The sequence below is a fragment of the Haliotis rubra genome, unplaced genomic scaffold, assembly GCF_003918875.1.
Source record: "Haliotis rubra isolate DU_JTF1 unplaced genomic scaffold, ASM391887v1 Scf389, whole genome shotgun sequence".
Lineage (NCBI taxonomy): Eukaryota > Metazoa > Mollusca > Gastropoda > Lepetellida > Haliotidae > Haliotis > Haliotis rubra.
This window is the reverse complement of record NW_025767067.1, coordinates 934,105-999,877: the sequence shown is the minus strand read 5'-3', so window position 1 is coordinate 999,877 and position 65,773 is coordinate 934,105. Positions and strand designations below refer to the sequence as shown.

General features: G+C 40.3%; 2 protein-coding genes across 3 annotated transcripts; one reads left to right on the top strand and one right to left on the bottom strand.

Annotated features, from left to right (window-relative positions):
• Window positions 1-11,403: 11,403 nt before the first annotated feature.
• Window positions 11,404-39,456, bottom strand: LOC124286633 (5'-nucleotidase domain-containing protein 1-like). 2 transcript variants are annotated; one of them, XM_046723027.1, is made up of 13 exons: window positions 39,438-39,456; window positions 32,511-32,718; window positions 31,616-31,707; window positions 30,440-30,511; window positions 29,803-29,915; window positions 28,396-28,478; window positions 26,790-26,889; window positions 25,697-25,871; window positions 23,764-23,852; window positions 23,061-23,179; window positions 16,999-17,172; window positions 16,179-16,350; window positions 11,404-15,129 (listed from the first exon to the last, which is right to left on the bottom strand). In XM_046723027.1, the coding sequence occupies exons 2-13, from the start codon at window positions 32,613-32,615 to the stop codon at window positions 15,038-15,040; spliced, it is 1,386 nt and encodes a 461-aa protein (XP_046578983.1). In that variant the 5' UTR covers window positions 32,616-32,718; window positions 39,438-39,456; the 3' UTR covers window positions 11,404-15,037. The 2 variants fall into 2 exon arrangements, with proteins under 2 accessions (XP_046578983.1, XP_046578982.1); XM_046723026.1 differs by lacking the exon at window positions 39,438-39,456 and having other exon boundaries at window positions 32,511-32,865.
• On the top strand, window positions 34,429-41,423 carry LOC124286634. The gene is made up of 7 exons (XM_046723028.1): window positions 34,429-34,656; window positions 37,307-37,489; window positions 37,933-38,020; window positions 38,163-38,262; window positions 39,554-39,674; window positions 39,911-40,043; window positions 40,692-41,423. The coding sequence occupies exons 1-7, from the start codon at window positions 34,585-34,587 to the stop codon at window positions 40,904-40,906; spliced, it is 912 nt and encodes a 303-aa protein (XP_046578984.1). The 5' UTR covers window positions 34,429-34,584; the 3' UTR covers window positions 40,907-41,423.
• The last annotated feature ends 24,350 nt before the right edge of the window (window positions 41,424-65,773 follow it).

Below are 65,773 nucleotides of genomic sequence, written 5' to 3'. Positions count from 1 at the left end.
AACGTCTTTTGGTATGACGCGGTCGGGGATCGAACCTGCGACCTTCCGCTCTCGGGGCGGACGCTCTAACCACTACACCACGGAGGCGGTCTTGTCTGAGTAAGACATCCCAGTGTTACCTATTGTGAGCATCTCTTGCAAGCATAACATAATACGAAAACGACTGACACGGAACTCCGTACAACATGCGAGTGAGTGAGTGAGTTTAGTTTCACGTCGCACTCAGCAATATTACAGCTATATGACGGCGGTCTGTAAATAATCGAGTCTGGACCAGTGATCAACAGTATGAGCATCGATCTACGCAATTGGGAACCGATGACATGTGTCAACCAAGTCAGCGAGCCTGACCACCCGATCCCGTTAGTCGCCTCTTAGACAAGCATGGGTTAGTGTACCTTCACGGGTTACGCCATGAGAACATGATACATGGAATATATGACAATAAAGCCAGGGGACTACTGACGACAAATAACATGGGAGGTAACATGTGTTTAAAGTTAAAACGAACGAAGACTGACGTCCTCAATTATATTAAAATGAATTTAGCTCTGTTAACGTTTTCTAAGGACATTAGTATTACGAAGGTATTATCTTTTGATATGTGATTGGCTAAATTCAACAAAACAGATTCTTTCCCAACTATGTCATGGCCGTTTTACCAAATCCATCTTCAACAAAATTAACACATTTTGGACGGTACATAGAAACGAGATTATGGCATTATTTCAAGTAGTTAAAACTTGCAACCACCTTTGATAGCAAATTGTATGTCATATTCTCAACATTTAGGCATGTTTGTATGTTCATTGCCTAGTGGTTTAAGCGTTCGCTCGTCAAGCCGAAGGCCTGACTTCCATTCCCCTGAACTCTTCCCCACATTTGTACAATGTGTGAAGCCCATTTCTGGAGACCCCCGCCGTGATATTGCTAGAATATTGTTAAACACGGCGTAAAACCCCACTCACTCACTCACTGATTGAACCCTTACGGCCAGTATGGGATGCTAGGGACATCATATCCACTTGAAACATTAAACTGGAGAAATAACTTCAAATAAGTATAGTATTTAACTATGGGAATTACACACATGCTTATTGTAATGGGTCATTCCTTGTTCACTCCACAGTGATTTATATAGCAGTTCTTTGCTCATATAGTTTATTCATTGAAACAAAATAGTTATGAATGTGAACAATTTAATGGACGAATAATAACATGAAAAACAAACAATAACGACAAACTAAAAACAAGTTGACAACAGTTGACAGCGGAACCAGAAATGTGTTTTTTTTAACTTTAGTTTTGAAACGTTTGACGCCTGACGCTGTGGAATGAACGGTGCGGAGGCTGATCATCCTGATCACGCCTTGTTTGATGTCTGAGTTACATCAGTGTTCAAGCAGTACTCCTTTGGAAAGATCACTCAAATTCGGGCGTCTACCCTGCAAGTCCCAGCATGCTGCCATCGCTCTTCCTGCATTCAACTAAAAGGTGTTCTCCATGATGTGTTCCTTCTCATCCCGTTCGGAAGAATGCCTCCTGCAGCAGCCTTCAGGTTGTTAGTGTCCCTAAGCAGACCGTGCATCACGTGTTCAGCCGGTGTTCAATGAGCACGAAACAAGTGCTGCGCCTGCTTGACGTCACTACTAGAACACAGTTTACATCATGCTCCATTAGTCATAAGCAAGTCCTATCCTCAGCCCTGAAAGAGGACACACTGACCTCGAGCTCGAAGAGGTCATTAGACATCCTAAAGTGGTGCCCATAGTTCTGCAGAGGCACAGATGACCATCCAGGTGGCAGTCCACCCGAATGCCAGAGGAGGATACTGCTGGGGTGACTATCCCCCTTCTGACATCGGCTTGCCCTTGAACCCTGTCATCGAGTACTGGGTGGGTCTAACAGCCATACCACCGTAGTAGGCCACCACGTGACTCAGGGAAGGAAACCTCAGACTCGACTTCCCGTCAACGTCAGCGGCACCTAAAACATCGATCCTTGGCATGGCCGTCGACAACCATCCAGCCTCCAGCAGGATTCTGTAGCAAGGCCGAGCTTCTGCCATCAAGGGAATTATGGCACCCTGGCAGTCCTGGGCGTTGAACACCCTCCCCACGGCATCCGCGAATTCCCTGAGGGGCTGGCCGGGCATCCATTCCCAGGTCAGCTGACTCCTTAGGGTGTTCGTGTCCATGCTGCCAGGGTACAGAAGTCCCTGGATCTCGCAGACTCGACCACACCGGACAAGCCATCTCGACCGGGAGTCTTCAGGCTCCTCCACCATCTCATCTGCTGCCAGATGTTTGCTGAAAGGAGCCCAGCTTCCCAGGGTGCCGAGGATGGCGTCGTGAAGACGGTCGCCCATAACGAGGACCCCGTCCAGTGTAGCTGGAGTCCACAGACCGGCAGGGACAACTGCACTAGCAACAATGGCGGACAATGCCACCGAGGTGCACTGGGTGCCTGGATGTCTTGATCTGAAAGAAAATAAATAAATCAGAACCTAAAGGACTTTATTCAAAGAAGTAACTAAAATTGGTCTCAAATACGAAACTATTGTTTAAATTCCTTTAGCGAAGTATACATAAACGCACGAGAGCAACGTTTGAGTAGTAAAGTATTTTTTCCAGAGGCCCATATAAGCTGCGTATCCGGGTAAAATACACATATAAAATTTCCAATTACGCATTGAAAAATAATTGTTGCGTACCAATTACGCATTTAAAATGTTAGATACGCAAAAAGTTTAAAACAAATGCGTACGGAATATATTTATAAAAATTGCTTGCGTAATGAAAAAGACATCGATTGCTATCAAGTTGTACTATTAGTATAGGACAAGTGTTGTACTGCCAGGATGAGTGATTTTTTATGAAATCATTTCCATTATATTTAAGTTGGTTTTGATTAGGTTTGACATAAGGCAGAACATACCTGCTTAGTAAACTTACTCAGTCACATAATACTTAGGTGAGTAAAACTGACTGAAATACGCACATATTTGAAAGCAGTCGGTAACGGAAAATGAAATACCCACTCAACATTCATAATACCCACTCCAAAAATACAGTCGGTACAGTATCCACATGAGCTAAATCTTATCTGGAGCTCTGTTTTCTATAATTAGCTGATGTAGTTTACTTACGGGCTCCATACTTCTGGAATAGGACCTTGGTGGAAGTGTCCGAGGACCGAGTGTCTGCATTCAGGCTGACCAGACACCTCCACGTTGTCATTGACCTCTGTACATGACTGACTGGACATGGGTGCGAGTTCTTTGGTAGTATGGGCGGCGTGGGCAGATCTTGAAGGGAGGAGAGGGTGTTCCCCGGACGGGGTACCACACCCACATACAGCAGCCCCAGGGTGTGTGCTGTAGTCCCCTGGGGTCGGGGTAAGGAATCTCTTTAAGTCCAGGATAGGCTTTGGCGACCTTCAGTATGAAGAGCAATATATATGCGGTATTTAGGTCAATTTTAAACAAAACAATGTACCTTCAGTTAATGTATGTAAAGATTCGGTGACATATGCTTTTGACGATTAAAACTACATTATTACAGGAATAGCGGGTGTATCAATTTCTTTGAAAACAACCATAATATTTTGTTATTTGTGATAGCTCAAAATAGAAACACCGACTGTCTTGGAAACGTCTGTCACCATAATGATATATTGATGAATTAGCTTTGATCTCTCAAGTGAGTGAGTGAGTTTAGTTTTACGCCGCACTCAGCAATATTTCAGCTATATGGCGGCGTTGATCTCTCAAGAAAAAGATAGCAGGTTATATATCATAGATTACTTTCGTTTTAGATCATGACTTACCCATTCGGGTAGCTTACGGTAATTTCTTTCCTCTGAGTTTCCTTAATATATCGCCAACGTCATCCTTCAAGTCAATTATCACAGTATCCGTTACAGTGTCAGAATCTGACTGTTTCACTCACTTTCACTGCAGCCTGGAACTGCTGCAAAAACTACGGTTCTGTTGTTTTAGTTTATTTTTCACTTTTCGAACAGCCCAAATTGACTCAGTTATGATATCATAATATGACTTACACCATGGTATCAGTACTTAAAGTACCAGTTAACAACAAAATAATGTCAACTAGTATCCTTCTACCCATTCGGTTCCCGGTGTTCGAAAGGAATTTGACAAGGACTATAAGTCCAGTATTATTGTCCACGACTTACACTGTTGTATACTAGACCACTGGATGAACTAAAGGTACTACTGGACATGGTCACTTAGACACTCACTCACTCGTGACCACATGTGTCACACATGACTATAACAACTTTAATTTGTCATTCAGAGACATATAATGTTGACACATTCTGAACAGGGTGTTATTCATGAAAGGAAAAATGAGCTAGGTGCCCACCCTCCTTTTGTTCTGAAAGTTTATTAAATGACCATTGAAACTCATGGCTTCCCAGCACCCCGGTTCAAAACGAAGACACATGGATTCCGACAATTCCTCGTCTGACGAGAGTACGCCCTTCCGACCTGACTACTGGCCACGCTTCCTGATCATTGAAGCTTGTGACAAGCAACCTTTGCAACTGAATCCATTTGCAATTTCCAAAGGTATCGCTGGTATCTGCGGAGAGGTTGCCAATGTTACAAAGCTCCGATCCGGTTCTCTCCTGATAGAATGTACTTGAAGACAACAATCCTTGAATCTCCTCAAAATACAACTGACTGAGTGACTGAGTTTGGTTTTACGCCGCTTTTAGCAATATTCCAGCAACATCACGGCGGGGGACACCAGAAATGGGCTTCACACATTGTACCCATGTGGGATTCGAACCCGGGTCTTCGGCGTGACGAGCCAACGCTTTAACCATTAGGCTACCCCACCGCCCCTCAAAATACAAGAATTTGTCAACATCAAGGTCGCTGTCTCAGCGCACAAAACACTTAACTCGTGTAGAGGCATTGTACGGGACAGAGCTCGATGCCTGTCTGACATGACTGAAGAACAAATTGTCGAGGAACTCCCCCAGCAGTCCGCCACAGCCGTAAAACGATTCACCTTCAAAAAGGACGGTGTTGTTCAACCAACAAACTCTTTACGTTCGCGCGAGCAAAGATTCTTGACTCGATTAGAGCTGGTTATTGTAGCATTGGTGTGGAGGTGTATGTCCCCAATACACTCCGGTGCTACAACTGCCAAAAGTTTGGACATGGATCCAAGTCCTGTCGTTCCTCTGCTGTTTGTTACCGCTGCGAAAGTTTGAAGTGCACAAACTGCGGTGGTAACCATATGGCCTCTTCCAAGTTTTGTCCATCCAGAAAATGTCTCCTTTCATGAAGCTAAGAAGAGGGTTGCAAGTTTAACTGCAGCCCCTTCAACCATCACCTACTCTTCTGCTGTCTCCCGTCCTTCTATCACGACTGCAACTATCTTGTGTCAGACCGATCTGACATGGGTCACATCTTCTCAGCCAACTCAACTCAACTCAACTCAGCCCATCTCAGCCACTCCATCTCCAAAGCCAACAGTCAAAACCGCTGAGTCACAAACACCAGAACAAATGCCAAAACCAGAAACAGAAACTGCGCGCCGAAAAAGGGAAATAAAGAAGTTACAGAGACTAAAGCAGCTTGTGCAACTGCCAAACACAAAACCAAAGGCCACCTCTCCTTTAGAGGTCCACGTCGAGGTCCATAACTCCTTTGACCCTCTGGATATGGAGGTCACTCCATCTCCACCTGACACCAATAGGAGTTCATCAAACACTTTCTCACGTTCACGTGACATGTCACCAGTGGAAGCACCATGAATCCACAAAACATGATTCAATGGAATTGCAGAGGACTTAAGAATAATTTTAACGAATTACAGTTATTGATTCAAGACTTCAAACCATCCGCGTTTTGTCTCCAAGAAACCTACCTAAAAAGGACTGATAAATTTGACAGTGGTTCCCACCACTCTTTCTTCTCCCCAGTGTAAAAGCTACTGGTGAGGCAGGGCATCCTCCATAGCCCTGTTCCACTTTTCACCAACCTACAAACTGTTGCTGTCCGCATGACGCTGAACTTAGGATTTACACTATATTCACTCTATCTTCCTCCTCCTCAACTATCCACCTAGCAGATCTTTACAACTTATACGATCAAATCCCAAAGCCCTGCATAATCATGGGCGACTTGAACGGCCACAACCCCCTATGGGGGAGTTCCGATACAAACAACAAGGGGAAAGTTCTTGAAGATTTTCTCTCAAATATTGATCTATGCATCTTCAACGATGGATCAAACACTTATCTCCATCCTGCCACTGGAACATACTCTGCTCTTGATCTATCACTTACAGATTCTCATCTTTTAAACGAGTGGTCGGTCCACGATGACCTTTGTGGAAGTGACCACTTCCCAACAATTCTTACTCCTATCAATCCCGCGGATGAACCACCTTCAACAAGGTGGAATTTTACTAAGGCCAATTGGCCATTATTCCAAACTCTGTGTTCTGAAAACCGTAAACCTGACAATTTCAGGAATTTTCCTGACCCCATGGAACTATTTTCAGACGTCCTACATGACATTGGAGACAAAACCATTCCTAAGTCCTCTGCAAACCCGCACATACGCAAACCATGGTTTGATGCAAACTGCAAACAAGCTGGAAGAAATAGGAAGAAGATGGAAAATATTTCCGACAACATCCTACTGTGCATAACCTGAATGCTGTTAAAATGAAAAATGCCAATGCAAGACGTACCTTTAAGCAAACTAAACGCAGATCATGGAGGAAATATGTGTCCAAAATCAATTCCCGCACACCCATGTCCAAGGTGTGGAACATGATTCAAAAGATTAAGGGAAAAGGATCCAAATCTGGTGTTAGCCATCTCAAAGATGGTCACTCCCTCTTAACCAATAAAGTTGAAATTGCAAACAAACTTGGCGAAACTTTGGCAAACCACTCCTCCTCGTCAAATTATAACTCCAAGTTCCAGAAATACCAAACCCAACAAGAAAAGAATTTTAACTCTGATAATGGTGAGGACTACAATGAAACGTTTTCTCTCCATGAACTACGTACTGCCCTGGGGCAGGCTCACGACACTGCAGCAGGAGCTGATGATATTCATTATCAACTTCTGAAACACCTCCCTGATCCAAGTTTGGAAACTCTACTCATTATATTTGATAACATTTGGACAACCGGCAACTTTCCTCCTTCGTGGCACAATGCCATTATCATCCCTATACCAAAACCTGCCGGGATCATACTGATCCCTCAAACTACAGTCCTATATCCCTAACTAGCTGTGTTTGTAAAACCATGGAGCGCATGGTCAACAATCGATTAATTTGGTACTTGGAGACCAATAACCTCCTAAGTGACCTCCAATGTGGTTTCCGAAAAAAAACGAAGTACCATTGACCATCTGGTGCGTCTGGAATCTTTTATAAAAAATTCCATTGTCAACAAACAACATACTGTATCTATCTTTTTCGATTTAGAAAAAGCATACGATACAACGTGGAAACATGGTATCTTAAAATATTTACATGAATTTGGACTGAGGGGCAAACTACCTCAAGTACGGGTAGGTTCCATATTGTCTGATTATTTCCACCAAGATCAGGGCGTCCCTCAAGGCAGCATCCTGTCTGTCACCTTTTTAGCATCAAAATTAACAGCATCACTAACGTCTTGAACAGTTGTGTTGATGGGTCCCTTTTCGTGGACGATTTCAATATTTCATGTCGTGGTAAGAACATGCACGCAATAGAAAGGCAGCTACAACTCTGCCATAACAATATCCAAAAATGGGCCAATGAAAATGGCTTTAAGTTTTCAAAATCCAAAACAAATTGTATTCACTTTTGTCGTAAATACAAACCACACAAGGATCCAGACCTATCTTTAGATGGTACTCCTATCAAGGTAGTAGAAGAGGCTAAATTCCTGGGACTCATATTCGACCGTCACCTGACATTCTTACCACACATAAAATATTTGAAAACCAAGTGCTTGAAGGCTCTGGACTTACTAAAAGTCGTTTCAAATACAGAGTGGGGAGGGGATCAGACTACCCTCCTTCACTTGTACAGATCTTTGGTTCGCTCTAAACTAGACTACGGCTCCATTGTCTATGGCTGAGCCTGCAAAAGCAATTTATAAAAATTAGATTCTATCCACCACCAAGGCCTGAGGCTCTGCCTGGGAGCTTTTAGGACCTCTCCGGTAGACAGTCTACATGCAGAGGCTAACGAACCTTCCCTTGAACAATGCCGCATTAAACTTTCACTGCAGTATATCACTAAATTACGTTCAAATCAGTCCAATCCAGCATACAATTGTGTTTTCAACCCTCTCAATCAAAACCTGTTTCCTAAACTGCCAAGCCTGGTATCACCACTTGGAATCAGAATTCAACCACACATATCTGCAGCTAAAATTGATCTCAATATCATAGCACCTTACCGACCCCTGTCTTCACCACCCTGGCAGATGGTGAAACCACAGGTCGATCTTACCCTCACTAAACTCAAAAAGTCCGAAACAAATCCTTTGGTGTTCCAGCAGGAATACAACCAGTTACGTTCCAAGTATGACACCCATAGATCCAGTTTCACAGACGGATCCAAGGATGAGGGCCAAGTTACCAGTGCTACAGTCATTGGATCCAAGACTGTCTCCTCTAGGATTCCCGACAACAGTTCCATTTTCACTGCCGAGGCCAAAGCTATCTATTCAGCTTTGACCTATATTAAACAGCAGAATCATTCCAAAAACTTCATCGTTTTCACAGATTCATTATCTTGCCTTCAAGCACTTCAAAATGTCACTTCAAGTAACCCAATCATTCTGGACATTTTAGAACTTTACAACGACCTCTCTACTGGCCAATGTGACATCGTCCTCTGCTGGTTGCCGGGTCACGTCGGCATAGCAGGTAACACAAAAGCCGATGCTGCAGCAAAAGCAGCTCTTGACAAGCCCTTATCTCCACTGCTGATCCCGTACAGTGATTTCAAACCCACTATCAAAAGCTATACTCGGGACCTCATGCAAAAAAGGTGGGACACTCAAGTAGGAAGAAATAAACTGTATGAATTGAAGCCAACAATTGGTTATACCTACTTGGGTTGTCAGTCAAGACGTGATGAAGTAATTTTACGACGATGTCGTATTGGCCACAGTCGGTTTACTCATGACTATCTGCTGAATACGGATGGGGATGGACCCCCATGTGTGTCTCTTGCGATGAGGTTTTCACCATCAAGCATATTCTGCTTGACTGTGTGGACTTCTCGTCTACAAGAGACTCACATTATGAAGCAACAAATCGGAAAGATGTGTTCTCCCGCGTGAGCGCTCATCTGATAGTGAACTACCTGAAGGAAGTTGATCTGTATCATAAATTGTAACTGTGTAATGTGACTAACAAATTGCCTGCCTTTAATTTAGTGCTATGACATTTTCTATTTTTTTAAATGACAATGTAATGAATATATGTTTTTGAAATTAAAACTCATTTTGACTCTGTACTTACAATGTTTACTAATGCAGACTTGTTCTCGTCACTATATGGCTGGAATAATGCCGATGTGACGTAAAGCCCAACTCAACTCAACTTGTAAAAACGGGTAAAAATGAAGTGTGCAACCCCCTTTCTCAAGAGTGTGCACCACCCACACCCCCTTTCTCAAAAAACTGTATCCGCCCTTACAAAAAGTGAGCACAAGTATCCGATGCTGATGTAGCGTGAACGTCGACTCAGCGGCAGTTCTCTGGAAGAGGGTAACATTCAAACTTACCGCTACTCGTGAAATGCAGCACAATCTCCTGGCGTGTCGAGAACACCATTTCCTGAGACGCCGGAAGTACGACTGGGGTATATAGATTTTACTCGCCATGTGGTCCACGATAGATGCGCCACTGTTTTACAGAAGCGGTTCCACAAGCGGAGAATGCATAACGTACATTATATGCCAGTACAAGTATGCTGGGAGAATCAAGAGCTTGTGTAAAGTCAAACTCCCCTCTCTTGCAACTCATTAGACAATCGCGTGACGTCACGTGAAACAACCAATCACAATGCATAACCAAGGGTTTTGTACAAATTCCGTACAGCAACATTTGAAAACATTAGAAATGGAGGGCTATCAATACGCTGCAAAGAAACTCGTACAGAGGTTCAACATCCTTCCAAAAACTCGTAATGGTATTTTACATTTTATTTCCGTCTATATTTATCAGTTTCTTTACAGAGGTTAAAGGAATTCATTTGAATGACAATGACAAAGTGATCTCGGAAATTATTACTGTTTGTATTGTTGGGCGTTGCTCTGGCCAAGTCAATGAAGAACTGCCTAATATAAATAATGGACAGTAATTGACATTGACTCTGCTGCAAGCGTACGGAAACCACGGGGCAAATCATTGGCCACACAAATTCCTTAATAAACCCAGTTGTTCGTTAACAAACAAAATAACATATTCATCAACCTGAATATTTATGTTTACCACAGACTCAATATCTGTATCAAAAGACTTCAATGTCTAGACCTGAATCGAGACCCAGAATCTGGTCAGTTGCTATTCCTTGTCATGTCATACAATCATTAAAACGAGTAGTAGGAATGAATGATATGATTACTGAATGAAATTGTGCTATTTGGTGTCCACATGCAGCATTTACGACTTCCACTATTGTGATATTGTTGTGTGTGTGTGTGTGTGTGTGCAAGTGTCTGTGTGTTTGTGTTTGTGGAGTTCCATGGTAGTCTTGGTTGCATGCGCAGCTCTCAGGAGAGGGTGTTCTCTGCCCCGGTTGCATTATTTCGTTCAAATGAAGTCACCGATTTGTATTGTTGTCTAACTGGTCTGGGTTAATGATTATATGTTGGTTTGTTGTTTAACGCCGCACTCAGCAATATTCCAGCTATTTGGCGGCGGGCTGTAAATAATCGAGTCTGCGCCAGATAATCCAGTAAATTGCAGTAATCAAATTAATGACTTCATGAGAGACCTGTGAAATGATAACCAAATGTATTTACGTTTATTGTTCCAAAAGAGCAAAACTATATCGAAGGTCATTTCTGAAGTGATGATTGGTAAACGTAATCAAATGACCATATAATGAGAACTGTTCCCGGTCCTTCAACTGTTAGGACTCCTGGATCCGTCCTGATACCCCAGTGGGGATTGTGAGGTCACAATGTCCGCCAATCACAATCATGATCCAGACTGACTGACTGACTGAGTTTGGTTTTACGCCGCTTTTAGCAATATTCCAGCAACATCACGGCGGGGGACACCAGAAATGGGCTCATGATCCAGAAGTGGTCTTGACCTCTGAGAGAAGATGGCGCTCCATAAACATATGCCAAAACAGGCTGGTAAAATCAGCATACAAAACGTTTCCTTCTTTGTCTAAAACCGGTTTATTTCATTTAAATGCATTCACTAAAGACCATAAAAACATGTCACACATCTGATTCGTTATCTGTTCTTCAGGGAAATATCCCAAATGCCCATTGCTGGAATGAAAATCATCCCTAACCCACAAGCCACAAGCGAGTTACAGAGTTTAGGGTAATGGTGTATATTACTACTTTGAAGAAAACTATTCAGACCAGTAGACACTCTTGGTGTATTTCCATCCCAGTTTTACATCACATCCATGGTAAGTGAGCAGATTACATTTGAGTATCTACCGTATTTCCTCACTTGTATAAAGCAACTGTTCAACAAATAAGCGCTGGGTCTCCAATAAAGCCGGGTGTGTCACATGTTTACAACGGAGTTTTCAAATAAAATACCAATGGAGAATCTACGTTTATTTCCATTGAAACTTTAAGCGCCTTGTCTCCAATAAGAGCAGGGTCTGGAAGTCTGTTGGAAAAAATCCCCGGGCGTATTAGAGGAAATACGGTATACTAAATATACTCCCTGTCAACTTGAAAGCCAAGTTCAACATAACAAAACATTTCCTGTTTCTCTTTACTGTCCACAATCTATAAGATTTGTTAGATGTTTATTAGAATCACTAATCAAACGTATGAGCACTCGGTGAAACGATGTATCCATGATACAAACATAATGGTCATTCAAATGATTGTTTGCACAAATTGCACCCAGCAATATTACAGCTATAACAGTTGTTTCTAAATGATCGAGTCTGGACCAGACAAACCAGTGATAGGCACCATGAGCATTCATCTACACAACTGAGATCTGATGACCAGGATCAATCCAAAACAAAAATATAAAAAAAACAAATTGGCTAAGCATAAGTCCATATTGCTCATCAGGATATTCAAACAACAGGTCGTGATTAATGTCATGTCAAATTAATTAAAGTGTAGACTACAACAAATAACACATTTACACCTTAACGTTCTGTAACAATAATAATAACTTATCCTGTCCGCATGTGATCTGGAAAAGGCCATCACACTGTGAATCTTTAACTTTTACAAAATCAGTAGTCAAAAAGCGGAATTTGAATAGTGTTGCTTTGCTCAATTTGTTAAATCATTTATTATAGTGAGGCTTGAACAGTAATAAAAATATTAAAGAATAAACATTGACCACAAATACATGAATAAAGAAAATGAAATGTATCAAACATAGTAACCACCATTGAGGATAGCAGAGGACATATGTGGTCTCTGACCATATTTATTTTATTGCCCCTGATTAGGTAAAATAATAAGCTTAAGAAACAAACATTATTGACTGAATAAACAAATATTATCAAAGCTGAAGCAGTAGCAGTGAATAATGTTTCATGTTCCACTTGACGACACTTATATCATATTACTCAAATATAACTACATTTGTCCTCACCTGAAGTGAATCACAAGACATGTCCTGAACATTTATTGTGGATTCACTACACCTATATACACAGGAGTGAGTGAGTGAGTTTGGTTTTATACCATAGAATTCTGTATTGTTTCCATGACAACAGCTGGTACAGTGACAAGGATACAAGGATGCTGCCTGTCACTTCCTTCTTGAGCTCACCAGCTGTCCCATGCAAATTAGCTGCCTAAGACAAGCAACCAGTGGAAGACAAAGGCAATACAAAGCATTCGAAGCAGCTTGGCAAGTTCAGGCAGACTGACTGACTGACTGACTGACTGACTGAGTTTGGTTTTAGGCCGCTTTTAGCAATATTCCAGCAACATCACGGTGGGGGACACCAGAAATGGGCTTCACACATTGTGCCCATGTGGGGATTCGAACCTGGGTCTTCGGCGTGACGAGCCAACGCTTTAACCACTAGACTACACCCACCGCCCAGTTCAGGCAGACTTAAGGATGAGGTGATATCATTATCATAAACTTTATCTGTTTTTAAGTACAAGAAAAACATCCCGCTGACTTGACAAGAGATACCTCAGCCTGTAAATATGGCTGAGATCTTTACATTATATGATAGGACATCTTGTTGTGGTACCATTCATATTTAAAGTTTAACGTCATTCATGCATGACTTGACATGTTCACATACATTTCCATCATCAAAGGAAATGAAGAGCATTTCAAATTAAAAAATAAACTCTTTTTTAGTAGATCTGAGAATTAATTTTTAAAAATTGGACTAACACCTCTTATACACACAAACAGAAAATAAAATTAAGCCGCTGTATAAATTATATTCATATCAATGAACAAATCACCCACATATATATAAACCATGTATCATTCATTCATTGATTTATTGATTCAGTATGCATCAATGGTCAACCAATACAAAACTCATATTGTGGCATGTTATATTTGGAATTACACTTTCTTAGCTAAGTACAAATTCTAGTAATTTTGTTGGGTCGAGTCATAGTTAGGATTCGAACCCACACCCTCAGAGTCAGGCACCTAAATGCCAGCACACAAAGTCAGACGCCTTACCCGCTCAGCCACCCCACTTTCACAAAAAATGGAAGTCGGACAACTGGTAGTATAGACTGCGGACTTTGTGTACCCCTCTGACAAGTGTAAATTGGCACGGCTCCCACGGCCGAAAGCTATGATTTACCCATAGTACTCAACTTTTGATAAGGATGATCAGTTTTATCACATATAAGAATATACATTTGTGATATTGAGAATCTGTTTTGTGTTTCATCAAAAGAAGAAAATATACATATCAAGAGTGGAGAAATATATAACAGCTCAGTCTTGCTTGTAAATCACATAAAATGTGAAAAAAAATACCTGATACAAAAGTATGTAATATACTGCAATATTTACTGCCACCATCATGGTGGGATGTTGAGGTAAACAATTTGTAAGTAACATGACATATTACTGGCTCATATGTATAGATGATAACCGCAGTACCAACTTCTCTCAAAGCCCCAAAGTGTCTGTTACAGACTCAGACGCCTAAAACATGCTTCTCTTAAAAACCGAATTCTATAACAAGCATTTCCATTATATTTTCAGCTGAGGGGTATTGTAAGTTTGTAAAATGTACATCCTTTCCAGGGCAATAGAAATACATTATGCAGCATTTTTAGCATAGAACCATATCATCACGATCACAATAGGGAGCCTTACAACAGAACATATATATTGATTCAATAAAACTAACAATGCATTGTGTCCATTTCATATACAAGAACTGTTTTAACATTTGCCAATTCTAGTAAAGGTGGTTAAAGTTACTCTGCTACTTTAATAGTTGGTTGTATTCCTCCCAATCAGAAAACACTCTCAGTTATCCTACCGCTTTTGAGTAAGTGTGTGTTTTGCATACAAAGTGAGATGATGTGTATCTTCATGGTTGATATTGCTGGTCGATCAACAACATGTCCTGTGAACCCATTGTTGATCAACACTAGCCTTGAATATGATCCTCCTATCTGAACATTCACAAAGATGGATCAACATGTATTTGCCAATTCAGGGTGGAGATGGGTCAATGCACAGGGTATTTGAGGTGTCAGTGGTATCAGATGATGATGGTGAAGATCAGTGGCTCTGTTCACCGGCTGTATGAAGATGCATTAAGATTGATATGAGCTGTGTGTTAAAGATCCTTCAGATGGTCACAGCAGGGACGCAGGTTTGCCAGGATGGAAGCCCTGAGTAGAGCCGCTCTTGGCTCCGAAGGAGTCAAACTTGTGGTCCAGTGGCACTCCTGGGGATGAAGTTGGGTGATATTGTTATGAGAATCTGTTATATATATCTTCCATGAAGTGAAGGTCTTATACATTTACCTTTCCTAAAAACAATTTTCATCCTTTCTAAATATATCTTATGTTACATGTGTGGAGATTGTCAGTGAGGTGAGGTGAAATTGGGTTTTACGTCGTCCTTGAGAATATTTCGCTCATATGACGACGTGCATGCGTGTGTATGTGTATGTGCGGCTTCTTGTACTAGCCCAGATTTAAGCTGGTTTTATAGTGCTAACTCACTGAGATACGATGCCGCAGTGAAGCATGAATACCCCACTCAGACACATTATACGGACTCCGAGCCGACCAGTCCTTGTTGTACCCATTAATGTCGAGTGCCAGACAGAGACCAACAAGTACCATATTTTAACGTCTTTTGGTATGACGCGACCGGGGATCGAACCCGCGACCTTCCGCTCTCCGGGCAGATGCTCTAACCACTACACCATTGAGGCGGTCTGGAGAATGTCAGTGATGAAACCTGACAGTCTGTTTACCAAAGACACCTTTCCATTTTCTATGTTCCTGATGAGGTAAGCTGACACCAAAGGGGAGTTACCTAACTGAAACTTGGCAATTTGTCTTCTTCAAGAACAATGAAGTACATTGTGCTTCACGTGAGTGAGTGAGTGAGTGAGTGCTCAGCTGTGGTGCTGACCAACCTTGAACCAACAATCATACATTTCTTGCATGTCAAAAGGGCGACAACTCTGGGGTGTCAGCAATTTTGTACATAGAAATATTTTTAAAAAAACATGCTTAAAAATTATGGGAAGGGGATGGGGACATTGATTTTGTACATGACACGAAGGGGGGTGTCACTTACTTCGTACAAAGTTTGTTTTGTGTGTGTGCGTGCGTGTGGTGTGAGCATTCACATTGTACATGCTTCTTCATAAACGTCCTTATCACCCCCCTTAGATCACTGTCCTTTAGATTCAAAATCCTCATTTTCAAAACTCCTGGAACAGCAAATGGAAAACTACCGGTAATGAGAATCTTAACACACCTGCCAGGTACTCCAGACTGGGCACGGTGATGTCGCTGTATTGGCTGATGACGTTCCCCCACAGAGTGTTCATGACCTTGTTGGAGTCCCCCTCGGGACCGTGGTACAGGAAGGGCCCCCATACATCGGAGATCAAGTACTCTATTTCCTCATGGGTCACTAGTGAACTGTGCTGGAAAGTAAGCAGACTCTGTCAGTTACTCCTTCCCGTATTGGGACGTGCCACTAATAACATGCTGCATCCAGTCACAGAACAACTGAAAACAAAATGAAACAGATATAGAGAATCTCACCCCAGTGTCTTTTGATATCAAATATATCACCACGAGTTGATAAAGTAACAAATATCCAAGGCTTACCAAGGATATTTTTACTTTTATCAACGAATGTTGATATATTTGATATCAGAAGACATGAGGGTGAGATTCTATTTATCATCAATAATCACTCTTCATTAGTTTTCAATGAAAAATGTACATCTCTGAACACAGTACTGCCATTAGATTTGCAGTGCAGCGATGTCATAACATTGTGACGTCAACAAGTTCATGACGTCATAGCATTGTCAGGGCATTGTACAAAATCTACTGTCAAAACGATATCTCCTAGGAGATATCGTCTGATCTCACACAAGCGATATTTTCTGTGGAACACAGTTTTGGATGATAAAATAGAGTGCAGCCAGTGGGGACTGAAAGAAGCTGAATCAGAACACCACCAGGATTCCTGGAAAAAGCTGAGATTCCCAGAATCTAAATGCTGACATACCAACATCTGATATGGGGGACATATACAGACTACAAACAGGATTTGTATTCACCTCTATTCCTCGTCGCCGTTTCTTTTGTGACGGCTCATCATCTTGTTGTACAGTTCCGTCATCACATGCATATCCCTCTGCGTCCATTTCTTCCAGAAGTAGTACAGTGTCCCAGTCTGCATACATCTTAGACGGAAAACAATCAGCGCAGATGTTGTCTCCAAAATATACAACCTGAAAGAAATAGAAACAATCCATAAATATGTGAAAGTCTTCACAGCAAACAACATATGTAAGTGAGAGATTTAAATAGTACTGTCAGTTTGTATTTGTGAACAGTTACCATGGTAATAGAGCTTCACATAAACAAAGAAAAAAGGGTTTAGGCAAAACAATGATGTGTTCCTGGGCCCACTTGCACAGAGCAATCTTAGCTACAATCAATCTTAGGCCCCTACAATCCACTTTACAATCACCATACAATGGCCCTAATCCACTTGCACAAAGCCGATCTTAGAGCGATTGTAAGACGGCATGTATTTAAGATCGCGATCTTAGCTAAGATCGAACTCTTCAACGGTGGAGGTGCGAATTTCTTAAACTCGACTCCTGTCTACAGTTGTCTGCAAGTGCGGCATAGCATATTAGCGCATAAAATAGAGAGTGATACTGGTACAATACATACCTCCTCAGTTAGCATTTGCAGAATTAGCATGAAAAACATTCCAATCTTCTAAGGAAACGAATACGTGGATGATAGCATATATTTTTCTATATTTTAACTGTCTTGATTTATGAACTGAGAATGTGCTGAAACCACGGAAATACCTTACCCATGTTTTATGAAAATATTGAACTGCGAAAAATACATTCATAAATTTGGGTCTAGCTTTAGTGACTTACATAATTATGAAAATTATAATAATATATCAAATATCATACAATATTTCCTTATGATATAACACCCTAAATGCATGATTTACCACTGGTTGTCAATGAGACATTGTTTAATGCACAGCTGTTTGTTTTTTTGTTTTTTTGTGTGTGTAAAATCCTAAATATCTCAGAAGTAGCAAATTGGTTTTCTCACAATATAACAAGAAAATGTAATATGGCTACAGAAGTGTTGTAAAGGAACTCATGACAGGGAAATACGAATATCAAATAATATATCGAGAGAGCAGTTGCTAAATACTCATTCACAGTATATATTAATGATATGACCCTATTGGCGCTGATAAATATTTTTCTAAAAGTGAAATTAAAATTGAATCTTGATTTTGCACGTTAACTTGTATCTAATTTTTGATTACTTTAATGATTAACTAAGACAAAATCACTCCATCACCGAAAAGAAAATATCTTGAGCTCTGCGATTGGGCATGACAGACTCTGACACGGCAACGGCATAGGCCAGGGAAACCACTCCCCATCTTGCTCATAAACTAAAATTATCTGCTCTTGAGTTAATGAAAAGGTCACGCCATTGTTAATCGCGACGCGGACACCATTTGCTAGTATCCTTTCATTGATTATCAAAAAGGTATGTTGTTTCACACTTATTCCAACATTGAATCGGGTGGGAATAGTACTTTGTGATATCGACTTCGATAGTTCTGTGGTTCACTACAGTAAATAACAATGTATCCGACGTTAATCGGGTTGTGCATTCTCCGCGGTTGAAGTGTCGAGTGCTTAATCATACAGTTCAGTTTTATGCAATATTAAAGCAATCTCCAAACGAAAAGCTGATTATTTATGCGAAACTTGAACAATCGCTTTTGTCAAAGACTACAATGATCTTAGCTCCTTTACAATTGGTCCGGACCAATTGTGCAAGCCTTCGATTGTAACTTACAATGATCTTAACCTACAAAACGCTTAGTGTGAAGTGGATGGCGATTGTAGCCGAAGCCTAAGATCGCCATCTTATGGATTTACAATAATTGTAGCGCTAAGATCGTTCTGTGCAAGTGGGCCCTGGGCCCACTTGCACAGAGCAATCTTAGTTACAATCAATCTTAGGGCCTTACAATCAACTTTACAATCACCATACAATTGCCCTCATCCACTTGCACAAAGCTGATCTTAGCGCTTCATTGTAAGACCGCATGGATTTAAGATCGCGATCTTAGCTAAGATCGCACTCTTCCACGGTGGAGGTGCTAATTTCTTAAACTTCGACTCCTGTCTACAGTTGTCTGCAAGGTCGCATAGCATACCGCGTAAATAGAGAGTGATACTGGTCCTGCACAAATACATACCTCCCTCAATCGCGACTTTGCAGAATTTTCATGACAAACATTCCAAGAAATCTTCAAAGGAAACGCGATTACGTGACGATAGCATATATATTTTTCTACATTTTAACTGTCTTGATTTATGAATTGAGAATGTGATATTTCAACCACGGAAATACCTACCCATGTTTTATGAAAATATTGAACTTCATGAAAAATACATTCATAAATTTGGGTCTAGATTTAGTGACTTAATAATTATGAAAATTATAATAATATATCAAATATCGACAATATTTACTTATGATATAACACCTAAATGCATGATTTGCCACTGGTTGTCAATGAGACATTGTTTAATGCACAGCTGTTTTTCCTTTTTGTTTTTTTTGTGTGTGTAAAATCAAAAATATACCCTAGAAGTATTGGTTTTCTCACAATATAACCAGAAAATGTAATATGGCTACAGAAGTGTTGTAAAGAATTCATGACAGGGAAATACGAATATCAAATAATATATCGAGAGCAGTTGTTAAATACTCATTCACAGTATATTAATGATATGACCCTATTGGCGTTGATAAATATTTTTCTTAAAGTGAAATTAAAATTGAATCTTGATTTTGCACGTTAACTTGATAACTTTAATGATAAACTAAGACAAAATCACTCCATCACCGAAAAGAAAATATCTTGAGCTCTGCGATTGGGCATGACAGACTCTACGGCAACGGCATAGGCCAGGGGAAACCACTCCCATCTTGCCCATGAACTAAAATTATCTGCTCTTGAGTTAATGAAAAGGTCACGCCATTGTTAACGCCCGCTGGGACACCATTTGCTAGTATCCTTCCGTGATTATCAAAGAGGTATGTTGTTTCACACTTATTCCAACATTGAATCGGGTGGGAATAGTACTTTGTGATATCGACTTCGATAGTTCTGTGGTTCACTACAGCATATAACAATGTATCCGACGTTAAATCGGGTTGTGCATTCTCCGTGTTGTTGAAGTGTCGAGGCGAATCATACAGTACAGTTTTATGCAATATAAAAGCACGCTAACTCCAAACGTAAAGCTGATTATTTGCGTGAAACTTGAACACCATTTTGTCACAGACTACAATGATCTTAGCTCCTTACAATTGGTCCGGACCAATTGTAAGTTTCGATTGTAACTTACAACGATCTTAGCCTACAATCGCTTTGTGCAAGTCGATGGCGATTGTAGCCGAAGCCTAAGATCGCGATCTTATGGATTTACAATAATTGTAGCGCTAAGATCGTTCTGTGCAAGTGGGCCCTGGTCTTTTGGCTAGGCTGTTAATGACTCACTGATGCAGCTTTCCATCAACTGTACAATCCTGCATTCTGGACAGGAAACAGTTGCCTGTTGTATTAGGAGGCTCGGCACAACAATTTATTTACGTTCTGCAGATTGATGTAAACATTTCTCAGAGGCCCAGATAAGCTGCGTATCTGGGTAAAATACGCATAGAAAATTTCCAATTACGCATTGAAAAATAATTGTTGCGTACCAATTACGCATTAAAAATATTAGATACGCAAAAAGTTTTTTAAAAATGCGTACGAAATATATTTATCAAGTTGTACTCTTAGTATTGGACATGTGTTGCACTGTCAGTAGAGGATGAGTGATTTTTTATGAAATCATTTCCATTATATTTAAGATGGTTTTGATTAGGTATGACATAAGGCAGAACATACCTTAGGTGAGTGAAATGACTGAAATACGCACATATTTGAAAGCAGTGGGTAACGGAAAATGAAATACCCACTCAACATTCATGATACCCACTCCAAAAAAATACAGCGGGTACAATACCCACATGAGCTAAATCTTATCTGGAACTCTGATTTCTCCTGACGAGCCCCTAAGACCTCACATTCACCACACACTCAATACACATAACCTGCAAACACACAATATGTAGTATGTGCAGTTTGTACTTTTAAATTTAGGAAAGCAGTTTTTCAGAAAATAGAAAAGTTTGGGATGAAGGGGAGAAAATGATGTAGATGAGGATCAGAAACATCATAATTTTAACTGTCAATATACCTACTAAAATCTGAAACAAGCCTAAACTGTTGAGCATTTCAAAAGTGAATTATCATTATTCTTTTCATCAAACCCCAATTAAGCACCACCTTAAACATATTTTGTCATGTATAACATAATCATGTGTTAATGGTTAAGAAAACATATACAAGGTTCAATGCGGAATTCAGCATTTCACAACTAGCTATGGAATTTATCATCCACAGCAAATGTCCATCACTTTAAACACAACTAAAAAGCCCAAACAGTCTACTCTGTTGACAACTAGACCTCTGTGCGAAAGAAGCATTATGAATAACATGACACATACATGAACGTTTTCCAGCTGCCCAAGTAAACGTTCAAGGGAGGTAACTCTTCTTATACTGTGAGCTGGCACATTTCAACATGTCCTGCACTTTGGATCAAATTTGTCACAGGTAAAATCATTACGGTAGTGTCACAAACAGTCGTGCTCAGCTAAGATTTTCATGTGTTTGATAGTGGTTCTTCTATACATGATGCATGAAGCCACTTGATGACATTGTAAAAAGGCACTATCATGCATTCTACATCAAAGAACAAATTGAAATTATTCAGAGTACCAGTCATAAATATAATAATATAAATGCCCATAGGAGATCATCTGACAGCAAATATTGGCCAATAATTAGCAATAACCATCATCATCCTACAAATCTGTTGGTCATCTACATCAACAGACAGCTGTCATAAAACATATTGAGAAGTTGACTCCGATCTTTGAGTGAGTGAGTTTGGTTTTACGCCGCTTTTGGCAATATTCCAGCAATATCACTGCGGGGGACACCAGAAATGGGCTTCACACATTGTACCCATGTGGGGAATCGAACCCGGGTCTTCGGCGTGACGAGCGAACGTCTTAACCACATGGCTACCCCACCGCCCCCTCCGATCTTTGAAGTCAATGAGGGCGATCAGTATCTATGCTGTCAGTTCCTCAGCACAGGGACTGCTTGGCATGGTGGCTTGGATTAGAACCTGAGGACATGGTCAGATGAGAGCATGTGCTTGACCGGTGTCACAGACAAGTGTGTTCAAGTTGGGCCTCAAGGTAACATGGGGCGTGTTGTTCAGCAAAAGTTTGCAAGCTTCGCTGCGCTATGCTGCCTGCTTTCCCGTGCAACGGACTGCTGTATGAGCGCTTCATTCAATATGGCGTCGTCCAATAAAAACACATCACCGATACTAGCCACACTTTTGGCACACGAAGCTGCAGAAGATATTCCATGCAAAGATTTTGAATTGTATGCGCAACATTAAAAACTTGTCCCTATTGGTCACAGAAGAGCAGACAAGTTTTCTCTGTTACCTTGCAGAATGACATGCCGTGACGCCATTTTGAATGTCGCTCGCTTACGCAGGAAGCACCTCTCTCAGTCGCTGCACACCGAAGCGCTGCGATGCATGCAGCGAGGCGTTGTTCAGCCAATAGAAGCGCAGCGCTGCACAGCGTATCGGCTAAACAACGCGCCCATGGTCCATGCACAGAAACATTTGTCAAACAGCCCCCCAAAAGCATTCTAGCTGGTAAGTGTTTCCATATCTAAGTCACCTGCCCATTTTCTCCACAATACACACACTGGAATACCCATCAATACTATGAAATGATTATCAGTAAGTAAACACATCATTATCACAGTCCTTATCTATTGACACAGAATTACAGGATATAGCATGTATCCTGTTTCCTCTGCCATAGATTTGGGACAGATATTTCAAACCTTAAGACCCAAGTAGCAGAGAACGCCTTACATTCTTCTAGGTGAATATTAACAGCAAACCTTTGGATTCTCTTTTCCTGTCAGAGAGCCTATAAACTTTGTGAGCTCTTTATCGTTGCCACGGTAATAGAAACCACCTTTTTTCAGATCTGTTGTTGGTTCCTTTACAGAGTGTTTTTCTGTAAAATATCAAACAAAATATGTAGTTAAGTTCAGCATTAAGCTACGAAAGACTGGATCATACACTACTTTAATTAATGGATAATAAGTATTAATAACCCTGTCATCACTTCAGTCCAAGCATCCTAATTAACAGGTAAGTACCAGTCAAGAGCCATCAACCAAACTTGAAATTGTGCTAACACAAAAAAGCCATGTAATTGCAATTGGTACAATGTTGGACACTACAAGCTTCCAGCTACGGTCACCTCACATGAGTTTGTGCAAGGTGAGTGAGTGAGTATGGTTCTGCTTCATTCTTAGCAATATTCCACAGAAGGGGATACAATGGCCTCACACATTGTACCCAGGTGGGGATCAAACAGGGGTTGGGGCATGATGAATGAACATTCTAACCACATAACTAGGCTGTCTAATTACTAGGCCTACACTATTCGGTCCAAGTGCACATGGCTGTTCATTCTACATCCACTCAAGCTGCTGAACACATATTGACATCATTACATCATTAAGGAGTTGCTGACCATCATACCTCAATTACTAATCTTTCATCAACAAATCATATAAACACATGAATTCTTACCTATTCTTTGAAAAGCATGCCCATCAGTGAAGAAGGAAGGTTTTCTTGCATAAAACATGTTGATGTCAAAATAGGATTCCCAGTCATCACTGTCACAAAGAAGATAAGTATACAGGAGTGAAACAACCGTAGATAAGTACAGGAGTGAAACAACCGTAGATCAGTACAGGAGTGAAACAACCGTAGATAAGTACAGGAATGAAACAACCGTAGATAAGTACAGGAGTGAAACAACCGTAGATAAGTACAGGAGTGAAACAACCGTAGATAAGTACAGGAGTGAAACAACCATTGATAAGTACAGGAGTGAAACAACCGTAGATAAGTACAGGAGTGAAACAACCGTAGATAACAACAGGAGTGAAACAACCGTAGATAAGTACAGGAGTGAATAAGTGAGAACAACAACGTAGATAAGTACAGGAATGAAACAACCGTGATAAGATGAAACAACCGTAGATAAGTACAGGAATGAAACAACCGTGAGAAACAACCAACCGTGAGATAAGTACAGGAGTGAAACAACCCAGTAGATAAGTACAGGAATGAAACAACCGTAGATAAGTACAGGAATGAAACAACCGTAGATAAGTAAGTGAAACAGGAAACAACCGATAAGATAAGTACAGAGTGGAAACAACCGTAGATAAGTACAGGAATGAAACAACCGTAGATAAGTACAGGAATGAAACAACCGTAGATAAGTACAGGAGTGAAACAACCATAGATAAGTACAGGAATGAAACAACCGAAGATAAGTACAGGAGTGAAACAACCGTAGATAAGTACAGGAGTGAAACAACCGTAGATAAGTACAGGAGTGAAACAACCGTAGATAAGTACAGGAGTGAAACAACCGTAGATAAGTACAGGAGTGAAACAACCGTAGATAAGTACAGGAATGAAACAACCGTAGATAAGTACAGGAGTGAAACAACCGTAGATAAGTACAGGAGTGAAACAACCGTAGATAAGTACAGGAGTGAAACAACCGTAGATAAGTACAGGAGTGAAACAACCGTGTACAGGAGATAAGTACAGGAGGAAACAACCGTAGATAAGTACAGGAATGAAACAACCGTAGATAAGTACAGGAATGAAACAACCGTGAAACAACCGTAGATAAGTACAGGAGAAACAACCGTGAGATAAGTACAAATGAAACAACCGTGAGATAAGTACAGGAATGAAACAACCGTAGATAAGTACAGGAGTGAAAACAACCATAGATAAGTACAGGAATGAAAACAACCGAAGATAAGTACAGGAGTGAAACAACCGTAGATAAGTACAGAAACAACCGTGAGTTGAAACAACCGTGAGATAAGTACAGGAGTGAAACCGTACAAGGAGTGAAACACGTGAAACAACCGGGATAGATAAGTACAGGAATGAAACAACCGTAGATAAGTACAGGAATGAAACAACCGTAGATAAGTACAGGAATGAAACAACCGTAGATAAGTACAGGAATGAAACAACCGTAGATAAGTACAGGAATGAAACAACCGTAGATAAGTACAGGAATGAAACAACCGTAGATAAGTACAGGAGTGAAAAACCGTAGATAAGTACAGGAATGAAACAACCGTAGATAAGTACAGGAATGAAACAACCATAGATAAGTACAGGAATGAAACACCATCAACATGCAGTTCAGGTTAAGGATGGGATTTCTCACTAAGGTTTAAAAATCAGGCACACTGTTATCTGTGCAATGTATTCAATTATAACAATCTGAAATCTGCTGCTGTATTCCAATATGAGCTGTCTTCCTATATGACAACAGTAGTCAATAAGTTGATAGGTCATCTTTACTAACAAAATAGATTACCGGTATCTTCTAACCCTGGAATGGTTTACAGTAGACTGCAGGTCTTATCCTTGAATAGTTTCCAGTAGACAGAAGGTCTTACCCTTGAACACATCTTACCCTAGAATAGTTTCCAGTAGACAGGACCCGAAGTCGGAGAAGGAGCTTGTGAGGAGGAAGACACATTTGTTGTCCTGTTTCAGAGATCGCAGCCACTTCTTTATGTCTTCACTACATTTCTCAACGTACTTGTGTGGATTTTTTTTTATAGCTGGGAAGAATCCTCCTGTTTCTACTGGAGAATAATGAAATGGATGTATGAAAAATTATGCAGAAACTGTTTTAGGCCAGGTAAGCTCATTTTATATTAAAACATGTAGTTTGTCCAGTCAACTGTTCAACATGTTTCAAAAAAAGCCTGATGACAAATCCTTCATCCAAGAGACAGGTCATGTTTTAAAAATTTAATCCAATGCATATTTCTTGGTCTGTCCTGTACTTCCTGCCAATGTAAATACTATAGGAAAATAAAGAATGGCCACAAGTACAACAGAGATTTACAATTCAATGTGACATGAGAAGATATATCAATGAAATACAGGGTCAAATACTCAGTTATCTCCCTTGGACCTATAGATCTATGAGGAGATTTTTCATCATTAACAAAGGTGAACAATACCTTTTTTCATGCACTGATTATAATTACATAAATAATACTTCCTTTGCCACCCTCATCTAAGCAATATTGCTCATGTTATTCAGGCAAGCAAGCAGTGGAGTTCCAAACCACACATGTCAAATCTAGTTTTTGAGACAACTTTTAATGCAAGACACAGGCAGACAGGTGAGGTGAAATTGGGTTTAACATCGTGCTTGAGAATATTTGGCTCATATGACGACATGCATGCGTGTGTATGTGTATGTTCGGCTGCTTGTACTAGCCCAGACTGAAGCTGGTTTTACAGAGCTAGCCCACTGAGATACCATGCCGCAGTGAAGCATGAATACCCCACTCAGACACATTATACTGACTCGTTGTACCCATTAATGCCGAGCGCCAGGCAGGGACCAACAAATACCATATTTTAATGTCTTTTGGTATGACGGGCCGGGGATCTAACCCGCAACCTTCTGTTCTCCGGGCAGACACCATGGAGGCGGTCTACACAGACAGAGAGACAGTACACAAACACAGTATATGGTAAATATTTACATGCAAAGTTGTGATATGTATATATATGCACTAGGGAATCGAATACATCCCCCCAGATCCGGCTGTAGTCTATCTTGTCAGCAGATTTTGAGTCCTTCATCTGAAAAGTATAATAGTATAAAGGTAAGCTACCAGTTTAAAAATCTATTCCGCTTCATACATATAACTCAGTTAACCCCAACAATAAGTGTGTGCGTGCATGCGAGTGTGGTTTAACGCCATGTGTCTTTCAGGCATGTCACAGCATGTCATCTTAGGGAGGATGCATGAAGTGATGCTGATAAACCAAAGGTCACAATCAGCACACAACTGGGAATCAAACCCACTGTCATACATCCATACTGAATGTATTTTAGTTGCCAAGGCCAAGGTTTGAGTTCCTGTTGAAGAGTGTTTACTCATTCCACATCTCTTGGAATATATATCCACTGTGCTCAAATTTATGCATATTACCATTGTAATGTTTACTCAATATATTTTAAACTTGGTCTGTGATGGGTCCAAATTCTCTACCCTTACCCAGTTACCTGACCATCCACTTTCATCTGACCTGACCCAGTTACCTGACTGCCCCATTTCACCTGACATGACCCAGTTACCTGACTGCCCCATTTCACCTGACATGACCCAGTTACCTGACTGCCTCATATCACCTGACATGATCCAGTTACCTGACTGCCTCATATCACCTGACATGATCCAGTTACCTGACTGCCCCATTTCACCTGACATGACCCAGTTACCTGACTGCCTCATTTCACCTGACATGACCCAGTTACCTGACTGCCTCATATCACCTGACATGATCCAGTTACCTGACTGCCTCATATCACAGTTACCTGACTGCCTCATATCACCTGACATGATCCAGTTACCTGACTGCCTCATATCACCTGACATGATCCAGTTACCTGACTGCCTCATATCACCTGACATGATCCAGTTACCTGACTGCCTCATATCACCTGACATGATCCAGTTACCTGACTGCCTCATATCACCTGACATGATCATGACCCAGTTACCTGACTGCCCCATTTCACCTGACATGACCCAGTTACCTGACTGCCTCATATCACCTGACATGATCCAGTTACCTGACTGCCTCATATCACCTGACATGACCCAGTTACCTGACTGCCTCATATCACCTGACATGATCCAGTTACCTGACTGCCTCATATCACCTGACATGATCCAGTTACCTAAATTGCCTCATATCACCTGACATGATCCAGTTACCTGACTGCCCCATTTCACCTGACATGACCCAGTTACCTGACTGCCCCATTTCACCTGACATGACCCAGTTACCTGACTGCCCCATTTCACCCAACCTCGTTACCTGACCTTGTTACCTGACCCAACCCTGTTACCTGACCACCCTATTTCACCTGACATGACCCAGTTACCTGACTGCCCCATTTCACCTGACATGACCCAGTTACCTGACTGCCCCATTTCACCCAACCTCGTTACCTGACCTTGTTACCTGACCCAACCCTGTAACCTGACCACCCTATTTCACCTGACATGACCCAGTTACCTGACGGCCCCATTTCACCTAATCATGGGAATTCAAGTGAACACAAAATTTGGGCCTTACCTTTTTGTCTTCGATGTCAATAATTCTCGCCATGGCAACAAGGCCTGGAGTGTCAAAGTAGTTCTCAAAGAAACGAAAAGTTGCTGAAAAGACAACATAAATTACATCAATAATTGAGGCTAAGCATAAGAAAAGGTAGCATACAGCAGCTGATCCTGAACCAACAAATACACAAAATCACAATGATCCCCTCAAAACAGAAAGGAAAGACTGGTTTTCTCTGTCACAATAAACATATAAATTCTATACTTGCTATTTGTAAGTCTGTTGAGCTTTTCCCTTTTCCCGTGAAGTATGTGTGACAGTCACGTCATTTACATTCGAAGTGCTATCAGAGGTACAGATAAATTACGCAAATATTTATATGAAAACTCAATTCCTATTAGGTCTATTGCGTACAAGTACGCTTGAAGTTTTGTAAATACTCAATAAGTTTGATCTTTCATGCGTACACACATAAATGTCACTTTTTATCTTGCGTACCGGTGGTTAGATAAAATAACTGAGGTATATTGAGATGTTTTATTTCAACACATGTGAACTTGGCTACTTGTAGTCTTTCTTATCATTTCTCATATTACAGATCAAATATGAATAACAAACACGTAAACCAACATTTATTACTTTTATACAAATTTATGGAAAATGGCAAAATACCCAAATGAGTTTGATTGAGGTGAGTACAATATATTTGGTTACTCAAAGGAAAATTAGGATAGCCAATTGAGATGAACACAAGCGAGTACATAACTCAATGACCCAAAAAGTTATCTGTAGCTCTGGCTATGTTGACATTCATGCCTTGCTTGCAATGGAGACATTGTCTCTGTGTGACATGAGTGAGACTGGTATTCAATCACTACCTGACTGATACACACTCTAAAATGTTTATCAATAAGTGAATAACTTTGGTTATCTGCTACTTTTACCAATATTATATATCCCATCATTTCCTTCCTGGTGAATACCTGAATACTTGTAACAGGCTTCACATATTGAACATGTGAAGGATCAAACACATACTTTCAGCATGTTGAACAAATAATTTAACCACTAGGCTACCCATCTGCCCTCAGAAATGCTGGTTTATTAAGTGCTGTATTGTATTGACTGAATCTTTATGCTCTCGAGTTTAGTATCAGTTTAACTGACAGTCTCTCACAAATGTTGAAGTTAGTGAGTCTGTTTCAGCCAAACCATGACATGAGCTTGATGCGGAATGGAAGACTGAAGGGATGCAGGTTGCAGATGTCACTTTGTTGAAACTCATATACAGGAGCACATTTATGTCAGACCCTGGACAATAATCCGTACAATATGTGGATCCTGACCCTCTCAAGGGGCATAACTCTGTAAGGTATGCACACTCAGAGGATTTAAGGTTATTCTCAACAACGTTCGACTCACTATTAGAGTTTTTAACAGTTTGCTTGACAGTGTCTGCATGTTTCCAGATCTGATCCTCTCCGTAGGAAGCCTGTATCTCAGCCGTCTCCAGAGCCCTTGTTCCATGAGTTGCTCTAAAACAACATACTTCAATTATCACAATCAATCTGTTTACAGATATAGAGACTTTCCAGATTTCACAGGAACATTGGTGTTCTAAAACAAAGATTTAGAGTTGATACAATGAATTTAAAGAAATGTCTGCTGCAATCTGTTTGGTTGAAAATCCATATTAAATAGGCATTTAGAGTCTCCATGTTTTGGTTTGCACAAATCATTAACCATTCAATATGTCTTCATGAAACTACTATACACATCTGGAATGCTCTCAAATGGTGATTTACAAATCAGGAATTATTCAGTTTTACATATTTATTGCTCCACCAACTAACGTTCAAACAAGGCCCTGAACTGTGTGCCCGTAATGTACAAAGATACTGACAATAGCGAAACACACAGGGCAACTTAACTAGTTTGGGCAGTAATTATTATAGTATTCCGGCATTGAGGATTAACATGTTAATCCCAGTTATCTCCCCTGGGTTTCTCACCACAGGTGTGTAAGAAATGCTGCATCCACATTTGTTTTATAAACTACCTTAGAATTTTGCCATCATCTGCAGTTTTGAGTACATGTCCCTTCTCAATGTCTAGGAAGAGACCTTTACATCTGAAAAACACAGGAAGGAACATAAGGAGCAGGCAATGAGGAGAACAGGATAATACAGAGTACCTGAGGTTGTGATAACAAGGAGGACATCCAAAGAACTTGAGCTGATAAGAAGTGAGGTGAGGTGAAATGGGGTTTAACGCTGCACTTAAGAATATTTCATTCATATGACGACATGCTTTCATGTGTATGTGCGGCTGCTTGTACTAGCCCAGACGTAAGCTGGTTTTATAGTGCTAGCTCACTGAGATACAGATAAAAAGTGAGTGTGTGAGTGAGTGAGTGAGTGAGTGAGTGAGTGAGTATGGTTTTATCATGCAGAGACACCAGCAATATCACGTTGGGGGACACCAGAAATGGGTTTCACACATTGTACACAAATGGGGAATAAAACTCAAAAAGGTCATAATGGAAGCATCAGATAATAAGTAGAACATGATAAAGAGATAATCAGAACATAAAGAGGAGACAATAATTAGAACATAATGAGATGAGGATATAATATGGAGAGTATAGAGGACATAAGTGAAACATAAATGAGATATGTAGAAAATAAAGAGGACATTAGGTACTAGTATACATGAGAGGAAGATGTAATGTCCCACGGAAATTAGCACAACTGCAGTTTCCAGCCTAAGTCTAAGTAGTTAACACATTTTTGTTTTAAATCCCCAACTATTAAAAGTCACATGGTGAAGAAATATTGCACAGTTTTCAAAGTCTGTTCCAGAAATGACATCTTGGACAGACTGTCTCCATTTTAATAGGCATTATGGACAGACAGCCATTGTCCATTTTAATATATTATATAACCAGATATTTGAGACCCATTCAGCATATCAGTCCTCTATATGTTTAAGGGTCGATCTTGTTAAAACAGCATCTTGTTTCTTTTACTTCTTATCATGCTTAGAATACCATTTATAAGAAAGATGGAGAAACAATTGACCATAACACTGGCAAAATACTTGCCACATTGTAATATTCTGATGAACAGGTCACTCCAGAGACAAGCACTACACTGTCAGTGTGGCATGTCTACAATACTGACTCCACTACAATACTAGATGCCCTCACATGTTTTGTTGCTACTTTGATACTCACATGAACTCCTTGTACTTGAATAGGTCAGACTTGATGGATGCATCATAGCCTTTCTCCTCAACCAAGAAATCAGTTATACACTTGTATGACAGCTGGAAGATGATACAAAACTTGTATAGATCCATTAGGCTACAAAAAAGCACACACACACACATATTTTGAAAGCAAAATTGTTGTGGTAGAAACACTTTTTATATTTTTCCAACCAAAATTACCATTAAATTTATCAAATAAATAACTTTTTCCTCACTGGACCTGCGATCTGTCATGTATAAAAAATGTCCTTTTAGAAATTAAATGGAAACATTATTTAATGTTTCAGTAATTTCAAAAATTTTATTTACAATATGATTTGTTTATATTGATGTAAAACACACTGTTATCATGGTTAACGTGAGTACTGAATGTGATATGATTACGTCACTGCTAATGTGTTTCATAATACATAAAGAGGTGAAGTTCACAAGTGTACAATAGGACATGTTTTAAATAATTCACCAAATTATTATGAAAACGTGATTAATTTGTGAATTTCCTTCTACAAACAAGATTTACATTGATTAGAAACAAAATATACTTTTTGTATTATATATCCGAATATGCTATATCTCTTTCATGTGTACAAGTACCTTCCCATAACTACCATATGTCTTTGTTTTAGGCATGGAACACATATATAGATATACATTACATCTACATATGATAATCGCCCAAATGATCATGACAAGTATTATTGTAAATATATAAATTGTGTTCCGATTTGGTTATATAACTTAAACATTTGGCACACTGATATCATTGTGGTCACGTCTGAAGCATCGTAACCGGATGATTGTTGGATTATAAATCTACACGTTTAAATTGCAATGCATCACCAGGTGATCACAGATCTCACATTGAACACTTCCACCAGTTTGTATTTCGCCAGAGTGTGATCCAGATCGAAACCGTAGGCATCGTAATCAGCCAGACAAACAGTGCTTGGATGTCCCGAACTCATTGTGTGTCTCTGCGCTGCGGCTGTCAATATCTGCGCTGCGTTGTGCACGTGTTGGTTATTGTTGTTCAGCTGACCTTGTGGGGGAAGTGTCGTCACTGATGTCCTATGTGAGAGGCAACAGTGCCTTTTTATCCTACACCTGGAGAAACATCGAATAATAAACATTCAAGATTCGCCTTGCAAACAAAATGTTTATTTTGATATTCGAAGTTATTAAACAGAACTTCGTTCTATACAAGACACGATAGCTTTCGCCGCAATATAAGGGAGATAAGCGCTCTATTAAAGTAGGAGCTAGCCGCTATAAGATTCAACCGCTCTGACTTTAGGTATACATATATTGATAAGCACCTAACTTATGCGGAACCCAAGTGGCAAACGTACACGACATGCCTGACTAACACCTTTCTTCCAATCATGGTGCCACATAATGAAGCATACGACCTTATGGATAACAACTTCTTGTTATTGCATATAGCGGCTTGCCACATGTTTCATGTAGCTTGAACATTACTCTAAGCGGCGTCCTACCGTTCTCGCTAGCTTTCCCGTCGTCTTGAACCGTATCAGCCTTACTTCATTAAAAACGGCATACTTTTCGGGCGCGATTGTCTTAAAAGACAGTCAATTATTTTTTAAAGACGCTCTGTGTAGTAATCGACAAATTACATTTACAAATACACAACTTGGTTTGTATATGAACGTGCAAAACTTCTCAACACTGTCCACTGGAGCGACCAGAGACCGGTTCAATTGCTCAAACTCGTGAAAAACAACATTATTGTTAATTAACTTTAAGTATGCCTCACACTTTCACTTGCTGAGATCTTGCCATGTTAATTGTCCTTATCCCGTTTTTACCTTATTTAGATTCCTTAAAAATTAAACACGGAAAATTTAAGTTAATGCAAACACACAATTATAGTCTGTTTGCAGTGAAAACGTACCGATGAATTTCACTTTAAACAACAATGTAAATCGAATAAAGTTGACTTAGGGTTGCAAATCCTCTTAATTTTACCTTGCCAATTCAACATTGAAGTCTCAGAATTTTATTCATCTTAGGATAAAAGTTGTTTAACAAACAAAGTTACCATGACAACTGTCTTTAGCATTTCAAAAAATAATTTGTAATTGTCTTTGTAGGGTGCAGGGCAACAAGCGAGAAGATAGCAGGTTTTTACAAGTTCGCCGAGGTTATTGTAATGTTTTATAAAATATCCTGAATATTAGGCACATCCACACAAACTGATGGACTGCAAGGTGTATGTGGGTCTTTCCTGCATTTGGACTGACTGACTGACTGAGTTTGGTTTTACGCCGCTTTTAGCAATATTCCAGCAACATCACGGCGGGGGACGACAGAAATGGGCTTCACACATTGTACCCATGTCGGGATTCGAACCCGGGACTTCGGCGTGACGAGCCAACGCTTTGACCACTAGGCTACCCCACCGCCCCCTGCATTTGGACCCTGAACACGTAAACACAATCCTGAACCTACGACCTGGGCTTATACATGACAGAGTTGCTGCACAAGTACGTGAGTAGGTTTGTGTGTAGGATATAAAAATATTTTCTCGGTGCGTATATATTTACATTCACGTACTACATTGATCCATGGCCTTTCAATATCGAGAATATATTGTATATGTAACTATTGTTACAGGCATCACTTCATATCATGCATTCCTCACATTTCGTACCTTGCGTCCGGGTACAGAGGCAGGTGTGCATGATAGGTTTGTTCTGCTTTGTCGAATTGCCCGCGCGAACATCATTTGCATTGATTTGTTTACGTTTGATCAAATCACGTGGCGAGCTATAAATAGCACGGTCTCAGAGCAACACACACGCAACACAGACAGCGATATCACAGATTGCCTGGTAATTTGAGGTAAAAAAAACACAGGAAAAGTTGAGTTTTACGAACGCTCAATGCAACAAATGCTGTTACCCCAAGAGTTTGATGTGTCTGTTTCTGATGGAGACTTCGGCTCTCACCAGCTTTGACGTTTTGGACTTCGTCGACTCACAACAGGTATCAACATTAAGGATAATTTCGCAACAATAAGAACCACTAAAACCTTTGAACCTTTGTAATATATATTTGGTGTTGAAATAGTTTCTTTATGTTTACTCAGAATAATTATTGTTGTGCAACATATATAAACATTGTATGCGGGTATTTATAGTTTAAATATGTTTAGAATCACGAGTGAATCCCCGTCTACTACCGAGTGACTGACTCATTCATATTTGTTGTCCCTCGTTTCACGTCTATCATCCACATTATGTGGAGAGGTTGGATATTTGTTGTTGTCCTCGTTTCAAGTCTATCATCCACATGGCTCGAAACGTTAATAATGAAAATTACTTTAGATGCTAATGTAAATTTAACAAGTATGACCTAAAATATACTGAGTAATATATTACTGGGTAGGTAGTATCAAGCGTGGATGTGTATTCTCTTTTGGTGGGAGTGGGGCGTTATAAGTATCATTTGAAAACAAGGAATTCGTATTTCATAATCACAAGAAAGAATGACCTTCCTGCAGTAGTTTTCCGATAAATTTTCCAGGAAGTGGTGTTTTCCTTGTGGGATTTTCCGAAGACACTAAAATAACCCTGACGTTGCCGTAAACATTCGTAGATGTTCGTGTCATTCCGAGTGTTCACGGAAATATGCGATTGGGTTAAAGGTATTGACTGGGTTCCGTCCCTTTGATCAACTGAATTACGAATGCAGCTGAGCGTACCTAATAATACAGTCGAACACTGTTTATATTGTTTACCGCTCGGCATTTTCCAATACAGCGTGAACCCATATACCGTAATGTTGTTTAGTATTATTTGGATCGTCTATCAAACTAGTGATGTGCTTGACGACATGGAGGTTTTTTTGCATTTAAACTTAGCATATATTTTTATTTCGTAAATACAAAACATTCCGCTTAAATGGTCACGCATGTTATACGTACAAAAAAATCGGACACAAACCAGTTTCGAGAAGTTAGTTTCAAATGACATTGATGTATTATGTTATTGGCATGTCTGTGGCAGTAGTAGCGAGCACTGTTTTTAATGAGATTGCATGGCATTTGTAAGGCCACATAAATTAAATGTCTTGTTTCTCATCACTTTTTAAAAATAGTGAGTGAGTGTGTGAGTTTTTTACGCCGCACTCAGCAATATTCCAACTATATGGCGGCGGTCTAAATAATCGAGTCTGGACCAGACAATCAAGTGATCAACAGCATGAGCATCGATCTGCGCAATTGGGAACCGATGACATGTGTCAACCAAGTCAGCGAGCCTGACCACCCAATCCCATTAGTCGCCTCTTACGACAAGCATAGTCGCCTTTTGTGGCAAGCATGGGTTGATGAAGACCTGTTCTTCCCCGGATGTTTTCAAAAAATAAAATAGGTAGGTAGGGCGGAATTTATTTTTATTTTTTTATATTCTTTTTCTGATTTTCTACTATACGGGTAATGCTATTTTTGAGGGCATTATCATTTGCAGAAGCCCGAGGTCTTCCATTAACTGCCCGACGAAGGAGGGCAGTTGATAAAGACCGAGGGCTTCTGCAAATGATAATGCCCTCAAAAATAGCATTACCGTTATTATTGCTAAAATACATGGAATTTGTGTTGAAAAGAAAAAGGAAACAATGAAGGAATTTGACTGTAAGTTTACCCAAATCAACTTCTGACGGGCTTGACTGCCCGAATGCAATTACGTCATCGAACAATTCAAGTGACGTCACAACAGAAAGTGACGATATTCGACCTTGGCCTTTGACAAGACCATAGCCTGCAACATGTCAAGCTATGACAGTGTTCGGTTTTGGTCCATCAACAGTCTTGATAGTGCAATTGTTAAGGTTAGCACCAACAAGAAAGCCAATATTACCGCTATTTAAAGCGGGAATTTGGGTTGCTTTGACTTGTTTGACCCAGAATATCTGCCAGTCGAAAACCACTAATGTCGAACTATGAGGTCACTTGACAACAGAACTGATAGTGGCCCGTCGTTAAGGTTGAGCGGTCCAATATCATTTGCAGCGGACCGCAATTTTCTGATAACAGGAGGGCCGTTTCATGATAATTCCATGTATTTTAGCTATAAGACAAATTAATGTGTCTTCATTAACGTTCTTTGAACTTTTGATTTTGCAGGGGGGAAAAAATAGGGTCGGGCGGTAATGAGAAACAAGAAATTATTTGTATGTGGCCTAAGGGGGGGGTGGACTTATGGATACGATCTTCGTTATCATGAGCAACATCAAACAGTTGTCACCCCTACATTCTCTCTCTCTCTCTCTCTCTCTCTCTCTCTCTCTCTCTCTCTCAAGTCAGAATGCATGGTTGGTGTTTTACGCTGCAGTTATCGGGTAGATAACAGGTAGATGACGTTCTCGTGTCACTCTGCAGGCACACCAGTGGTTGTTAGTATGACCGCACGCCTACGTCATGGAGAAATGGATTGATGTGTGTGTGTGTGTGTGTGCGTGCGTGCATGGATGGAATTTACAGACCGCCGCCATATAGCTGGAATATTGCTCAGTGCGGCGTAAAACTAAACTCACTCACTCGTAGACTGCCGTTATACAGCTGGAATATTGCAGTGCAGATTAAACGAAAACAAACAAACATGTTTGATCTAATATTATCATCACTCTTTTCCAGTCTTCTCCGGGTTCAAACTCATCCTTTCAAACTTTAATAAGAGATATCTGCCAACAAGCGGCATTGCAGCCACCAGTCGTTGTGCCTGAAGAAGTACCTAAAGAACACACCAATGGAAGAGTGCCACGTCATAGAAAGAATTCTCACATCCAAGCTGAGAAAAAACGACGGAAGAAAATCCATGTGAGTGATAATTCTTAGATTAACTTACATATAAAAAAACTCTGTTTTCTTGTTAATCAAATGGGCGTTATCATATCTGACAAAAGTCTGACACTCTTCCTTAAAACATTAGTTACAAACATGCGCCTTTTATTCAATATGTAATACATTTTTGTTAGCTTACACCTTTTGTAAAATTCTCAACAATATTCAACGCTACACATCAGTCTGTCGACCAAATTTTCCGTTATATTCTTGTGCACCAGCGAAGTCAGCAAGTTCCAACCAGCGATAGCCCACTCTTACGTCACTACCAGGGGTGAAACAACGGTATCACGCGCTCGGTCAGATATGAAGGGAGGTAACTCTAATTGCACTGTACCCGAAGTCTATCGAGAAAATACAAGTGGGAGATACGTTCTGCAGAAATAATCGCTTCTATATTATTCGCTTGTTCTCTCTAGGAACATCTCCGCATGCTTCATGACTACGTTCCGGCACTGGTGTCGAAGAATGCGAAGAGACTGAGTGAACTGGAATCACTTGAAGAAAGTAAGTAAACACTCTGACAGTTCTTGCTCCTTACCTTGGTGCATGTAGACATTCTAGGCTGGGCATGTATTTTATTTGTAAATAACATGTCAATATATGAATATTATGACATATATTCATGGTGTCGTCCCGAATATTTTAGCTGGAAAATATGTTAAAGAGAAGAAGGTCCGCCATGACACTCGCAAGGACGAGATAGAGAAACTAAAACGGGAAAGAGAAAACCTTAAAATGGAGCTGAAGTGAGTATAGGAATTTGACTACAAATAACCTTCATCCCTACTTTCTTGCACCTCTCTAACCAAGTACACTTTGAAAATCCAGAATCGAACCACGAGTTGAAAGATTGCTGTCGCCTTTTACAATATACATTTCTTCACGTGCAATTGTTTCCCTTGTTTTTCACATCCGAAACATTTCAATTTAGCCGCCGTGTCGGTACATTTGGAATTGTTCTCTTTAAAAATGGCTGTTTTAGGGGTTCTTGTAGTATATGACATCCATGCATTTCAAATTTATCTACAAATGTCTGTCAGCTTGTGGTATATGTTTAACACGTTACCATGATGTTAGTTGTTTGGGGTTATTTTAACGAAACCCTAAAATTAATAATATGTGTGGAAATGTTGTCACGTTTATGGAAGGGAGACCTTGTAAAGTCTACCTAACGAATTTCCGGCCACATGATTCTTTTGCCAAGTACCGAACTTGTTGATTTAATTCGATAATTGTTGATTCAGTGCTGAGATACATTACACCAGTTTTTTTTCTTTCACAGATACAATTCTGTGCTCCACGTTGTTTAAACGTATACTGTATAGACCAATGTGAAGGGGCCACTTATACATAATCAGTCATGTGTGAGTGGACTATAACACTGCTAATCATTATGTAATATCAGCTTGTTTGACATTGAGTTTGACACATTAGAGTAGATCATTTCTCACATCTATGCCGTCATGTATAGCTGCTGCAGGTATGTCGTGTTGGCTTTGTCACGTGACCACTTATCGAGGTATGTTTTGGTAATTCACATATGGTCTAGATATCATTTATGGAAGTTGTGAAAATTACTTACACGGCGTCTTATAATGTGTCGACGATTTAACGAATATCTGTACAATCATACGTTTTATCCAATATCATGCCCGTTTGCATGCCTCTTCATTCCGTAATTACCAAGAGTTGGAAATATGTTGTTTTTATAGAAAACCAAACTTGACAGAACAAAAAATAACGTTCTATAGTTGTACTCACGTTTGGATGACCATCTGAAACGAAATGTATGCACAGCTGCAAAACGACCTTGTTTTCAGTAAGTTCAAGTTTGCTTTCTAAATTTAGAACAAAAGACTCCATATCCCCAAAGGCATCGTGTCAGAGTAAAAGATGATTTTAATAAGATACAAACACTTACGATGCAACTAAGTGACCGATTACTAGTTCGTCGACATTTCAAATCACCAGTGTGTTAATTTGTTCCCCCATAATGTCGTCTTGCAGTCAGCCCGTGGATCTTTACAATTCTTTCAGCACATTCCAAGCAGCGCTGCCATCCTCGGGGTTAAAGACGGACACCCGTCACCAGACAGTCCTGGGCCGTTACGACGCTTACTCACAACGGAAGTTTACCGAGACCTGGCGCTACGGTCTTGTATCCTTGTTTGCAACAGTAACTGGTCTTTCAGCCAGGCAGCTTTGCCCATATGATAACCATGTCACGCAGTGATTATTACTAGTCAGAAAATTTCTTCACGCGTACATGTACACAAAACTAACCTGGGTTATGGTCATATAATTTGCGCAGTGTACGCAAATACGCATTTTAGATGGAACTGTGGAATTATCCATGGTACTATGGAGACATATCGCTCCTTGACAGCTTCATAGTTTGATCAGATTGTAGGCAGGAAGCTTGCAGACTCGTACGCCGAGCAGACAAACACCAGCACAGCGGAACCCTACATACAGAATCTGATGAAGTGGACTGGTTCCTGCCTCACACTCACCAATCTCCGACCAGGTGATACCATCCTCGCGTGTACACGCTTTATCTCCCTCCTGTATCAACAATTCCCTGTCTGAGTGTCTGATCATAATATCTTCACCGTCAACTTTACACCACAATGTGTAAAGTTCCGTCTTTCAGGCGTCCTCGAAACATGTGGTCGTGTTTCCAATTCCAAATTCTCCCTGCTTATGTCTCAAGTGTTTTTTGAGGCAGTGGGGTAGCCTAGAGGTTAAAGTGTTAGATTCTTCACATGGGAACAATGTGTGAATCCATTTCTGGTGTTCCCCGCCGCGATATTGCTACTACATCCATACCGGCTTTGACGTAATAAACGACCCCCACCACATTTGTTTTTAGAGCCCTTGGTTTTCGTACATCTTGTTGTCGTGACGCAGAACAGGAGAGTGCCGTTGGTTCTCCAGCGGGACCGCAGCTATTGTGTCACTCTGGGTCATACGATGTGCTGCGGTGTTTCCATATTCTCTGGAAGATTCTTGATGAGTATGCATTCGCTGTCTGGGCTGAGTGTAGGTAGCTGACGATGAGCCTAAACAGCCTGACTGCGCCTGGACCATGCACACAGCCTCTCTCTGGTTATATAATTATGTATTAATGAGCACACGGCGCAACATTCTTACACCTTATTACATTGTATTGCAGTGGTGATCTCCGGTCTCCGAAATGTGTCTATAAACACAAGCATATTGGTGAACCCAAAGGCTGTCAAGCAAGAACTTGCCCTCTCCATGCAAAAGAGTGTGTCCTCTACAGTAACTGCGACGGCAATTCCGTCTACGGTGACTACAGCTGCTCCAACTTCTGCGGCTGCAGTAACAACACCAACCACGTCAGCTTCGTGCACTCCATCGTCATGACCTTGGGTTGCGGAGTGGGCGTGGCTTAGTTACCCCGATTAGGGAATCAGAGGTTTTGGCGGTACAACCTCTGATTCGTCATAGGCAAAGGGTGAACTACAGGGCGTTGTTCGGTGAGGTAAATGAGCTCCAGAGTGTTCAACTTACATGTAGGTTTGTGTGTGTGGCTGCGTGTACTATACCTAATTATAGTGTACATGCCCAATGAGATACTCTACCACAGATTGATATGGAATACCCATGTCAGAAACAATCACACAAAGTCTTAGCAAATCAGTACTTGTTTATTCCCCTTGAGTAACAGTCTTTGCTTTTGTGTTCACGCAACCATGTAGATTTGTGTATTGGACTGTCTGACAACTGGGGGGACACCACAGCACTACCCACTAAGCCACGTGATGGTCACTTATGACAATCTTTGAACTTTCGATATCAGTAAACAACAAAACAATGCAAATTACCCACATGGGCACGAATATAGATGACATTATTTCCAGTAATTCGCATTGAGCACACCAAGTTTGTGGTTTAATATGAATGCTGTGGTGTCTCTTCATACTTCTATACCACGACGCACATTCAGATCAGTGATCATGAGGACTTTCATAAAATCATTTTCGAACCTTCAAGCAAAATCGTATACAAGGTATTGTTTATAGACTGACTGAAATTGACGTAAGGCAACATCATATTGTTATTATTTTTTCGATATTTTCTGTGTAATATGAGAATGGGTAAAACCAAGAATAACCCATTGGGTGATTAATCGTTTTGGAATGTGTGCAACAGAAAACTACATAACGTGTAGGTATCTGTAAATACTGGTCGAGACCGTCATATGTTTGCCTTGCCATTTTATTATGCCCCCGCCATATATGGCAGGGGCATATATGGTTACCCTCGGTGTCCGTCCGTCTGTCCGTACGAAACAGGGAATGTATTCTCTCCACTTCTCCACCATAACCGCTCTGTGGAATTCAATGAACTTATACATGGTCTTTCTTGGGACTCTAATGGTGTGCATCTCATATTTGTTTTTTTTATTTTATTGCTTTTTTTTGTAAGTTTAGAGACATTTGAACTTAGGTACATTTTGCTGAATTTCTCTATGATGATAGTGTAATAGGGGATGAAGTCTATCCACTTCTCCACAAAAACTGCTCAACAGAATTGAATGAACTTCTACATGTCTTTTGTAGGGACTCTAAAGGTGTGCATTTCATATTTTTTTATGCAATTGCTTACTTTTGTCACTTTTACAGATGTTTGAACTTAGTTGAATTTGGTTCTATTTATCCAGTTCGTCCCATACAACAGGGGGTGAACGTTATCCACTTCTCCTCAAAAACTACTTTATGGAATTCATTTAGATTACACATGTGCTTTATAGGGACTCTAAAGGTGTGCATCTCATATTTTGATTTTAGATTTTATTTATTTTTCCAATTTTAATGCCGTTTAAACTTGAATAAATTTTGTTGAATTTCTCTCTGAATAAAGTGTTATAGGGGATGAAGTCTATCAACTTCTCCACAAAAACGGCTCAACAGAATTGATTAAGCTTATACATGTGTTTCATTGAGACTCGAAAGGTGTGCATGTCATAGTTGCATAGATGTTTATTCAACTTGTTCGAGAATTTTGTTCAATTATTGATCTTTATATGTCTTATGAATGTCAGCGGGGGCATCCGTGTCCCTGGACACAATTTTTTCTTGTGTTAATGTTGTGTTTAGGAAGGCTACCGTGATGTCCGTGTGTTGACATTTTTATACACTTGTTGTTTCAGTTTTTTAAAGGTCACATGCAACGTAAAACACAACTTTGCAGATTCTGATATCTTTCGGTATGGACTTACCGAAACAAATCGTCAAAAATGCAAATTCAACTTATAAAGTTGAAAAATAACGCGATGAAAGAAAACGCGCGAAATCGGAGTTCAAACGTTTCACTAATTTTCCCCAGACTTTTCTGGGGAAAACGGGTTTCAACAGCTGGGCTGCGCTCATAGCACGTGCGCAAGTAAATAGGTTCGCGCAGCTTGGAAGCGGGTTGTCCGGTGAATACTCGGTGAAGGCTTTGGTGTGAGCTATTTTTCTAATGTTTTGTTGATATCTCACAGGCGCGAGCTTTTTATATGTTATGACAGTAAATTAACTGTTTATATAATTTCATTTGTCTATTTCACCACACGTTCTTCTTACCGAGACACTTTCTCAGTTCGATACTTAAAAGCAATGTCATTATTTAGCGTTGACAGAATTTCTAACTGTGATATAGATATGACGTTGTCACAGACAAAACTCAATGTCTTGTTTTATTGACACCTGTGTGTCTGCCCGCCTGTCTGCTAATGACAATATTCAATACACAGCTGCTATCACTGACCACATGCAATTTGAACTTAACACCAATCAGGCTATACACCATAAACAAAACGCATTGATTTATGGCCCGAGTTCGGTCTCTGTCATATTATGTAATTACACACACAGGCAGGTGTGATACTTGAACACATGACATGTTATGATGTCTGTTGATTGCAAAATGTTATACACAAAAAATGAGCATGTATTTACAAAACCCAACATCTCTATATATACACACACAATTAGCCGTGAGGGCATCTGCAAATGAACCAGCCGTTACACTTGAGTGCACACCCACCCGCTCTGACTGGGTTCGGTATCCCGGCTGCTTCGTTTCTTGGGAAGTAAACCGAAGTACACAATTTTGCACTTTTGATTTGCGATTGTACGCTTATAATTTTGTTTATATGTTTTTTCATAACCAGCAATGTATATTATATGTCATGAATAAGTGATAATTGTGTTTTAATTATGTTTGATTTTTTGGTTGCATGTGACCTTTAAGCTTTTTCTTCTGTTATGTATGTATGTGTCAAGGTACACTATAATACTCACTCACTCACTATTGTATATGCTGACACAATGCTGAATTATACAGTGTTAGTACGCCCATTTACAGCCTAACACAAACATAACCTGTCTCCGTTTTCCAGATAAACCTTTTGGTCAATAATCCGGAAATCTCACCGAAACGTTGTGGGTTTTTTTCAGAAACGAACACCTACATTTCAGATATACATTGAAACCCTGAAAACAAAACTGCACAATTTACGAATGTATCAACCAATGAAATTGACCATATAAATAATGTTGAATTAAAACTATAAACTACATCATGAAACTCTTTATATGTCAGGCATTTTCACGTGTCAGATTCATTCACACACACAAAAATTGTAACTGGGAATATATTTTGTAAACACAGGGAAATAATTGTTTTGATTTTGTTCAATTATTGTAATATATCTCCGATTAGCAAGGTCCGAAACCAAATAATGCAAACGTGTTAGTTTAGAATACACCAGTCCTTTTGTTGTAGAAGTTGGAGCACGCACATTTGGACGAAAACTGTGTATATGTACATGTCCATAGCTGGTTTTCCGCAACCTCACTTACATTCCTATGAATCATTTGAATATTATGAATCAAGTTAATATTTTGGGTGTTTGGTGATTCTTCAAGCATTAACCATTGTATAAATATATACATGTATATATCATGATCGTTAGGCAAGTTGCGCATAAGGAACTTCTGGACGTCGGGTTAGCCCTAAAATACCGTACAGTTAACACAGGTTTGCCTGATGTATCTTAGTATAGGTAGTCGAACCTGCGACTACTGCTTATCATCGGGTGAGTGCATTAACGGTAGTGCTTCACTACATACCAATCGTTCAAGGCAGCTAGGACAATTGCGGCGGAGAGTATGCAGTGTGCGAAATAGCCACTGGCCCGATAGCCCGTGGCTAGTAAAAATCCAGTCGGGTCAGTAAATCTCCAGTCACTGGCTAGGGAATTTTCATGGGGTCATTTTGTAAATGTATCTCTCCGACTTATAAGTTATAATACACTTTCAAATCATGCAAGATTACGGCCTGATAAAAATGTTCACCATATTAGCAACTTAATTATGAAACCCATGTCATGCCGACAATATCTTATTCTCATCTATTTTTGTAATCTTTTGCTTAGTTTTTTCAATCAGATTTCGGGCTAGTGAATTATCTTGCGGGGTAGTAACTTTCAGGCATAGCTAGCCCGACTGGCTGGCAAAATTTGGAAACTATTTCGCACACTGAAAGTATGTCTTTGTTCTCTCTATTACCCACTGGTGTGCCATGAAACTAGTTCAATATAGGTTATGACACAGCAGGAAGTGCTAGTGCTGGGTCCAACACCCATGCAACCACTATAAGTCTGGACGCTGGTGTCTAGCGATCACTTTTGCAGGTTTAAGTGTGCAGTGTTGTCCAATAAACCAATACTTGTTATAAGTTTCTGTTACGTTTTCTTTTTCAACCATTGTTGTAATGGTTGAAAATACATTCAGTCATTTCATCGTTTTGTACATATACAAAAATACAGATCCTTCAACAACAACTTAAAACGAAACCGGAATGATTTATTTACAAAATGAATACTTCCCACGATCTAAACAACATGGATGTGAAACGATGTGACAACATGGAAAGAAAATGAATTCATGTACGGTTTCATTATTGAAGTCACCTGCAGCTGACCCTTCTATATATCACTTGATGTACACAGGTAACCACCTGAAAGCACAAAATGTGACCAACACTGACCTACACAAAACACGGTTCTCCATTACATACTCTCCGGGGTAGAATTGGTCTTCAGTAACCCATGCTTGTCCTAAGAGGCGACTAACGGGACCGGGTGGTCAGGCTCGCTGACTGTCATTTTGTGTAGATTGATGTTCATGCTGTTGATCACCCGATCCCGTTAGTCATAATTCTAACCCGGATCTTCTACGTACTTTGAGGAGTGTTTACAAACAAACATGATATGCACAAATAATTGTAGCATTTTCAAAAACATGTTTTAGATTACCGAAAATCAATGTCTGACAGGGATATAGGTTTGAAGTCTGGGCAGATATGGATACAAAATTTGCTACATTTAGCGAGGATAACAGTCTAGCGGGCTCATCTTCTATACCTTCACCTTGAGTGTATTTTGGATGGTAAATATCCTGTATTTGCAATAAACACTCGGGCCGCTAAGTATACTCTCCCAAACAAGAAACGCATCATGAAAATAGTAATTTCATGTATATTATAGCAATGAATTAAAACGTGATTCATTTTACAAAAGGTTTTGCTCTGTTTATGAGTCCTATGGTGTTTATGTTTTGAAACATCACAACAAAACGCACCATCCGTAAAATACCCGTATTTAACAGCATGATTTTCAATTTCGGCGTGTTGTGTCACAGAATACACAATTCACATGCAATGCATGTGAAAGTTGGGGATCAGATAGTCTCAATGATGGGTATAAAAGGTTGACCGCTGTCTGTCGATTATTCACTGTATTTGGAATATTGTTGAACGCAAAATGCCACGTCTAAGTGAAGCCAACCGTCATATCGCCATTGGTTTGCTTAAAGCTGGCCAGTCTCAACGTGCAGTTGCCCGACGCATGAATGTTCACCAAAGCACCATTTCACACCTCTGGGAGAGATATCGCGGGCAGAATGCGGTAGCAGATGCCCCCCGTAGTGGGCGACCTCGAGCGACCACTGCGGCGCAGGATCGTTACATCCGGGTACATCACCTGTGTCATCGAACAGCTACGGCGACCAGTACCGCTCGACAAATACCCGGATTGAGGAGGCTTTCTGCACAGACCGTCAGGAAAAGGTTGAGAGGGATGGTTTACGTGCCAGAAGACCTTATTTTGGCCCTGTGCTTCGACAACAACATCGTCGACATCGAGTTCAATGGTGCACCAACGTTTAGGCCTGGAATCTACCGAATTGGCGCATAATCTGGTTCAGTGATGAATCACGATTTCTATTGGAACGACGCGATGGCCTAATGCGGGTGTAGACGTCGACGTGAACGTTTCGCCGACGCTTGCGTTCCCCAGGTGGACAGATTCGGCCTGGAAAGTGTTATGATGTGGGGAGAGATCACCTGCCGTAGGAGAAGTGATTTGGTGATGATCCAGGGCAACCTGACAGCTCAACGGTACTGTGACGAAATCCTACGCCCACACCTCCTTCCAATCATTGATCGCCAGAGGGCGTTGTTTCAACAGGACAATGCCAGGCCCCCACACAGCACGTCACACTAAAGACTTCCTCCAGAACCACAACATCAATGTGCTCCCCTGGCCCTCAAGATCACCGGACTGAAACCCAGTCGAACATCTGTGGGATGCCCTGGACAGACGGGTGCGACGCCGTAACCCTCAGCCCCAGACACTTGAACAACTCGCACAGGCACTACAGGCAGAGTAGGCTGCGATTGGGCAACACGAGATTCTGAGACTTATTCGTTCGATGCCTTGCAGTTCTGGATACCCACGGTGGTCACACGAGGTATTGACTTCAGCGCCACCACACGTCTCCATGTGACACTCAAACTGACTTTCCTCGAGTTGGTGCCAAAGACGGATAAGTCTGCATTCCCAGTGTGCCATTTCGCTATATTTCATGGACTCATAAAGCCTACCATTCTCTTCCCACAGAGGTAACTCCTGTCATATCTTCCTACGTAACCTCTGTTCTAATACGGCCATTTCATGGTGTGAGCTTTCAAGACTCGTGATTGGAGGCAATCAGATTTAGTTGTGCAATCAGCGACGTTGTTTCAAAAGTGATCATTCGCAAGGCCTCGGTAATTTCCGTATGCTTCGAGAAAACTAAACCTCTTCCCCTGCGCGATGCGCAAACGTTTCTTCTAGACAAAACTCAGTCATGTTATGGCGGATCAGTGGCGTCTCCATCGCCCTCGTTGACAACGGACAAGCTAGCCATTAAACGTCTTGTGTGTAATATCAACACAAGTCCCCGGCAGATGGGGGATATTTGTGGCCCCACATTTGCTTGTATTAGTCAAGTTGAATCTAAGTCGTGTACTGATTGGATAGAAAGAAGGGAGAGAATTCGTGTTGCGATCTTTTGCCGCTAGGGGATTTTACGAGAACCCGGAAATATGGCCGTATTAGAACAGAGGTTCGTAGGAAGAAATGACAAGTAACCTCTGTGGGAAGAGAATGAAAGCCTACAAGATGTTTCAAAATAAACATAAAAATACAGTTGAAATTCCTATATGCGTTTCTATTTTGGGAGACTATACAATGATTATTTCTATTACAGGATAGTTGCCATTTCAAAACGTACTTGCGTTACAATTTCTATATTGGTTATCTATAATTTCTATCTATGTGAACTAATACCTTGAAATACATAATTTGTTCATGTTTCTGATTCGTTACTTGTTTAAAATACAGTAGCCTATTATAATATTTGGAACATATATATGAACTGCTTCTACACAAATTGTTTCATCCTAAAAAATAATTGAGAGTCGTTACGCCCATGTTTATCTTCCTGAGTTCGCCTGTAAATTTCAAGGACCTTTTCCTGGTATCCTCGAAATCGCCCATCATCCGAAACACAACAAGTACTGGCGAGTGAACGTCCGTCGGGGCCATCCTCAACATGCGATGGGCGAGCAGGGGCATATTCTGACACCGTGTCTTATCCAGGCCGAGCTTCTCATGGATGAACTGCCGGACTTTGTGATGCACTTCTTCTCCAGGTGTTTCCTCCATGCCGTGAAACACCAGCCGGAACCTCTCGTTACTGCTGTTGACTCCCGAGATAAACCGTCGCACACTATCCACGCTCGCGCCACTGTCAGCCATGCCACCGTGTCCCCGACGCTCGGCCGCTATTTCCACCATTTTCTCCACCTTTGCCAGCCTGCTGTTAATGTTTACTACCTCTGCTGTTAGTCGGTCCAGTTTATCAACCATCCCCGATTGAGTGCTCAGTACTTGCGACAACATTGCTCGCAACTGTTGATTATCGGACCCCTCGGACGCCATCTTGGATTGTAGATGCAGCGAGCCTATATTTAACACGGAGTTGAGTGGGCACTTTTCCGCGTGTACAACAGTCTGTCTGTGTCAATAGACTGACTCACAGTCACTGAACCACATTATTTTCCCTACTACCTAGCCCTCCCTGCAATGCTAAAGCCCTAAATGAAGCAAGTCTAGATTTCCACAGGTTCTCTCATCTCACCGGGGTTCCTAAATGGGTTTATTGTGACTATCAAAATTATATATATTCAGAGACTATTTTTATAAACGTTAGTCTACAATGTCAACTGCTCCATGTATGATGTATACAGACACGTGTTGTATTGGACAATCTACTAGCAGCATCAGGTACTTCTGACAGCGTATCGTTCACTGTAAAACTCAAGTAAATGTTGAAGCTCATATCAATACACTGTGACTCGGCTGTAACTCAAGTTCAATGGTGAAGCAATATCTGGTTGAAGGTAGCACCTCGCAGCATTTCTGCCTTGACCCTCGTGGATCCACAGTGGTGGAACGTGTAGCCTAACAGGTTCAGGGGGAACCGTTAAATGGTTCACCATTAAACATATAATCATTTTCAGCACATTTACTCCCAATGATAGTTCAAACTTCAAATTCAGTCATTTGATAGGTACCTATACTCTTGACGGGTGCCAATTGTTGGTTGTAGCTGAAAGAGGGCGATGGGTAGCCTAGTGGTTAAAGCATGGATCGTCACGCCGAAGACCCGGGTTCGATTCCCTACAAGGGCACAATGTGTGAACTTTGAAGCCCATTTGTGGTGTCCCGCGCTGTGATATTACTACAAGCCGCGTAAAACTAACTCACTCACTCGCCTGCAGCTGGAAGATATCTATTCTCCACACAAACATCCCAATATAGCCCCAGTAGGTAATGAAACAATATGATCAATATCTAAACAACAGTAAATCTTTCAGAGTATCTGCGAAGGTCCTGTAAAAGGAAATTAAGGTGAAGATGGTGTATAGTTGATGTGAAAATATGTTACAGCTTTCTTGCCAGTTCCAAATATATTCAAACACAACTGTGCTGTTTTTGTAACTCCCATAAGGCATATAAGAAGACAATATTCTTCTGAATGGTACACCCTTATTAATCATTTTTAAATAACCTTTAATACAGTGTATAACGTTTCTTAATAAGATTTTGGCATCTTGATCTCTATGTGAAACAGTCTTCTCATTATTGAATGAGTAACTGTCCTCACACAAGCCCTGCAACAGTATGAACGTAGGACACTAGAATGTTCGTGTGGAGCCCATGGCAGTCACGACGACCCTTTATTGGCGGTCTCAAAGAAAGTACTATCTAACCATGTAAACAACCACCCATGTAACGTCTTAGTGGTCATGTACCTTCTGTCAGGGCAATGCGCACCATATCGCTGTACGCAGATAATATCGGGGAGTTTATGCAAGTGAGAGAGTAGGGATTTACGCGGCTTGTAGCAATATTCCAGCAATATCATGGCGGGGGATACCAGAAATGAGCTTCTCACATTGTAGCCAGGTGGGGAATTGAAACAGGGTGGCATGGCGACCCAACGTTTAAACCACCAGGCTACACCGCTAAGGGAGTTTATGCAAGGGGTAGTCCATGGTCAGTGTACTTTGTAACTACAGGATGACTGCCATTGATACATCAGACATGTGACATATTTAGTTATTTATTTGTTTGTTTGTTTGTTTGTTTATTTAACACTTTATTTATTTATTTAACACTTTATTTCTTTTTGATCTGGGTACAGCATTTCATGCACATTTAACAAGTCAGCATATTTGTTGTATTATATAGCAAGTCAAATTACAAAGTCATTATCTATGTAAATAGATTGTGTCAAGACGACTAAAATATAACAAAAGTGTCGTATTTGCAGTGAGAGTATGCATTAAATTTGTGTAATTGTAATTCAATTTTGGTTTCAGACCAGCGAGAGAAGCTACAATGTTTGCTACCTCTCTAGAATATATGTATTCTTTACTTAATATGAAAATGAAATTCAGTGCATCATTTCTTCTCTCTTTGAATCAGAGAATTATGGTTTCTGCGTTTAATTTCAAATGGGTGTCTGTTTCATTTTCAATCCATCTCTATGGTCAATTCTTTTTCCCACTTACTTTGATAAAGCAGTTTTTTGGTTTATAGCTTCCTTGTCAAGAAGCCTGTTGTAAAATATGCTACATCCTTTCTTAGTTTTGAGGAGTATTTCCAAATTAGGAGGGATAAATGGTAAATCTTTCTGAATATTAATTTTGAACGAACTCTGTTTTGAATATGTTTTCAATGAAGATAATAATCCTGTTTATTCAAGGAAATTTGTTTTACGAATACTTTATAAGAATGAAATGTTTTGTCATCTATTAGGAAATCATTTATAAATTTTACATTTGATTGTAGGTAGTTGTCATATACTACTGGTTTTCTCCCTATTGTTATCTTATCATTTGCCCATATGTACTGTCTGCTGAGATGGTCACTATCATATTTACTTTCTCCTTGTAATTCAGACCATTCCAGAATGGGCTGATGAGTTTTGGAATACAACGTGTCTTCAGATACAATGGTCCCATTTCTATGGGGTTTAGTTTGCTCACTGGTTGTGATGTATATAAAAGATTATTTAATTTGAGTCATGTACGAATAATCTTTGATCCATGATATTTTCTGGGACTTAATTGTTTCAAGTATAGCTGGTACTTTTAGACCACCTTCTTGGTATGTTTTTGTTATCAGACATGGTTTTATTCTATCAGGTTTACCTTTCCAAATAAAGGAGAAACATGTCTTTTGAAGGTTCACTATCGTTTCTAATTTAGGGTTTGCTAGCGAGGTGAAAAGATGATTAACTGTTAGTAAATCCAGCTCTTAGTTATTCTTCCTAAAGGTGTAACGTCTCTCAGAGTCCACATTTTCATTACTTTGTCAGTTTTTTTATTGTATCTTTATAATTCTTTTCCACCATTTCTGCTTTATTATGTTGAAATAGAATGCCTAAGAGTACAAAGGGTTTTTTTTTTTAGTCCAGTCAAGGTTGTATTCTCTGCAGTATTGCAAACTTGGATATTGTTTCGAACCTATCGAAATATCTTTACTTTTGTCAATATTTATTTTAAGTCCAGAGAAGGATCCGTATGTTTCAAGTACTTGGAATGTTTCCCTAAATGAGCGTTCAGACCTGTCTAAAATTATAAAATTATGTGACATATTTAGATTACAGCTTCCAGATTACGTACCGGGAATTCCCATATTTAATCCCCGGGCTTAAATACGGAAAATCACTGTTCTAGTGATGACATATTTTAACCATATTTAAGCCCAGGGCTTAAATTCGAAAATGCGCAATATGTTGATAAAATAAAAAAGAATCGGGGTTTTTAAAACTCTTTTATCAGGAAACTGGTTTATGAATTCAAAATTAAATGACCACATGGTTCAATTTAACTGCATGCACATCATAGGGGTTAAGATGATCAATTTCTGTCTCTAATAACTGCCCTGTAACCGGTGTCCAAAATGTTCTGTAAGCGAGTGAGTGAGTGATAACCTCGCAGAGGCACTACTAAAGTTAAAAAAACGTCGAGGTTCGCCTTGCGTTTGGAAATCGACGTCACTCTAAACACCCAAGAATTAAAGCCCATGGGCTTAAACACGAAGAAAACACGAAGTGGTCATGACTCTCCGTCGTCGACGGCGAATTTCATCTTCAACATCTTGGTCTGTCAGCAATCTCTGACGTGATATCGGATAGAAGTCAAAACATTGATTACACAGCAGTCTCGTTTCCTGCTGACTGGGTTCTGTCCTATTGCGCAACTTAGTACAATAACCAGTCCAGCATTTTGAGACCAACTCATTCAACTGGATACATAAATATTAATCAGCATTATTTGATACATCTAATTACTTGTATATTGCAACACTACGCTCCTTCTAATCATTGCAAACACGTCGTACAGCGTGCTCTGTCGTACAGCGTGCTCTGACAAACGGAAATCGTTGAAATCTCAAAACGAGGCTCGGCCGCTAGGAACGTTTGGCGGTCTGGTACGGACTTAATATTATGTCAATCACATTGTACGTTACAAACATGCATTTAATAAGCGCAAAAAGCACATAACTGGTGTAACCAGGTGTCCAGATGAATTGTGAATCATTTTACGACCTCGTCAAACAGGGGCAGTCTGTGACGTCTTAGTTAACGACATGCTGCCTAAACCTCGACCTAAAATATAGAAATACGATTTTTTTTAAACTTTAAAATTAACAGTAATTTGTAAATACCATTTCCTTCTGAAACAAGGAATTGGAATTCAGTGTAACCATAGTTGTTTGTAGTGTCTCTTTTCACTTTCACACGAGAAAATTCGGATAGGCTTAAAAGTAGGCCATTGTCTGAATTGGTTAATGAGACTCATGTTTCGGTTTGGAAAATTATACATATACTTACCTATGATTCACTGGAACGTCTGACGAAGATGTATATAGGCGTAACCGTCTAACTGTCGGCGGCCATGTTCGCTGTTCAAGGGAGATAATCCACCAACGACGGCTGCTCGGAGCCCTTGTAAATGAACGCGAGATCCAACCCCAATAGTTATTTCATATTTTGTCTAACAAATCCTTGCCCAAATCTTACTGATTTTTCTGAAACAAAATTTAAGGGTGACCTTCGGGTCATTTATACAGATCATCTGAAAAAATCTTGTTTTTCTATTTTAATATGTTTGGTTCTGGTAATAACTGCAAACAATGCCGTGTCTCTCGTTCACACAGTGTATATTTTTGCTCTTCCTGTATCCTTATGGCGATTTATACAACCTGATTATTTCTATATTTACCTGATCATAATTTGCAACAAAAATATTGGAATACTCTCTTAATGAAATAATGACCAATCATTAAAACCGCATCTTATCATATCCATTCAATTAAAATGTTATTCATATAATTATTTGTTATGGGTGTATTTTCTGCAGAACTCATTTGACCGCCGCCATATAAATACTGCTGCTGCGTTAAGCAAAACACATTGTACGAGCCAACACACACAGTACTAGCCACAGGGTCTTGTAACGCTGAAAGCTGCCATCAAGGTATGCACTGTCACTAACGGGGTCTTGTTACGCTAAAAACTGCCATCAAGGTATGTACTGTCACTAACGGGGTCTTGTGACGCTAAAAAACTGCCATCAAGGTATGCACTGTCACTAACGGGGTCTTGTGACGCTAAAAAACTGCCATCAAGGTATGCACTGTCACTAACGGGGTCTTGTGACGCTAAAAACTGCCATCAAGGTATGCACTGTCACTAACGGGGTCTTGTGACGCTAAAAACTGCCATCAAGGTATGCACTGTCACTAACGGGGTCTTGTGACGCTAAAACTGCCATCAAGGTATGTACTGTCACTAACGGGGTCTTGTGACGCTAAAAAACTGCCATCAAGGTATGCACTGTCACTAACGGGGTCTTGTGACGCTAAAAAACTGCCATCAAGGTATGCACTGTCACTAACGGGGTCTTAGCACTATCTTAGCACAAATAGAGCTAAGACCCCGTTAGTGACAGTACATACCTTGATGGAGTTTCTAGCGTTACAAGCCCGTGGTACTAGCGACCATATACCGAACTGGTCCTACCTTAGACACGCATCAAAATGAGATTAATGCCACATGTTCATGTTTCAAAAAGATGCGTCAAAATATCTGTAAAGTGGGTTTGGTGCGGAGTTATTCTGCACAAAATTGTGACCAACGAGCAGCATGGTCTAAGGGAGGTAACTTGTGTCTGCCTATAAACAGTTCTGAGAAGTATTTCAGATGAAGACATCTGTCCTCCATATGAGTGAGTGAGTATGGTTTTACGCCGCTTTTAGCAATATTCCAGCAATATCATGGCGGAGGACACCAGAAATGGGCTTCACACATTGTGCCCATGTGGGGAATCGAACCCGTGTTTTCGGCGTGACGAGCGAACGCATTAACCACTAGGCTACCCCACCGTCCCCGTCCTCCATGTGAATACAGTAACTTACGCTGCCCAGCATCGGTTCAGCAGTATCTCATTAAATGTCCAGTTCACGAATTGCCACGTCAAGGTCCCAAAGAAACCGTTCTTAACAAACCCAAGTATATATTTTCTTTCAATTAACACAATACTCGGCGATAAGTTAATGTATGGTTAGGGATCGTTCAAAATTCATCAAATTTGTACACATGCAGTTTAGGGGTGGGGGTGGTGCCATTCATATTGTACATGCTTCTCCATAAAAACCGTCATCACCCTCCCTAACGATAAGTAATGAACGGTCCCTTACATACAGGCTGTGTTAGACATCCTCATTCAAACGGTAAGTATGACATAATTAAAATAAACAGTAATATTACAGTTTGTTAAATGTTAGGCTCATAAAGGCCTTAAGTCATAATACCACCAAAAACTAAACTAAGTTTTGATGTCTGGTGGTGGTCGTCTTATAGGAGTAGTATAAGAGTCGTTTTGGGGCGGCTTTTCTGAAGTGATGAAGAAATATCAGAGTTATCTCCCTTCAACCACATTTGGTTGTGGGTCTTTGTCACTCACAACTAAAAGAATATTTCCACGGTAATTTGTAGAAAAGGTAAAAGGATAGCCTAAACATACATTCTATTCTCTCTCCAGGGATTTTGCTTCAAGTGGCGCCACCATTACCTCGACCTTGTTATAGTAGTCATTAGGTAGTAAGTACATCGTGTCGGGTAGCTACCGAAGGCCAAGGCCGTTAACCCCAGCTACGCTAAGTTGAAAGCATTCTCCCAGCCTATTACCGAATTTGACACCAAATGAGACGACACCCAACCAGGCATTGGGAGATGGCCATGACCCCGTGACATGCCCCAGCTTCAAGACTGGCGTACAACCATTACAACACAGACTCGCGCTTAGTCTCTGAATACATACAATTTTGATCGAAACAAATGAATCCATTAAAAGTGAAAAGGAATTCCAGCGAGGTAGATTCAGGAGATGAGTAATGTCTAGACCTGCTTCATTTACAGCTTTCTCGTAGAAAGGGTTGGGCGGGAGTGGAATAACAGAACGGTGTCATGTTTGGCTACTTTGGAGCTAAGGCCTGTGTTTTCGTATTAATGTTTTAGAAGACGTTTGTGAAAAACATGCCCTGAAATAGGGCAAGTGCGATGAATGAATTGCTGCACTTGCTGAGATATGAATACTCTCCGGTGGTTCTCACTCAATCACACACTCTCTCTCTCTCTCTCTCTCTCTCTCTCTCTCTCTCTCTCACCACACACACACACACACACACACACACACACACACACACAACACAACACAACACAACACAACACAAGAAAACAAACAAACAAAAAACATGCTGCGAGTGTCTAAATAGTTCGGATTGTTAGGCTCCGTTGGATGTGTATTGTTAAAGCCCGTTACTCATAATTTCAATCACTGGTTTGTCTGGACCAGCCAGATTCGATTGTTTACAGATCGCCGTCATATAATAATAACAATTTGCTGAGTAGTTTAGAAGATATAGCAAAACAAACTTTTGGCTTAGCCTTGACACCCATCAACTTCAATGTATGACGGCAAAACAGAGCTTGTTGTGTATTTTGTGAGTCACTTCGTCAATCTGTACTTTGTTCAAGTCGATTCATGGACATGTAGGATGTGAACCCAAAGATGTGAACCTAGGTCGCTTAAAACATGTCTTATCAGGACTGCAGAGGGTCTCAAGGGTACAGAGTATAGACTTGACTCATTTTACATTTGAGCAAGTCGTCACTTCACTTAAATTTACTACCAAGCGACAACGGAGTTTCTGCTTTCTTCCTGTGGTGTTGCAGCATAGCTTTCATAAACACTTACTGTCAGTCAGTCGTGTTGGGGTTGGGCCTGGATCGTGTTTTATATAAGAAATACAGTTCGCTCTACCACCATGTATTGTGTAATAAAACACACTTTCGCCCTGAACTATTATAGTTAAAGTACGAGGACGCTTGCATAACCACTAAGTTTAGAATAAAGATTAGCTAGGCTCTTTCCCAAAGCACCCGTATCTCGCCCTTAATACGGTATGTCAGTGTTCGCTAAGTTCGCGCAAATTTCTATATACTGCATCTCCTGCTAAAAACCATTACTTACTATGCTGTTACAAACATACCAGCTTGGAATTTCTTGCGAAATTAATTGATTTCCACCACATTGTAACCACCTTTCTCAGTCCCATCTCTGGGCGGTGTTTGAAGCACATGTGTAACTGCTTCATTTAATCAACATAAACGAGTGTGAGACCTCTTGACTGCCATAATGAGAAATCTGAAGACGCACGTGTCTCGATAGTTTATCAGGATGATCATTATGCATTTCTTGGTAGTGTCTCTTTCTTCTTTATGTATCGCATTTAAAGAGCACGTATTCACGTATTAATTGATCATGTATTCGTGTTTTTATAGAGCACATATTCACGTATTTATAGAGCACATATGCACGTTGTTATAGAGCACATATTCACGTATTTCACAATAAATACTGAACAAGTTTCGCTGTCCCGTCCCCTGGTGACATTGCTAACAACTGGACACACATATTCTTGTCAGAAGGTATACGTTTTTCCAAAAACTATAAGAAAAATAACATGCATTAAACAAATATATTTATTAAGTGGCATTGGCTGTTGGAAAATATTGCAGTCCTGGGCCTTTGTGACAGACTACACTATGTTAAAGTCTATGCTAAAGTACTCGAGTTGTGATCGCCCTGGCGTTACGTTCGCACGGGTCCTCCCTCATGTGTTCGCTAGGTCGGCAAGTCCGACACGGCATTGTCTGCATCAAGCTCTAAGGACATCTACAAAGAAGGTTGCATCTGGTGACCTATGAACGAACTTTCACTGCCCATCAATATGACGGATGAGAGGGTCCGCGACCCTGTCAAGTGTAAAGTTTCGGTCTTTCCGAAAAAATTCGCCTCGATTCGCAAAGTTAGAGTTGTGCGAGAAATCAAAACAATAAAAACGCGCCAGATATGCCTTCGATGGTGAACATAGTCTGTCATACAGGCCCTGGGACAAATATTTACAATACAGACATGCAAGTCTATAATGATTGGCAAGTCTAAATTACTGCAGTTTCCGGGTCTGTACAAATGCTGAATTCAAGTGAGGACAATGAACATGAAAACAGTTTCTGGGTGCATTTTCATTTTATCTTATGAAGATGAATTTAATAACTGGGTTTGTTAGTTGTTTTTGGTGTAAAATATGTTCAGTTCAGAGACTAGATGTTAGTCTGTAATTATCAGTTTAGGTGAAGATCCAAAAATTAGTGAATCGATTTGCATTCAAATGGCCCTCACAAACGGTAGGATATAAACTAAATATCTGCGATAATATACTTGCGCGGCAATATGTTTAGGTTCTGATTTCCTTGACTATATTCGTTTCCGAGATCCAGAAATTAAGTATGATTGTGTGAATGCTTCGCTCACATGTACCGATAATTTAGAAACCTCGATGTTGATTGGTTGGTTAGAAAGTTCACCAGATGCGACCTTCTCACGTGTCCTCAGATTTATGGTATGGAAGTGACAGAACGTAGTTGATCAGATTGGGGTGGTAAGGCTTGGTGATTTGGCTGATCAGAGAAGCGCCAGCGCAACATAGTCAGGAAACCAGTCTCAGTCGTTTAAATTATCAATGGCAGCAAGCTGTACGAACGCTTTGTGACAGTCGAAAATTCGATATTTCTTTAGGCTACAACGTTTGGACATATTCAAAGAATCTGTTCATCACTTTGATTTTTTCATGTTTCATATTAGGCTTAGATTTGTAGCCGAACGGGAAGCTATATTTGCTAACTGACCCAGTGGTTATAATGTAATTGGTGATGCACTTTCCTCAAAAATATTATTTTGGGGAGTCCATTCGCTGTATTCACTGCGAACAGCCGCGTCCCTACGTGTACGAGAAATCAGATGATCGTGGGATGGAGTCCCAGTTTCGCATTGATTATAAGTTTAGTCAGCACCATGTTTCAAACCGAAACATGAGTCTCATTAACCAATTCAGACAATGACCTACTTTTAAGCCAATCCGAATTTTCTCGTGTGAAAGTGAAAAGAGACACTACAAACAACTATGGTTACACGAAATTCCAATTCCTTGTTTCATCAGAAAATAGTATTTAGAAATTGATTTTAATTTTAAGTTTAAAAAAAATCGTATTTCTATATTTTATGACGAGGTTTAGGCAGCATGTCGTTAACTATGACGTCACAGACTGCCCCTGTTTGAAAAGGTCGTACAATGATTCACAACTCATCTGACTCACTGGTTACACCTGTTATGTGTTCTTTGTGCTTATTAGTGTATTTTGTAACGGACAATGTGATTGATATAATATCAAGGTCGTACCAGACCGCCAAACTTTTCTAGCGGCCGAGCCTCGTTTTGAGATTTCCACTATTTCCAGATTTCCGTTTGTCAGAGCACGCTGTACGACAGAGCACGCTGCACGATGTGTTTGCAAGGATCAGAAGGAACGTAGTGTTGCAATATACAAGTGATTAGATGTATCAAATAATATTGATTAATATTTATATACCCAGTTGAAAGAGTTGGTCTCAAAATTCTGGACTGGTTATTGTACTAAGTTGCGCAATAGGACGGAACCCAGTCAATGTTTTGACTTGTGCTCGTGCGTTTCACCAAAGGGGTAAAGGTTAGTCATCTGCACCACTTGAGACTTTCTTCCTACGCCGAGCTGTCACGCAAAGATATATATAACTGACACACTGTTCGAGGTCGAACGGCCAAACTCACCAACCAAGTGTCCAGGAATGAGTGAGTGTGGTTTTAGGCTGCTCATGGCAATCTTCCAGCAATATAAGGGTAGTTAATCTGCTGGAGCACTAGGGGGTGGAGATAAAGGGAAATATAACTCTGACACCCCTCTAGGACATATAAGTGACCTTGAACTGCATTGAGCATTATCGCTGGAACACAATCTAGACAAGGTTAGTGGAGATTAAATCAGACACAACAACTCATGTACGTGCACTGTACGATATGCAGTAAAGGGGGTTTTTTTAATGATAAAAATACATGGATTTAAGATCGCGATCTTAGCCAAGATCGCACTCTTCAACGGTGGATTGCGAATTTCTTCAACGAGACCTCGTGACGCGCAAATAGAAGTATACTGGTCCCTGTACTTTTACGTCATGGCAATAGTTTGAGAAACAATATTCCTAGGTGTGCCATTTGTTACCGAGTAACATGGGATGCGTGAACTAGCGAACTGAGTGGCACCTGTATGACAAAATGTTACCTGTGCATTCATAAATTTGGGTCTAGATTTAGTGACAATAGTTATGAAAATTATAATAATATATCAAATATCGACAATATTTACTTATGATATAACACCTAAATGCATGATTTTGCCACTGGTTGTCAATGAGACATTGTTTAATGCACAGCTGGGGTTTTTTCCTTTTTTTGTGTGTGTGTGTAAAATCCTAAATATACCCTAGAAGTATTGGTTTTCTCACAATATAACAAGAAAATGTAATATGGCTACAGAAGTGTTGTAAAGAATTCATGACAGAGAAATACGAATATCAAATAATATATCGAGAGAGCAGTTGTTAAAAACTCATTCACAGTATATTAATGATATGACCCTATTGCGTTGATAAATATTTTTCTAAAAGTGAAATTAAAATTGAATCTTGATTTTGCACGTTAACTTGTATCTAATTTTTGATTAACTAAGACAAAATCACTCCATCACCGAAAAGAAAATATCTTGAGCTCTGCGATTGGGCATGACAGACTCTACGGCAACGGCATAGGCCAGGGGAAACCACTCCTATCTTGCCCATAAACTAAAATTATCTGCTCTTGAGTTAATGAAAAGGTCACGGCCATTGTTAATCGCACGCGGACACCATTTGCTAGTATCCTTCCTTGATTATCAAAAAGGTATGTTGTTTGACACTTATTCCAACATTGAATCGGGTGGGAATAGTACTTTGTGATATCGACTCGATAGTTCTGTGGTTCACTACAGCAAATAACAATGTATCCGACGTTAAATCGGTTGTGCATTCTCCGTGTTGAAGTGTCGAGGCGAATCATACAGTACAGTTTTATGCAATATAAATGCAATCTCCAAACGTAAAGCTAATTATTTGCGTGAAACTTGAACACCATTTTGTCGCAGACTACAATGATCTTAGCTCCTTACAATTGGTCCGGACCAATGGTAAGTTTCGATTGTAACTTACAACGATCTTAGCCTACAATCGCTTTGTGCAAGTCGATGGCGATTGTAGCCGAAGCCTAAGATCGCGATCATATGGATTTACAATAATTGTAGTGCTAAGATCGTTCTGTGCAAGTGGGCCCTGGCATGACTACTGGGGTTTTTTCGGAGTGTAACGGAAATAGCCGAACGTGAGTTTGCCTCTTGGGACTGAGGTGAACCAAATTTTACAAAGGAGCGTTAAATCTGGTTTTACTACATGGTTTGATTAACAACTAGGTCCGCACTTAAGGTATTTTCCCGGGACAGTTGTCGAGGCAGTGTTTCCACATAAAACACGAAGGTATCAGAATATACAATGTAGACTAGACACACGATACATCATCATGGCGGCAATTGTATAGGCTGAGCATATGGAATTGTCTGTTTTTCACTGGCTGAAATCTGAGTCAGAGAGCCGTAATTTGATTAACTGGGATGATGATGCAAATTTGAGGATTTCACATGACACAGCGTTTGCGAAAAGCAAAGTACATGTTTTAATTTCAAGGTTACATCCTTTTCCTAGATGCAAAAGGACCCAGTGTATTCACTACCCTCCTTTGTGGGACACATTACAATTTTGCCTGTTCATAATGGAATGAATAATTTGAGAAAGCTAAATTTAGGAGTCATTTTGAAAAAAACTCAGGCACTACAGGGTCGCTTTATGACATCAGAAAAACAAAACCTATTAAATGTGATATTACCACAAAAGGAACCTTCTCTGGAAAATAATTTATGGCACCAATTTTCGAAATCAGTTTTGAGAAAATGTGTCCCAATTGTTGCAAGGGAAGTAACTCTGAAAAAGAATAATTGATACACATTTTTCATAAGTATCCTTTTGAGAAACACGGAAACTTTCATTCATGTAACATGGATAGTTTATTATTTGTGCCCACAGCAGGCACCAAGCTCTAAGCAAAATAACATCTATCAAGGGACGTAACTGTGTGATGGCACCAATTCTCGAACTTAGTCTTGACAAACTATCTCGCAATCTTTCATTCATATAATTGAGTAGTTTCTGTGCAAACATGTTCCCTAAAGCATGGGACAAGGGCCATAACTCTGTAATAAATTTAAAATTATACAGCTTTTTAATCGCGTGCCCTTCAAGACCAGTATGTAAAATTTCTGGGCTTTAACTTTTATACGTTTCGCGAAAACTTGTCATCATTACACGAAGAAGGCTTTAAGTTTAAATGCGTGGAGCAAGGGACACAAGTGTGAAAACTAAAAATACATTATATTTCTAATATATATATTTCCCATTGAGCAGCGGGTGGACTGGCAAAGCAATGTAGCATTGTATCCGTGTTCTTCTATTTCTCGACTGATGTATTTTTATGTAACAACACTTACAGGCTTGAAATGTCTACAAGTTCATCAGTGCACACCCCGACGGCTGTTAGCGGAGAATATTAGTTACATGGTCCTGTGATAAATTCTTGATTTCTTGCAACTGACTCCCTTGACGGTTTGCAATGACATACAGATCCTAGTTGGTCAAATATAAATACAAATAGGAACAGTGTTGACCTATATAGACGTTAGTTTGTAGTTTGTCTGTGTCTGTGTCGCTCTCTACGCCAAGTATTAATCAGTCAATGTCAGAACCATGACACAGGTACATTCCAGACACAATGGCGTAAGTTGAGCAGGGTGTCGCGACAACAGGACCAGTCAAATGATACTCCTCGATTGTAGTAGTGTATAGATGGGGCCCAGCTGAAACTGCACGCCCTCCTCACACGTTAAGATAAACATGGAAAACATGAGAGTATTTTGCGCGTCTTGTAGATACCGTCCTCAGTGTAGCATCCATTACGATAACATAACACGAGGTAATCGCAGGGACTGGGAGAAAATAATAATTAAGTTGGTTATATTAGGTGGAACAGACTTGAACGACTGCTATACCACCATGTATGTGAGAGTACAGGGATATTTCGAACAGAATTTATTTCGAAAGGAACACATTTCCGGACATTCCTGTCAAGTCACCTGGACCCAGAACAGTTGTCACCTACGTAAATCACACACGCACGCATGCGCGCACAGACACTTGATATTTTAATTCCAAAGGACTTATGCTTAGAGTTAGTGGGTCGTAGCGCAATATGTACTAGTCGTAAGAGGGTACTGAGGGGATCGGGTGGTCAGGGTGTGGCAAAGCGGCCGTAACTCTACGACGATCGTAAGTATGGGGGTTACGAGCGCCATAGCTATAAGATCGGTTGGCGCAACTGGCCCTTGGTGACTGATAATGCGTCATGATCACATTGACAGTGCTCATGTATCAATGCATGGTTTATTTTGTCCAATCTACATCTTTGGTATATTGTTTACATGTCGCCGCTATGGAGCTGGAATAGAGAGAGAGAGGTTTATTCAGTACTATTTGGGCCATAAGGCCTATGATACAGTTGACAAATACAATTTAAATTACACGTGATCATAAACATTTGAGTTACATATTGATGTTATTTTGAATATCTCATTGAGATAGATAGCTGTTAGATGCTGTACATGACTATTTTGTGACATGAAAATTGCCTGAATGGTTAGTGGGCCTCTGTAGACTGATTGTAGCTTCTGTAGATATAGAGTTCTGGCTTGATTATACTTGTCACAAACAAAAAATACATGGTTCTCATCTTCAAGGTTATGATTACAAAGTCCACAGATGGGGTTGATTGCCGTTGTATCTTTATTGGTTCTTAGCTTGTTTATTTTGAAGTTTGTTAGCGAAGCTCTCAATTTGAAGTAGACTCTTATTAGTTGATTGTTCCTGTACATACTACTAAGGCAAGGACCCCTTCCTTGCGGCGTGACTCAGATGAGCCTGATTTCTGACCTCTGTCTCTGATGTGAACGATTATTTAATTGTTAACATGGAAAGTAGATATACGAGTAGGCAAAAACACGACACGTTTTTAACAGCCGTCTTTTGTGCACAGCCGAGTCTTGTCTTAATACAGGAGCAAAACCACTGTAGTCAATGTGAAGAGAGGCTTGACCGATATGTGTAAGCCGAAGCTTGTAAATTACGGAAAGGTGCGAAAGGTGACGAATAAATCATTCGCAAGCACTCGTAACATTCCGAGACATTTAGGACCAATCCTTACCACTCGACCCTTTTCAAAAACGTTTGTCACGGAATCCCACAGGTGTTGCCAAAATATGGACCACAGCCAGTGTCTAGTTAAAACAGAGGTACATCCACCTAAGTTCAGCGTAGTCAATTTTTGTTTACGAAAATACATAGAAGCAGTCGCTTGAAACAAAACAGTGATGATTTCAGAGGCATGTAGATTTCGTTTTTGTACAGTGATTAAAGACCGAACGTGAATTATGTGTGCCGCTTCATGCAAAAACAGTGAAAAGGTGGTACTTGTTGTTACTCTGCCTGGTCCTAGGCATAAAGGATATAAAATGAGCACTGCACACTGTTTTTGAGTTGTCAAAGCATCTGCATTCAAACACCGTTTTGTAGAGTGTGCGACTTTGTCTGGTCCACGTTCGATCAGATACCGTTGCGGTGTTAAACAACATCCACACACACCAATTCGAATTCCATACACACAACAGTGTACAGCGTCTGCCCACGCCCCTCCCCATAAACAAGTTTCTCCTGCGTGTTGCGAATCAGGCCGTGCCTTGAATCTTGCAGCTCAATAGGTGAGTGAGTTACATTTAAAGTCAGATCGGCAGTATTTAAACAATATTGTGACTATGAAAGGTGAATGCAAAGCCAGTATATGTCACGTGGTAGTGCCAACAGTATATCAGTACATATGATATTTCAACGCCCAAGAATAAATGTTCGGACCCTCATAGAAATATATACCAGCTAGCAGTGTCCGGGTTGTTATCTCCACCCCGGCCAAAGGGCAGCTACAATTACCCCATATCAGTGATACATGTACTTCTGTGAGCTAACACCTCCATCGCGTCACCCCTACATTGGGCTTAGCAGTGGGTTACGGCCTTCTGTCCGGATTGTATATCTGTACCTCGGCCAAAGGGCAGCTACAATTGCCCCATATCAGTGATACGTCTGTGAGCTAACACCTCCATCGCGTCCCCCTACATTGCACTTTATGGCTGTTGACAAAATACTTGAAAAATTGAATAAGAATGAATATATTGCATAGTATAAAGTATTAATATAACAATAAATGAATAAATTTCTTTGGATAAATATTGCAATTTTGAAAATGTCCCCCTAGAGTGGCTCTATCATACGTTTGATATACGAAAGGACACGTTTGAATGCCAGCTACAATTCCAGATTCAGCATAGAAGCAAGTAGTATGCTGGAATCCCGAAAAGTATTTACTAGTATATTATTTTATTTATTTAACATGTTGTACTGATTAAAATTAGTATCAGCAGAGAGGGTTCGGGTGATCCTGGCACAGTCAGGCTGGTAACGCTCATCATCAGCTCAGGGCCCTTGCCCCCTCCACCTAGAACTTTTCGGAGAATATGTAGATTCCCCAACACTGCAGCCTTCTGCATCACCCAGATCTGCGCCAAGAGATCACGAGGTACCAAACCAAGGGCACCGAGA

Excerpts from the sequence above, each read along its gene's own strand:
- LOC124286633 (XM_046723026.1), bottom strand. The coding sequence starts at position 32,780 with ATGTTTATTATTCGATGTTTCTCCAGGTGTAGGATAAAAAGGCACTGT. Across the intron at positions 30,512-31,615 it reads TTCAAGTACAAGGAGTTCAT|ATGTAAAGGTCTCTTCCTAG; the intron begins GTGAGTATCAAA and ends TGTGTTTTTCAG. Across the intron at positions 17,173-23,060 it reads CAGGAAAAGAGAATCCAAAG|GTTGTATATTTTGGAGACAA; the intron begins GTTTGCTGTTAA and ends TATTTCTTTCAG.
- LOC124286634 (XM_046723028.1), top strand. The coding sequence starts at position 34,585 with ATGTGTCTGTTTCTGATGGAGACTTCGGCTCTCACCAGCTTTGACGTT. Across the intron at positions 34,657-37,306 it reads ACTTCGTCGACTCACAACAG|TCTTCTCCGGGTTCAAACTC; the intron begins GTATCAACATTA and ends ACTCTTTTCCAG. Across the intron at positions 40,044-40,691 it reads ACTCACCAATCTCCGACCAG|TGGTGATCTCCGGTCTCCGA; the intron begins GTGATACCATCC and ends ATTGTATTGCAG.